General features: G+C 39.4%; 2 protein-coding genes across 2 annotated transcripts; both read left to right on the top strand.

The window, feature by feature from the left end:
• The first annotated feature begins 34845 nt into the window (after positions 1–34845).
• On the top strand, positions 34846–51149 carry adgrl4 (adhesion G protein-coupled receptor L4). Its single transcript, XM_071532626.1, has 16 exons — positions 34846–34917; positions 35384–35533; positions 39276–39425; positions 40474–40623; positions 40989–41059; positions 41858–42028; positions 43532–43715; positions 43868–43981; positions 44892–45091; positions 46568–46747; positions 47866–48069; positions 48612–48832; positions 49058–49124; positions 49297–49388; positions 49836–50004; positions 50643–51149. Exons 1-16 carry the CDS (start codon positions 34872–34874, stop codon positions 50703–50705), a joined length of 2232 nt encoding a protein of 743 aa, XP_071388727.1. The 5' UTR covers positions 34846–34871; the 3' UTR covers positions 50706–51149.
• Positions 51150–54947: 3798 nt separating this feature from the next.
• Positions 54948–66956, top strand: vtg3 (vitellogenin 3, phosvitinless). The gene is made up of 27 exons (XM_071532624.1): positions 54948–54987; positions 55348–55368; positions 55472–55623; positions 56372–56623; positions 56731–56892; positions 56988–57136; positions 57222–57372; positions 57717–57874; positions 59213–59378; positions 59580–59705; positions 59966–60184; positions 60858–61075; positions 61190–61287; positions 61384–61508; positions 61632–61733; positions 61853–61972; positions 62168–62357; positions 62478–62565; positions 62786–62971; positions 63077–63212; positions 63307–63475; positions 64110–64219; positions 64311–64397; positions 65136–65345; positions 66182–66327; positions 66587–66725; positions 66849–66956. The coding sequence occupies exons 1-27, from the start codon at positions 54948–54950 to the stop codon at positions 66954–66956; spliced, it is 3828 nt and encodes a 1275-aa protein (XP_071388725.1).
• Positions 66957–72089: the final 5133 nt, after the last annotated feature.

Genomic DNA, 72089 nt, shown 5'->3' with positions numbered 1-72089 from the left:
GCCAGATCGCACCGCAGACTTCCCTCCCGTGTCACTTCAGGTAACATGTTGCCTTTCCATCCTGGCAACAAGTGCTGTGTTGGACAGAGTATCCAGGATGTTGTGAGAAAATCTCAGGCCTCTGTCTGTCTCTCGCTCCTGAGGACTCCTAACTTTAATGGATTTAACTTTAATACCAGGCATTATTTTTGGAGTAGGTGTCAATGTTTTCAAATGGTTGATATCTCTCTTTTGGAATGAAACTCTCCATATCTACACTGAATGTAAAAAATATTAGGGACATCTTCTTGATACTGAGTTGCAGCCCCTTTCGCACGATCCACAAATCAATCGTCTCAAACCATAAAAATCCTCCTCTAACTCATCTGCTTCTCTTTATCTACATCTCCTCCTTTGTGATGTGGTATAGATTACATAAGGGAAATCAATAAGGGATAATGGCTTTTACCTGGATTCAGCTCATCACTGTACATCATGAAAAGAGTACGTGTCCTGAATATTTTGTGCATTCAGTGTATATACTGACACGCAAAGAAGCACGGCCAAGTAGAGTTTCCATTTCCAAATATCATCGGCGACTGTACACATGTGACCATCAGGGCGCTGAATACATAATAACAGATTTATGGAACAGGAAAAGACAATATTCCAAGAACATTCAATAGGTATGTAATGCAGACATGTGATTCAATGCAATGAGCACTGCCATTAAGAGAGAACTTGTCGATAGTTTGACTACAAAGCAGCTGTCTTTAATAAACTCATGACAATTTTTTGGTATTAAAAAAAAAAGTTATTTCTTACAGGCAAATGTGTGGAATAGCCAAAATCATTTCATACTTTGTAGTTTATTTTATTATGTTTGTTATCCAGGGCATGTTGCCAATTTAATCTCTGCACTTTGTCTGTATTAAAGGTGCATGGCATTTAAAGGGAATGCTTCAGCAGAAAGGCATGAAAAGCAGAAAAGTCCATGGCCCAATTTTCCACCATACCAATGGATAGGACAAAGAAGCCAAAATTTTGAATAAGCCCGTGCATGCTCAAAATCCTCAGTGCGCACGCTGAATAGTCCAAGTGTGAATAGGAACAGCTCAAATGTGCGGATCTTAATCCGTGTAAGACCGGCATAATTTATGCAGTCTGAATGGTTCAAATGAGTGGCAGTCTTTTATCGCTTGCTACTGTACACTGATTTGGTGGGTTATGTTTCAGGTAAAACAGAAGTTTGGCCCTTGATGCCATATGTATTTTACATCTGTACAGTAACTTTAAACATTAAAACCTAGCAGATTTGCGCTCTATTATTTAAAGCTTCTAAACCACAAAAGCATTTGTTACTGTTAACCGCATTTTTCCATTTTTATTTATTAATCTTTTTTAAATAGATGTAAATATTGAATACTATCTGTTGGGTCCATGTGTCTGAGCCTATACGCTGTTGTATCACAGAACGACCCAAACAGCCTGCGTTGAAGTGATTGAACTGTCTCGACATCTGACTGCCACTGTCAGCCACAAGGCCTTTAAATTTTTAACCAAACCTTTTGTACTCAAAACCAGTAAAAAATTAATCACTACTCCACATGAGAAAGTTGCTCTCTCTTTTTTTTCTTTGGCTGTGGCCATTAATAGCGCATTCGCCGTTGCCCGGACAGCGTGTAATTCTTTTTGACTTTCCTTTCCATTTGCCTGGAGGATAGAGCAGTTTAAAAACATTTCAGCACACAGGAGCATGGCTAACAGGTAATCTGTCTAATTATGGCTAGGGAGGGGTTCCCCTGTAAAATATTGAAGAGCTTCCATAACCTCTGTTTCACCCTCTCTACATACAAGCCAATGAAACAGAGACACACTCTTCTCCCATTAGCTCCATGTCCTCAAGCTCAGCGGTGCAGACAAACCCAGCTAGCTAGCTGGCAGAGTGACTGGGATCTTCAGCGGTGCCTTTTCATTCAAGAGGCAAAAGAAGGCAATGCAAGAAATCTGAATGTTGCATCAAACTAAGCTAATGCAGCTGGATAATGGATAGTTTGGTTGCCTGCAGGATCATTCTAGTTCATGGTAATTTCTTGAGAAAAAAAAGCACTTTCATTTAAATAAAAGGTTGATTTGCTACTCTCTATATCCAAATGATATAACACAATAGAAATTCAACCTATAGTCAGTTCATGGAAGCTTTTCACTGTTCGAAGCACCCAGCGAGGTCTTTGCTGCGGAAAATCCTCTGGGAAGTGATGCATTTTACATTTCCTGCAGCAGCAACAGCAGTTTATTTAGAATAAATAGAAGAACTGGGTAGTTAGCATGAGCAGACACCATGGCCAAATAAAGAAAAGAGACATACCTACAGAAAGGCAAATTTGATTAACAGAAAATCCAAGGAAAACAATGTCACAGACAGTACTGGACACACTGACTGACAAATGATCTCTGAGAAGTGCAGTGCAGAAACACCACAGCAATGAGCGCTTAGCACCAAAGATCTTGCCAAAAAAATGCAAGGATCTTGCAGATTACCACTTTAAAGCATTTGGGAATCCACCTTATTTCTTTATCATCATCATTGTCTTTGAGGACTTGTCCCAGACCGCCTAATGTTAACACACTGAAGACATGAACATGCCGCCAGCTACAGAATACCATTAACCTCTTAAACAGGTCTGTATTTATTCTTAAAACTATATTGTAACGACACGAGAGCAGCTTCTCTATGACCTGCAGTCACAGACAGGATACGTATTCTAGCATTAGCTTCTCGTCAGTTTGGGGGAGTGTGGGGGTTTAGGGGGGTTGTCTGAGGGATCAGGTGTAAGTATTTGACCATGCACAAGGGGAGTCTTCCTTTCCAAGATAAATGGAGGATCCTGACATCAGCAGGTCATCTGTAATAAGTATTCATGATTAATGTCTTTAAAGAAGAATCACCTATGGGACACTTTAAGCTGATCAGGAAACCAAGCTGTGATATGATGAATGCAGCCGCTTTTGAACAAAAATACACTCTTTGAAACCTTTGGCATATGGGAAGGCTCTTTGCGTGCCTAATGGCCTCTGAGTATAAAGACGATTGATCTTCTTTGATTTATTTTTCTGAATGGAAAACATCTACAGCTACACATTTTAAATAAGCTTTTGGGTTTTATTTTTAAATGGTGTTTGTCCAATATTGATGTCTTACTTTCGATTGGACGTGAGTGATTATACATGAGTTTGTATTATGGCATTGGAGTTGTGCAACATGTCGATTTTCTGTGCTTGGAAATTACAAACCAGTCAAAAAGCAGCAATTACCTCGGGCGATCTGGTGGGTTTTTTTTCTCTTTATATAAACCACAACGGCTCATTCATTCTGGTTCCAATTCATTCCTCAGGCTCGCCGTGGCATGACATAAACACATACATCATCCACAGAGCTCAGCCACTCTAAACACCTCTTTGGCGGTGCACCTTTGATACTGCGCAAAACTCAAGCAACCCCATGCAACGTTCAATGACCATCAAATGAGATGAGATGCCAATTAGCAAGATTATCTCTGAAAGCCCACAGTCCGCTCTTCTGAAGAGTGACCGTGTATCTGTCAATATGACGCAGGGAGATGCAGTTTAAGTGGCTTTCTGTGCACAGCGAAGTCATACTGTTAAGTGGAGACTTAACTGGTGGAGACTTAACTCTTGACTGGCATTATGTACAGTATGGTACTTTGAGGAGCTGGTATCTGAAAGATCATTGATGAAAAGAAAGCCCTCACTCACTCATACAAATTACATGCCATGGCAATGAAGAACTACTGCATATTATTATCTCTCTTCTGCACAAATTCAATGAATTCCATGTTACGTTCTATTGTATTTTATTCTCTCTTTCTCCCTCTCTCTCTCTCTCTCTTCCTCCCTCTCACTCTCTCCATCTCTCTCTCTCTCTCCTATTTTCAAAAGCGAGAAAAAATGAACAAGACGCATTGTTTGCTCATCTATTCCCATTTCTCAAAATGTCCGGCCTCCTGTTGGTTTGAGGGCTGGGGCTCTTTGACCACCACCATGGTTGCAATCCCTCCCACACGGCAGAGAATGGCATGACATTTACCAGAGCTCCAAGGCGGTAATACATTTTTTTGAAATGGCAAGGCTGGAATATACAAGGCTGAAAGGGCCCACGCTGGGGCCCACCGGGACTCCTTCACACCAGCCCGCTAAGTCCATTCAGATGGGGGCAGTAATTACAGGAATGGGGGCAAAGCTGAACTAATTCATACAAGGTGCAAAGCATTCGCAGACCAAATGTCGGTCAGTTTACTGTTGGAACACCCGTTGGATTCAACCATGAAATTATGACTCAGATGGTTACGGTTTGTTTTATATAAGTCAGTACCATTGATTTACAGTGCCCACAATGACCTCATTGTGCAAAATGATCAATCTGATAATGACTTCATCACCAGGGCTTTAACTTGAGGTGATTAATTATACACAAATATCCACATCTAATGCCATGCATCTTGGGATGGAAGTTAATCATCGATTGCGCTAAAAATGCACTTGTATACACAGCTGTCGATGTCGTATGTAGATGTGAACTTCCAACCTGTTTATTTTGTAAAATATTATTCTCACTGGGCATTTCAGCACGGTTTGATATGAATCTAGACCATTCCACCATGCAAATGATCCAGTTTTATCATCACACAGGAAATATGGCCATTATGCTACTCTTCCCTATCATCCCACCACACAACTGAAAGTTCAGTCCACCTCCTGTAATTGTGAACTAGCTCTTTTTCAAAGTAATGTTGCTGCCATACCAAATAGTACAACCATAATAACTTTTCTTTTGCCCCATATCAACAATTCTACAGTGTGGAAAAGGCTGAATTGCAATCAGGCCTGCCATTATTTGGGGTCACGCACAAAGCCATTCCATTTGCATAGCACTGTGAAGTATATTTATTTCCATCGATAGGCATTTTTCCGTGAAAATATTGTTGGTAGAACACCACTGGGAACAATAACCTACAGCTCCAAGGCCATATTTTGTGCTTTTAATTGGATGACTTCACAAAAGCATTGAGAGAGGTCTCTGTTGCAACACAAAGGGGAAACTAAGAATACCACTGCCCTTTCTTTATTCCCATAAACATTGCAATTGCTCTACAGTGACATGAAAACTTTTGTAAACTCAGTGAATACCATAAAAGTACTTATTAACTGAAGTAAGGAGTTGAAAAAAGGTAAAAACAAGTCAAGAAATTGATTTTGCGCCGTTGTCTCCTGCCTGCTTGTATATCTGCCTGTATATCTGTCTGTTTGTCAGTTCTTTTTATTGTTTAAGCAATTTCAAATGTCTGAGACAGAAACCAAAAGCATCATCTCGGTAGGGTGGCACTGAAACAGTCATAATCAAAATCACATCTCAGCGTCTTTGATATGAGAGCTGACCCCCCTGTGCACACGGAAATCAATCTCTTTGACTGGCACTGAGCTGCTTTTTTATTACATGAGTATAAAAACAGTGAATTATTTTCCCAAGGACCTTCTTTCCTTCTCAAGCTAACTTTTTACTTTTTTTTTTAATCATTTTCAACTCAAAACTGTTTAAATTAAATGTAATTCTATCTATGGAAAAACAGTTTGTAATCTGTTCCTTTTCAGATAAAGGCCTCTGTTGGTTGAGGGAGTGAGTGAGGAAAGTGTGTGTGTGTGTGTGTGTGTGTGTGTGTGTGTGTGTGTGTGTGTGTGTGAGCATGTCTGAGGGAGGGAGAGAGAGGGAGAGAGAGAGAGAGAGAGAGAGAGAGAGAGAGAGAGAGAGAGAGAGAGAGAGAGAGAGAGAGAGAGAAAGGCAGTGAGTCAAGTGAGTGAGTGAGTGAGTGAGTGAGTGAGTGAATGGATGCTTAAGAGAGGCTTTTGGTAACCCTTTAAATTACAGGCCATTAATTATGCAGTAATGACCGGAAATAACTAAGTAATATCCAAGTGAAATAGATGTAATAACTAGTTATAGCATTATAATGACAGGTAATTACTGAGTAATACACAAGTAATTCATGGCCTGTAATTTAAAGGGTTACCAGACTTCCTTGATTAAAGGCAAGATTTGTAGGAAAAATGCACCCGTCTTATCAGCCTAAATCACAAAGAGGGTTGCAGAGAAAAGCGTACCATTGCATTTAATTGAGATTCTTAAGTTTGCCCTATTTGCCCAAATTAAATGCTATCAGGTATGGTCACTGGCAGGAAATCTCCACCGAGAGGAAGTGATGAATCAAAACTTAAGAGCAAAATACAAACTGTCAAACTAAACAGCAGCAAGCGATCGCTCCGTCCAGAGAGAGCTGGATCTTTTGCCCGTCTTTTCCCTTTGGTTTCCTTCGGCACAAAGCGACATGAGGGAGCTGTGTGCAGTTTATCAAGTTACATGATTTCTGGCTTTCTTGAACTTTAAATTTTCCAAACAGTTACCTCTTGTTGCCGTTTTGAGCCGCCAACATACACAGTTGCCTCGTGTAGCTTTAATCGCCGACTTAGTGTGAGTTTTAGCAAGAAAATTTCAAAGTCCAAATCTACACTCTATTGGAAATTAGACCCAAGGCTAAACCTGACACTGATCCTCTGCTGACAAATATAATCCTATCAAGTTCATTCTGCAGAGGTGTTGTCCATCCTTAGTTATGCAGTTAATGGATAGGGTGTAGGATTTCAGGTTCCTGTTGTTGCGGAGGTTAGGGCCCTTTAAAAGCCACCATGAGCTAGTTATTCAGCACTGATCCTCTTCCTGCCTGTAATGAATCTTACCATGGGGTTTCTCTGAAAAGTAACCCTCAGAGTGACAGCTCAAAAGGGATAGAGGAGGACAGAATTTGTTGGTTGTACATTTTGAGAGAAAAATTGAAAATTAAAAACAGTATGTTTAATTGTCCTTTGTATGATGAGCTGAGAAGTGTGCTTTATAGCAAAATGACTTCTATTTCTGCTTCTTTCTTTTGGTAGGTTGATTATTCTTATGCTTATGCTTTGGAAAAAGTGGATTCTATATGGTGTATTTAATCTGTAAAGCCTGAGGAAACCGACAGGATTATGTTTGTTATACACAAACTGTAACTTTAAGTCACAAATGCAGCTACTCATCGTCAAAGGGACCATACTGGTTAAATATATAATCACTAATAATTCTTAAAGTACCACATGGGTGGGATTTACGTACCAACAATTCATGTGGTGTCAGATAAGTTGTCAGTCTCAGAAAAGTATGCTAAACTAAACTTCAGGTACTTGTCTGTGATTGTCTATCTGTGGCATTCATTGCATCCTCCTGTGTGGTAAACCTCTCCTGTTTGACACATAAGTACGCTAAATCAAACCATAAAAAGTACTTGCAAATATTGGTGACTCAGGTCTGAAAGGGACAAGTCTAATGCAGAACAACTCTATCCGCTGCATACCTCCTATCTCCATGCAAGAAAATCCAACTTTTTGAAAAAAAATGATGTTGCCCTTCAAGAGTTGTGATCATCTTTGATCCCCCTAAGTTGAAGGAAAGGAGGAAATACCTTAAACTACTACTACTTTTAATTAAAGCTGCATATCTTGAAACATGGAGTGTGATCTTACAATCACACTTGACAAGCGCTGCAAGTGAGTCCATTTGGATGTTGCGTGATATAGTGACACACAGAATAAAATATAATGAACAGTAAAATTTTATTCTGTTGGAAAAATTGTCCTGCATTAAGTATAGAGAACAGCATTATAAGATAATCCATTAAAAACACATGCAATGTTAATAGATTTTAATGATTGATGCAAAGATAATTGGAATGTCAGAAATGAAGAAGTGTAGAAGGACAGAGGTGTTGGAATCTAATAGTTGAGCCGTGGCAGGGACTCAATCAAACTGTAGCCAGAGCAAACTTGATGCAAAAATGACTTGCCTTGCAAACACAAAATGATGAAAATTTGAATAGTATAACTGCAATCGGATGCTATTCTTTGTCATTTTACCCAGAAGCACTTACATAAAAAAATGAATGATGGATGGATGGATATTATGAGGTACTGTATCTGCCTGTGTTGTAAATGCCATATAACTTGACAAAAAGTTAGCAACTTTCAGTCAGATTCAGACAAATGGAGAGGCACTTGTGGAGAGATGATTTCACTGCCAATAACAAAGTACTGTGAGTGTTTCTAGTACTGACTGTAGAGCACTGGCAACTTGCAGCTGTTTGCTGTTGGCACACTGTAAGTACACATCATGAAACTAAAAATAATTCTCTGTCCAAACAAATTTCAAAATGTTTATAAATGATATGAATACATACAAATTATCTGAGTACAAATATAAAAAAAAACGAACAAATGTATCCTGTTGAAAAGCTCTGCACCTGCTTTGCATGCCATGGAAACAGGGTTATTAGCATTTTAAATTGGGACCCGATCATTGCGTTGGTTGATTCGCTCGCAGAGAACAATTTCTTCGCACAAATGTGTGAAAGAACATGCTCGAACCTCTGCAAAGCCATGGACTACTCAATCTCTGATTTAGGTTGGAGTGTATTTGTTGCACATCATTTGTCATGGCAGGGCCAGAAGGTGAACCAGAATAGAGATATTTCCTTTATCCATGCCAACAAAGAGGTAGATTCGCTCTTACCAAGGCTATATAATCTAAGGCCCACTCAAGAGCCAGGGGTGAATCAATTATCAGCTCTCCAGTATTTAAATTAGCCTTACCCCCAAGTCATTTGAATACAATAAATAGGTCAGTGGAAACTAAATTGATTCAGCCCGTCCCATGGGTTGCTGTGGAGAAGGGAGCTTTAGCTCTGGTCCACGCATTGGACAAGTGGCCTTCCTTCCTACACTGTTCATCACACATAGCATGTATAGAGGTCCAGAAGCACCGGGTCAATTCACTTTATAATTGAATTTGGTCACTATTCAATCCCAATTCAAACCTGAAAATCTTTAGAATTGACCTGAATTTGAGCAAGCAAGGGCAAAGGTTCTTAGCTATGGGACCGGATTGAATAGAGGATTAAATGGGCAAACAACCAACTTCAACACCATGCTTTATTGTTACACATTACAACCTGTAAAATTCACTATAACCCTGGAGCAAAGAGCGCGTTTCACATCTCAGCGGAGTAGACCTATCATGCAGTGACAGATTTCTCATTACAGCACTTCAAAAGTTGGTTTGTTGTTCCTCACTTTGCAAGAGCTCATATCGTGCTGCTGATGTTGGTTATCAAGCTACTCGTTCCTCCATCAAAACAAAACAAGAAACAATAGGAGACAAACCCTGACCTGAAGGAATTCCCCTCAATAACTTGTAAGATGGCCCACAAACGGCGTAAGACACGGGTGCAACAGCGTACCTGAAGAGAATCAACTGTCAATCACAGAGCAAAACGCCTCCTTGAACAGATTGCTATTCTTGTCACGTCACGCTTCTTGTACTGTACAATAACACTGCAGAGCGGAGCAGCAGGCTGCGCAGAGGTGTCCTAGTTTCATAAATGAGCTGAAACTCATATGCATGCAAAGAAATCACTTGCTCCAGAGCATCAAAATGGCAAAGGTCCTTGTGTAACTACACCAGCGGGAATCAATATCGTGACAAAGTAAAACTGAGACACATTAGCAGGTTTAACAACACATTTTTCCCCCTCGGCGTCTACATAAATATTGCGGTCATGCAGTTGAAGTCTCCATATTACTTTCTGGTCACACTCGTGGGTGCATCATGATTGTCTTCAGGTCTAAGATATTTTCACCCACGCATATTGCTCATAGATAATACAATTACAAATCCAGGGAGGACAGCGCTGACTGAGAGGAGGGGCTGACTGAGATGTGCCTCCCTCCCACGTTGAGGCTATTGACTCATACTTCTCTATATCTAAATAGAGTTAATGACTATTACATGAACCTGTAATGTGTAAAGGGCAGCAAGCAGATGGTCAGATGGAAATTGATGATAGGTTTAGGAGTCATTAGTAATGATACTCTCTGGCAGCAGAAGTGCTGAGGAGCAGCAACGCGAGGGTGATCTGCTGCGCTGGCTTTCTCCGAGGCTCCTGGGAACCGCGTGTGGCGGGGACCTACTGTTGTGAAAGTCTGTGTATTAAGGCATGGATATGTGGTAATTGTCTGGTATGCTACTATATAAGATCAAATAGTACGATCAGTGATAGTTGTTGAGCGGTCTTTTACACTGAGCCATAGAGTGTAGCTCATTAGTGGCCCTGCCCTGCCGCTGTCTCCATCTATCGGGAGAGTGACCATTTGGGAATGGCGGAACAAAAAGATGCTGTAAAATTAGCTCTCACACGTCTGGTTAGATCTCGCCATGCAGGCTTCAGAAGCAAGAATTAGTTTGTGAAAGAGTTTTCTACCCGCAGTAACAATTAGTTTTTACGGTTGAGCTGATCAGGGATTTGTTGTTATGTTGCATTGACTGTTTTAAAGACTTCACTTGATGTCACCGCTCCAATCCAGAGACATTTCATTGAGGGACTTTACGGCCCTTGAAGCAAACAATCGTTTAAATTCAATTAACGCTGCAAATTGGCACAGTTGAAAACGGCCCATTTTAAGGCTTTGTTTTTGTATAGTTTTGACCCATGTGCAATGAGCACATACAGCACAGTTTATATTGCACATTGGTCATTGTACATAGGTCAACATTATATGTGCTGTGAGTAAAATTGAATCATTAGCGCAAAGCTTCTCATAATGAGGAATAAACAATGATGTGATGAACTCAGTCCGCTTCTGGCAAGCTTGAAAAATAAAGAGGACCAGGTGCTCGACTGTGGACTCACAATGTAAAATACTTCTTAGACAGGACAATTCAAAATTTTGAGCTTGTCCTTAGCCTTTTAATATGTAAGAATCATTGTTTATTGTACAAATGTGACTTATCCAATTAATATCTCTGTTTGTCTTTCACTGTATCCTGGTTTTAAACTTTGTGCATTTGTTTTGGATGTATATTGCGTTTTAGTAGGACCCCAGGAAGAATAGCTGACACCCTTGTGTACAGCCAATGGGAATCCTTATCAATAAACAAATAAACAAAAATTGACTGTGTACGTCCGTGTTTTCTTTCTCCAGCGACAGTCAACTTTTAATTGTCCTGGCTAAGAAGTATTCTTCTTGTCATCATGATATTATGGTATTCAGAGAGTTTCATGATTAGCAATTAGTGGTCATTGTATTATGGTCGGTGCGACTCAAATCAAACTGAAGTGTCTCCACTCACTTACCTAACCTGAGGCATTGCAAATAAAATATCCCCCTGGATTCAGACATGATTAATGTCTGTCGTAGGAAGGGCTGCAATGGCAGATTAGGCATGATTATGAGTGGGCTCATTTATTTTCAACATGTCATTATCTTTCTCAACATTGACTAAGCAAATGGCAAGAGCGTGCTTATGACTATGGATGTGAGCTGTTTGTTCCATCATTAGTATTTTGCGAAAAAATATAGTTGATGGAGAAAAAGGAAAGAATGAAAGAAAAATGTCAGGTTCTTTAAAGTATAGTAATTTTACTGTAGAATATGGTGTCAAATTCAATAACTAGGCGTCATTGAATCATTTTACATGTAAGCATTGGTTATTAAAATGAATCCATTGCATTGGTATCCGACATTCATATCAAACACAGAGTTGCTGCTATGAATTCTATGAGCCTTGACAATATTTTATGCTGCCGAATAACCCTGAATACCTTGATAATTTGACGATGTTCAGCCAGTGAGTCCAGTCATATTATGGTTATTTATTTAAAAAAAAAAAAAAAAATCTGTGAAATCTTTATAGCCTTCAAGAGCAGAAAATACCTCCTACAACTTACATGGTCACTGTAACGACCCTCCACTACCACCAGAAAAAAAACCAATAGATATTTTAGGCAAAAAAAGGCAAAAGAAAAGGTGAGGTTGGCAGAGGATAAATTCTAAGAGCTTGAAACCTCTGTTAAAGGTATACACTGGCTTGAATGAAGTATGAAGTATTTTTCTATGAAGTAGAAAAATGTTTCCACTGACACTAAATACAGACAATTTTCAACATTAAAAAAACAAAAACAAATTACAGTTTACATGCTGGCAAGTTGTCCAGAAATTTTGGGCTTAACTTCCATGTTGCACCCCCCACCCTAACCACTCATCACTCCCCTGATCAAACAATATCATTATCTTGTATCCTGCCCTCATTAATTCCCCTGTTTTCATGTTTTCTTCAAAAACTTAATTATGAAAACATAAATGTTCAAAGATTGTTTTCCTGTATTACTATGCATATTATCATTTGACCATTCTGGTAAATTCTGATGAGCCTTGTTGAGCAAATGTGAATAATTGATAAGTGTTTTCCAATGGCTTGATTGTCGCAAATCAAGACAAATAGAGCGGAATAGAATCATAAAATATTCACTGGAGTATTGGCCTGAAAATAAAAATTAATTCCAAAGTCAGTTTTTTACATGGATGCAGGTGTCCTCATTCTGACAAGGTAACCTGACCATGAACACGCAGGTAAGGGACGGCAAATAATCAGTGCATTAGAGAAACCAGAGGAGACACCATCCCAACAGAAGAATGTCGACCAGATAGCATCAAGGCATTCAGGCCTCTTAAAATACGGCAAGCAACAGCAGCCAAGAAGCTAAAAGGTCAAGGTTCAAAGAGTATTGTGAAGTCAGCAGCCACAAAACTTCACTGTGTTCCTGACATTTCTTATACTTGGTATTGCAACATATTTTTATTGTGTTTTTATTTTGGTAAACACTACTGCAACCCCTTCTTGTACACATCACACACTCTCACAAACGCTGTTACACAGACAGTGAGGCTTCAGCTCCAGTGAATGTCAGCTGCATAATAATAATATCAACGGTGTTGCTCCCAAACTGTATCAGATTGATCTGATTTGCAAAGACAGAAAAATGTTTTTATGAGCTAAACTGCACTTGTGTAGTTGCGATGTTCAGTTATACAGCGAGTGTAGTCCGTGTCAGTTCTTAATTTCTAAATGTTGAAGTTTAGAAGAAAAAATACAGGAAAATGATTCCATCCTGCATATTTGGGTGGGCAGTTATCTTTTTTGTCTTTTCCTCACATAACCCAATTCTGCATAGCACAGCCTGGATTGAAAATAATAGAAATTAAATCCCACTCTCTACACCACGATGACTTAGTGCCATCTACTGTTAATAAAAAAAATCATATTGCTTGGGGTTGTTTTGCATCTGAAGAACATAGGATAGGAAATCTCAGATTTTAAATAAAATGTATCATTGCAAGCTCTATTTCTCTTCCCAAAATCTTATTTTGTCATATTTTGTTGTCACTGATGCCCTGCATGCTAAATTTGTATTTTTTCAAGACTTTTACAAGAGAAATCATTTCTTCAGTTAAACAAATCTCCATTACTCTCTGACATTGGGAATATCAGTATAAGTAAATATGAAAAATAGAGAAAACCAGCTCTTTTGCTTATGTTAAATTTTCAGTTAAAAAAATCAATAGCACTGAAGTCCACATCACTCTATATAAAGAATGACATGTATTTATTCTATATGAATATGACATCGATTGATCGATTTTAGATGAATATGATTTGTCATAGCATAGACTTCATGTGCTTCAATTTTATAATTTTGCAGAGCTCCTGGATGATATTATAGGCAAGTATGTCTCCCATTTGCCTCTGCCGCACACAACTCACAAAGCGGCACAGGCCTACTGTATAAATACAATTTGTACAGACGATCTTCCCTCAGAATTTCAATATGGCACCTCCTTCAATGAGTGTGTGTTGCTACCACTGACAAGTTGGATTGTGGGAGTTAGGTATTCATTAGCATATCAGTGACACAGATTAACATACATTAACATACATTACGGCTGAATTAACCATGGCATGTAGTAGAACTTGGAGAGGCATCTGAAAGCGGGCTGCTCTGAAGTCGTTTCAAGGAAGGAAGCTCGCTGTTCTTGCATAGTAATCTTGTGCAGCTCAAATATCAAGCCCATACAGTAGGTACAGTAGTAGCCTATGATATCTGGGCTGTCACATCCAGCTTATTCATTGATTTTTCATATTCAGCAACTTCTGCATCCTTGTTGTGTCTGCTCTTCTCATTAGTGAAGGATTGGGTTGCGTTGTAATTCTATAGCTTTATATGCAGTTAGCTTACTTTGATGAATGATGCTACTATAAGTTACAGTATGGCTACCTTGGCTTTTTAAGATAAATTCAAAATGGAGGGATCCCTTTTATTTGCGTTTCTTATGCTAACTGGCAAGCTGTGAATTTTAACAAAATTGCCATTGCTAAAGGGATACCAGACATTTTTAATTCCTCGTCTTCATGGAGACCAAATGATAGCAACTAGACACAAGCTGATTGGTTAACCATGCTAACAAGCATTCCCTAGTTTGCCAATATATAAATCTTTTCTTTAGTAGGCAAGTTCCTGGTGAAGTAAAATAACAGACCAAAATTTCAATGTCACGCTGCCCCTCCCTTCGTTAATGCCAGAAAACGTATAAACATTGAATCAAAACATGTTTTCAAGAATAACATATCAATCAACCGAGCTGAAATATCCTCCTGGAGCGAGAAACCCAAACCCCTCTCAGCCAATATGGAGCAAATCCACAAAATGAATTGATAAATAGAGTGAGAGAGTCTCAAAGTGGGGGGATTAAACTAACACATCAAATGTCACAGATTCCATTATCAGCATTTTGGTCATGGCTACTTTTGTGGCTTGCTATCTCTGTGGAACACACAGCAGGGGTCCTATCTAGGCACAAACACAGATTCTGCCTTGGGCCCAGGTAGGATATTATGTGGCGGTGCTCTTGGAGATGAACACTAAGCAGATAATGCCCATCCTTCCAATACTCATCATTAACTCCTGACTGCCAGGCATATTATTATAGCCCTTATTGAGGCAAGGCCATATCATTGGCAGTGTGACTCAGGTTCTGACCGCCTGTTCCACTCAGTTAAGAGTAATATGAATAGCCTCCTTCTAAACACTACTTAAAAAGCTCTCAAAGTGCTCTTAAAGTAGTAATGTAATGAAAGCACCATGCATGCAACTGGAATGCAAGAGCCCAAGCGGCTAGCATTGGCTGAAAAGGGTCATTTTAAAGGCAAGCTGCAGTACTTGACGGACAGCTTCTTCTCTGTGTTGCAACGTGGAAAGGAGCTGACGACTTGAATTATATGGTCATTACACCGGACCAGTCTGGCTCTATGGACCAGCTGACACCTCCACAAAAAACATGACCCATCACATACTAGGCTTTTTGCTACTCAAGAGTGTGGGTGTAATGAAAAGCATGCCTGTTTTACTTCACTCTGAGTATCGGGGTAAAGCGTTCAAACCGTTTATTTCTTGCAGAATCCTCCGGCAGAGTTTCAGCCAACTAAAGCGCAGCAACAGTGCAAGAGTGACATATTGTCTCAACTTATGTATGAATCAGTCAAAATAGTTAATTCAGCTTCCATTCCCACCATTGCACTCAATACAGACTGACACACAAATGCTGTTCCTTGCCAGCATGTACTCAGTGAATTTCAGTGAATAAATATTACATTATTTTGGCAACAAGGCAAACCAATTCATTTTGAACTTACAGGGAGCAACTGGACAATACAATTGTTATGAATGCTGCTGTATGTCTGGTCAAAGTGATAAACATTTAGAAGAACCCTGACTACTGTTTCAAACTTAGTACTATTCAGTGCACACTATAAACCATAGATCATGCACTAAAGCTGTCTCTGCTCAGTAGGGTAGGAGAACAGTTTTGTTCCAATTTTTCAGCCATTTTAAAACATTTACTCACAAAAGAGTATCAATTTAGAGAAAATTATCTGTACTTTTCCATTATTTCTCAATGAACATTAGTTTACTTTTTGTTATGTGAATCATGCATTCAAACCCTTCATACATCATTGTAATTGTCTGATGTCCCCCCAGCAGTAGTTGTTTCTTAAGGTTTTCTGTGTTTCTTTGTATGCCAGCCAGGCACAAATGCCAAGTAAACCACACTGTTCAAAGACAGTAACGATAGAGTGGACAATTTCCCTCCAATCCCCCTTATGCGTATTAAATAATACAAGACCCATGGTGTAATTGCAGTTTTTAAAATATCATTAATTTATAAAAATTGATGACCTGGAGGGCCATGCTCACAAATTAGCCAGGTGAATTCAAACACCTTTCCTGCAGAGTGTAGCACACAATTATGACCCAAGCCCAATTTATTTCCGCCAAATGATCATTTTAGGTTCAGGGAAATTGTGCTTTCTGCACAATATGCACAAGCTGTGAGGAACTGTTTATGTAGACATTTCTAAAACATCATTTTGGAGGGGAAAAAAATCATTATCGTTCACCTCTGAAACACAGAGGATCCAATCTGTAATGGTGTTTGGTCAACCAAGGGCAAAAGTTTTATATTCTTTAAAACATATCAGAGTTTAATTTTGTGCTATCAATCATTTTGCAAGAACAGTTGGCACTTTGTTTTTCCAAATGATGGATATCTCATTTTGGAAATAAATCTGTCTGAAGATCAAGTCAATTACAGTGCTACAGTCAACAAAGAAATCTGCCATGTTGACAGTGTTATTATTACGAGCTTTGTTGCAAATTTAGATATCTACCGATTGACAAGTGACATGTTTTCTAACCAAAAGATTGATATCACAAAATTGAAGCTAGTTAGGATACTTTTTGAAGGATAGTACGTAATTATGACAATTTTACAGACTCGATCATCTATCTATAAGCGTTGAATGATGAACTTCAGGAAATGATTTGTTTTGTTTTTCAAAATGTAGATATAGACTTTTTGAACAGAACCCTTCAGTTCTTCATTCAGAGCTAAACATTTGGAAAGACCGGCTAACCAGATGACCTCAGCGACGCAAAAATATATTCTATTAATTAGTACACAATTGTTTGAATTTAAGTGCTGATGTGTTTTATTCCAAAATGAAATATCCACCATTTGAAAAAAAATATTCCTACTCTTACAAAATGATTCTTTACAAGAAAGCAAAGCATATTTTGAAAAAAACGTAAATGTATAAAACGTTCTTTATGCTAACATTTTTTGGATGAAATCATCTAGACTGCTGAACTATTCAGTGATTATAATACAGTTATTTCTAACAACAAATACAGTTTTTTGGAGTGAAAGCTGAAGCCTACGTTGCATATTTTTTATATTATTATATAAATTATTATATTATTATATATTAATTGCCCTATTTTACAGTATATCAGTCAACTAAACATGGCATCATTTTGCTCCATCAAGACACATATCAATGTATTGATAAAATATTGATCAAAATCAAATAATTTTCTGAACTGTCATGAGGCTAAAGCAGCAGTTCTACATTCATTCAGTCAAAGCAGACAATGTGTTTTCAGTGGAGGAATTCACAAGGTTGCTATTCAGAAAGTAGGTGAATTTCCACAGCTCTGCGCCCTCGGTCTCAACGGTTTCATATTTATATCTGAAAAGTGTGCCGTTTTCAATGCTTTTAGCTTCACTGTTGATATTCAAAACGGATGATTTGTGTATTGTTGAGATATTGCTCTCACCATGCCAATACGCCTCTCAATGCATGTTGGCAGATCTTATGATGTGATATTGTGAAATATGCCTTTTGGTATACCCTGACGTGTACATGTCTAACACGCAGGATTGAATCTATGGCGTTTCAGTAACTCCACTTCCTTAGGGGAACTATTTATACATCACACAATGCCAGAGCCAGGAGAAGGCCTGACAGCCTTGGAGAAATGGGAATGTCAGATATCTGACTGAGGCGTTTCTGCCAGTTTTCTGGTTGTATTGAGTTCTGTGGTTTTGGCCAGGGAATACTGAGACCTTGGAGAGACTCAATACAGACATTTTGTTGATGTTCCATTGGTTCTCAGAGACGGTCCGTTTGACATTTTGACACCACTTCCATTAGTTTTGTCTATATCCACCTGTCAGTCAAAATGAGAGAGATATTGGAGTCTGAGGTGAGAATGTCTAATAAAGCTTAATTAATCATGTGTGAAGGTCTTAATCATTAAAGAGTGGGCCTTGTCCTAAAAATTCATGAACATTTATCAAATGCCACTTACTTATTCAAGGCCTATATTAATGATTTTTACACGAGAATCATGTTGTCTATGTGACTCGAATCTGCATTCAGTAAGTGAGGGCAAAAATGTTCAGATAAGTAATTAAGAGACAAGTTAAAGGCAATGTAAAAAGGCAAAGCAAAAAAAGCAAAAGGTATTCTTTGCCAGCATTGACATTTGGTTGGAGTGGGAGATTTTATAAAGCACAACAGATATGATTCAGTTTCAAGGTGAAATGACTCACTGTTTGCAGACCGACCATCAGATTGTTAGGCCACGACAAAAATGTTCCTCTCACAACTTCTAACAGCACAGCACAATGGAAGTAACAGTCTTCAAAGATTCTAAGATGATCTCCCAAGAAGTTTGAGGATTACAAAATGCTGTTGACTTGTCGAATTTGGAAAACACAGTGCAAATTAGCTACAAGTGTGCAGCCAGGTAAGCTCAGCAGATTGTGCCTTCCTGTTCAAATGACACCAACCATAATGGGCTGTATACAGTATGCTGCAACTGAAGTGCACAACTATACACCAGCTGTGGAAAGTTTTTTACTCCCCTGTTCGATTAACTAGTTGCTGCTCTGAAGACTTTGCTGTCTTAGGGTATTGTCATTGTCATCTTAGGGTTTATTGTCATTGCTGTCTCCCTTTATAAGACTTTATAGGACAATTATTTCTCCTTTGCTTTCCTTGCATAAAAGTTATGATCGCTCATTTTCCCGAGGTTATACTTCTAAATATCGCCGCTATGCCCCTGCAGTGAGGCCTTGTAGTCTCTGAAAGCCAGTGCAGCGGCTTGGGGGTGGGGGGGGGGGTGGGGGGAGTGCTCATGATGGCGCCTACTGGCTGATATTGCATGCAAGGCCACCATTCTAAAGCATTTAACAAAGGGGCCGTCCAGCAGAGCAGCATGGCATTGAAATGACAGTCTTGCCCTTGCATTGTTTGACACGTCACAACATGGTAAAGCAGTATCTCTTTAGCTCCTAGAGGTCACGGAGGATGGATGCACCACTAATCTCTGACACTCGCTCTGGGATGGGGGGGTGGTGGTGGGGGGGATCGACGCAAACTGGGGGCTTTAGATAACTTTGCTATCCACCAGTGACCTCAAATGCGAAGACATCTCTCGGCCCGCTGTGCCCCGTCAACCAAATCCTTCTTACTGCCTGGTGACTTCAGACAAGGAGACGTTCCCCGCCCCACAAGGATAAATCCCAGCCAAGAACAGACTATATATTAATCTGATATTGTCTTTATATTGTTTGGGGAATAATGCAGTGGAAAGGAATGATTGATCGGAAGGCTTGAGAGACTTTCATATTGTCCAATCGGTCCATTTAGGGATCTGCGGATGTTTCTCCAGGGGGCATGATCTCACAAATCCAAGGAACAAAAGTGTCATCATGTACAAGTGTTCCTGAGCGTTTCCTCTTGGCACTAAAGAACAGAAAGTACAAACATATAAAACTCAAACTCATTTCTTGCTAAAAAATAAATGATAACTGACCTATACTATAAAAAGCCTGCGTTTGACTGTATAATTGTTTTACTGATGCTTGTACTGCAGCAGCATCTATCATTGCTCGCACACTTATTAATAGTTTTGGTAAACATACAGATTTAGGCGTCAAATCGTTGAGTACGGTTCACCTCAAATTGAGCCCACAAATGCCTGCCGAATAGACTCAAATAGACGGTTAAATAGTGGCTGTATGACTGTATCCTCCACTGCATCCCAAGTGGGAATATTATCAGGGAGGTTTGTGGTTTCATTGATTTCAAGTCTGCAATCATCCCCCATCTGATGTAGTGGGCTGAGGGAGGATAAGCGAGGCTCCACAGTCTGTAGGCCAGCTCCAGTCTGACAGCAGGACAAGTTGGAGATAACCTCGGCACAAACTATCCACCGACTGAATGTAATGGGTTATTCCCTGTAGCCGCTGGCTGCCACTTCATTGTCACTTCCCATTTCGTTCTTGACAGAAGATTGAGACAGATGAACTATATAATTGTGAAGTACTAATTAGAAAACGTATCCTACAGATGCCCCTTATTTGAACAGAATTGTTGATAATTTGGTCTATTTATTCAGTGTTTCTCTTTAAAAAAAATTGTGTTGTTTTTCTGAGTTTCTTAAAAGTTCACGGTTTTAGCTGGTTGAGGAATTAGAGTGTTCTGTTTCAAATTGGTTTATATTTTCTTTTTCGTTTTTTTTGTCCAACACAGAACACACTCTTAGGATGACCCCATTTCAATGCTCTTCAGCCAAAATTGCATAAAGCACAAAACATCTATAATGGCCCCCATCTGAACCTCGCTGGAAATTATCTCTGTACAAGTCTCTAATGGTGCTGTCAGGAGTGAGTTTCAAACCATTAAGCAATTTGCGGTGAATCAGGGCACATGGAAATAAATCACATTCACACTCGCTGTGGTTGAAAGTTCTCAAGATAGAAGGAGAAGAATATGCTCGCACTGTTTTTCTGAAAGAATAGGCTCAGGGAAACCAAAGCAGATGCCATATTTGGTTTTATAAAGGCTTAATGAATGATGATGTTAACTTCAATGCCCTTTTCCTCTTTTTAACCTGCCATGACAGCATAAACATTTGAATCGACTGTTTGTGAATGCTAAAAAAACAAAAAAAAAAACAAAAAGAAAAAAATCCATTGTCTCTCCTCATCCTTCATTCATCATGTGCTTATTTAGGTTTTAGGTCAAATTTAATGCTGAAAATATGCCACAAAAGCCCTCAAAACTTTTGGCGCCTTGACATCTTTATTATTCCAGGGTGTTTATATATAGGCTACATGACATCCACCCATCCACCATGGAAATAAATATGATGAATTAATCAGTTCTGCTTTAATGGGTATGTATTTATGGAACTGGATTCCAAAGCTCACTAAATAAGCCTGCGTGTTGAATCCTGCCAGACCTCAATCCACAAACCTCTGGGAGCCGCGGTGAGGATCTTTACTTGTGTCCTCTGGCATTGTTCATCGCTACGGTTGCCATTCGTTAGTGGCACAAAACGATAAAGCTTCGGACTTTTTTCAGCATAGACTAAATTATTATTTTATCAGCCACAGCAACTTAATTTTCACCCAATAAAATGACTGTAGTAAAGCTTACTGTGGAGTTTACCTCACAAAAAAAGCTAAATTTATGAAATCATATGGGGTGTCATTTCCTGTCGCAGGCCTATCGTGGATAAATTTCCCCCTTAACTGAAATCTCAAAAAAATTTAAGCTTTGTCCTGTCAATAATAAACCCTATCATCAAACAGCACATTAAAAGTTGGTATTCAAAGCACATTATTAATACATTATAATAACATCTAAAATGGTACAAATTGTATTAATTTTAATTACTACTTAAGCACAGTCTTCATATTCTGTGTGACACAAATATATATTTATTTTTGAAATATCCAAGCATGTCAAAACTGAAGATCTCTCCCTATACAGTTCCTACACATCATCTTTTTTTGGGGGGTAATTAATTTAAAATTGAGGTATTAAAATTAGTGCATTAAAATCAATTAGATCAAAATTAGGCAAAGGTTAATTAGGTTAAGTAGGTGTCACCTAGAAAAATACAGGGTATCTTGGAAATGTAGAGAAAAGATAACAGTGTGAAACTTTCTTAAATATGGATGGTGAATTTTCCAACAAGAACGGAAATTATCTGACTGAAAAATGCCAAAACTATCGATTTCATGTGCATTTCACTCTACACCCAATTACTTTGTTTAAAATTCTGTGTTAAAATTACTACCATTACAACTACAAACACACTCAGTAGGCATTTGGGTAGCTGCAGTTTAAGAAAGTTGTCCTGGAAACTTTTATCCTGGATCTCTTTCAGCACATTTCCTCAGGGAAATGTGAATTAAGTTCTCACAGTTTTTTTTTCAAACTTTCAAAGTTTAATTGTCTTAATTAGCCTGCACTCACAGGTTACCTCAGAAAAAAAAACATTAGAACAGAAACACACACCAGAAAAAAGCAATACCAGAGAGGATACTGAATAAATTACTGTATATACATGCAAGACAAGCTTTTTTTGCAAGAAATATTCTATTTCTAGGTTAGTTACCACAAGGGATAAAATCACTTTGCTTTTCCAGTCCCTTGGGCTATCAGAAGTTGCCCGTCTCTCTACCACACACACACACAAACACATGCACACACACACACACACACACACACACACACACACACACACACACACACGCACACACACACACACACACACACACTTCTACAGCTGAAGCGACATCTCATTTGATGGCTACAGAACTGACACAATTCACCAGCGTTCAGTTTAACACACAGTACAGCATGAGCAAATCCAAAAGGTTTGGCTGCATTTTACATCCCTATAAAAAATACAGCAAGCAGATCTTCACTGGTCAGGAACTTCCACACAACTTACAGTAGTCACCCAACTTAGTAGTGACAATATCCCGGTCAACACAAACAATCAATCGCGTCTGCTGCAATAACATCGAAAGGAAGTGCCTCCAATTTATCTTTATTAAATCAATAGGGATTTGATAGCCTTACCTGCAGTGAAGTGCTTGGCCCAGTGTTGGAGCTGTAAGTGTCTAGTGCATTGGGACAGAGGGAGATCTCTGGTTCACTTGTTGTTTGTCGGGGATGGGGTAGTTTGCTGTGTGGCTGGAAGCGACACTCCTAAGGGCCCACTGTGAATAGAGGTCAGGATAATAGACACACTCACACAACAAAGACTGATAATCCTGTCTCGCCCCACAGCTCCCGTGTTGCAATCAGACATTTTAAGGGCAGTTAAGTTGCAGCGAGGGGCGGCTGAATGAACTGCGGTTAGGAAAGACTCCCAAGCTCCCATTATGGACAGTAACTGGTGTCAATTCGCAGCAATTAGACCACTCAGATGTGTCAGTAGACAGGCCTCAAATTAATAAATAAATAACGTCGACCACAAGTGCTCGCTGATATAGCCTTTTGAGTCATTTGAGTCTCCCAGTGGTCTATTTTCAGTGCAGAACACTTAGTCCTTCAAAAAGTGGCGAGGTTTACCCCCTCCTCCCTGCTTATCCTAGATGACCTTTAAGTGAAAACCTCGCCTTTAGTTAGCAAGGTGCAAAAAGCTGTTTTCATTGTCTCTGTAAAAACGTACAAATTGGCGCGGATCCTTTAGTGCCGATAAACCCTGTTCATTATTACTCCAAAACTACTGAGATACCCAAGAGAGTAAAGCAAGGTCGTCACTTTCTAGTTCCCTCAGTTCATGAGCCAAGTCGGACATGGATGTTTACTGTGGCTAAGATCAGCCTTTGCAGAGCTCCAAACACTAAAGTGATCAATAAATGAAGGTCACATGTGCAGCACAACAACTAGACTCAGACAGAGGATACATGTATCTGCCCAATTGATATTTCAGATGTTCAAATGTACGGACCAGGGTTTTTGCCTTAGGCCTTAGAGTAAAGAGGAGCAAAAGAGTAGCCTCAGGCCCACTACAGTGTAGCTTCTGTAAAACCGTGTCTTTTGGGGCTCATCATAGTCTAGGGGACGGTTACCTCGAAGTTCGGCCCGTACATTTGTATTCATTTTGTCTCAAGTTTCATCTCTGCTTTCGTCTTTGTTACTTTGTGAAATGAACGGAAAATATTGGCAAAAGTTAATTCTGCAAGTACGTTTGAATATTTGTCTGTAGACTTGACGGAAAAACAACATATTGCTATAATCCCCTGATGTTACATCCTGAAATATTTATGTTAGAAGCGACGATGGTGATAATTTTCTAAATTATTTTCTGTGAATAGCCACAGAATGTGAATGGATCTAGCACGTTTTTGCCAATTTGAAGATACTACTCAATAATTAAGTTAGTTCATTATGGTGAATTTTGAAAAAGTACACACTGTACTGTACATGGAGTGTTTTGCTTAAGGCCTCATGCTGTATCTCTGACATAAAGAGGATATTTCTCAAACTGAAAAAAAAGGTTTTTTCCACACAAAAAAGCAAAAGGATACAGACCAGAGCCTCTGAATTTGACTGGGAGCACTCAATCAAGGGGAAGTCATTATTTCAGAATAAAGGGTAGCTGTGCTGTGCTGTGCCTCCTGACTTCAACTGAATAACTCACCTTTCAGCAGTGCATAGTTAATGTGCCAACTGCCTTTGATCTGTTGGAGGTGATAACTTCACAAGCATGCGGACACCATCCACTGATGGAGGAGGTTCTGCCCCGTCCAAATATGTGTCAACAATTATCACTCTCTGAGAAATGCAATGAGGGGAAAGAGTTGAAGCAGGAGAGGAGATTTAGAAGGAGAGAAGAAAGTTTTGTCAAGCCAATGGAAAGAAAAATATTACGTCAATGTTCACTGAGTGATTTGACAAAGGAAATTCTGGTGGTGGTCTGACACTGATATATCAATACAAAGACACTTTCTTATTGCAAACATAAAGTTTAGACTTAATATATTCTTTAGATGATATTTTTTAGATAATTTTTGTTTCTATACAAATTCCAAATGAATTTACTGAAAATAGCATCTAGACATATGGGGTAGGGAAGGGCCTAATCCTCTGAATGTAATACCATTATAATTAGATTTGAATGAAAAGTGTGTGAAGTGTCCATTTTCCTCTCAACAGAAGAGAAATCACATTAATGACAGCTGTCAGCTGCTCCTCAGTGGCCGGAGCGGACACTTTAGATTGTGTTTTCCCTTCAGAAATGTCACTGAAGAACGTAAAAGCCCTCTTCTGTGTCAGCAGGGCAGATTGGGTGACTGTGCCTGGACAGTCAGGACCCTGACACAGCCGAAAAAGGAAAAGAAAAAAAAATAGTGAACTGAATACACAAAGCACTCCACTGAGAGGTCAAAGAGAAGACAAGTCCCCCTTTCAGACAGAAAGAAAAATATGAGCCTGTGTGATTTTCAACACAATTGCCTCAACCAAAGTGCCCAGGCCGGATGAATTCGAGGGTCACCATATAATAATGCCGATATTAAAAACTGTTATAATTGCCTCTCATTTCCATTTCAGATTTAAGCTGTGGAAAATATGACCAGGCAATGGCACAGCCCTCGGTGAGCCAATTTACGTAATCCTTATTCACCATTAAGAAGTGATGTAGGAAATGAAAACAGAGGAAGTATCAGAGCATGTATTTGCTTCATACATTCTTTTTTTATATTTCATGATACAAATATTAAATTTTTAAGGGCCAAAAACCATGAGGCAGAAAATCTTGTACTGGCGTTAGGATTTCTGCTGGAATGTCTACACATGCAAATGCATCTTTAGTTCTTTCTATATTGCAGTGAATGAAGCTGAAAACAGGTTGGGTTTAGCCCAGGGAACTTATTAGCAGAGTCTCCCTGGTGGTTGAACTGCCAGGGAATAAGGAAGAGAGGCTTCTTCTTCAGAGTTGGCTGTAATGCCATGAGCATCCTCTGCTGGTAAAGAAACACTTCAAAAGCCCAGCCCCTAATGAAACACACCAGAGAGGCACTATACTAATTAATACAACCTGCATGAATAACCCATATGTGTATGCTCAGTGTTAAATCTTACAATATAATATCATACTTTCTAGACTACGCCGTTGAAAACACACATACATACACTTGGGGGAATAATGGGTTGAATATCAATCACGATAATACTATATGCAGATGATAGTGTGTACAACATCTGTGCATTGTTTACGCAGTTTTCTTTTTCAAATGAAGACTGCATCTGCAGAGGCAGGGGAAATAAAGCCAGGCATTATGTATGAGCCTTTCATTTTGGTTGTGCTAATAGAGTAAATAAAGTAAGTGGTTGGGACTGCATCGCCATATAATTGTGGTCTGGTGAAAACCTCTTAACTCCAATTTGGGTTATTTTCATGTTTATACTTGAATTGAAAGATTACACGGACCTCTATATGCTGATCAAATTATATAACCTGGGGGCTTATGTAACTTTTTGCATAAACGGCTAATCAACAGACAAAACGTCAACAATCTAAAATTAAGGCTGATTTCCTTTTTTTTATTCCTGCTAAATTGTCATTTGGAGGTATGAGATTTTCACCAAACAGCAGCAATATGTGGCAACAATAATGCAATAATCCGATGCAATAAGAGGCCTGCTTTCCATACAAACCAATTGTCTTGCCTGAGGGTCCAAAATTGTCCTGCTCCTGTTGGAAGCAGGCACACACTGCTGCGCTCACACTGAATGTCAAATTTCAGCAAAGCAACTGTGTGAGAAGTCACTTCTTTGCCAACTCTCTATTCCCAAAACAATGCTGCTAATACTTTGGCGCTATTGACAGTGAACAGTTCCTAGACTTTCATTCGGTGCCAAATGACCAAGTGTAGGTCTGCTGTGAGATCTATCTGACTTGGGTCCAGAAAGTAACAATATAGTGTTTTGTTTTTGCAAATGAAGGGTTTTTGTTTGTTTTTTAGAGTTGTTGTTTTTTTTAATCACACATTTCAGCAACTATTAATTATTTTAGCACATGCAATGATACTCCAAATTAAAGAGAGAATGGCCCCATGAATGTCTATGGGAAAACAATGGACAGTATTAAAGTAGAAACTGAAAGCAAGAATTAGAAACATCTCCTTTCTTGCAGCTGCCGTATCATGTACTGTACTGTATTCCCCAGATCCGTGGCAGAAAAGCTGCTTGAGCCATAAAATAGATTGCTGGGCCTATGAAAAACCACCATGCGGGTACAATAATAACTCATTGTCCACAGCAACATGGGCAGTAGAAGTAATCTTCGGATCTACCCAGTGAGGAAATATAGATATTTGTGAAAGCACTGAAGGGATTAGGCAGGGTTTGCTACCTCCTGGGGTACACAGCCTGAGTCATGCTGGGAGCACCAGGGGCTCTGTGGAAGTCCGTTAAGGACAGAGAGGATTTGACCTGGCTGCTGTATTATTTTGATATGACCCAAACAAAGCCGTCAGCGTGAGACCTATGCAGGGGGTATAGTTTGTCTTTCATCCTCCGTCTTTACAATGAAAAACAGATAAAACATATGGATATACAGGGAAACAATTTCAGTTGTGCGAAGGAGAAACAACTTCAGAATCAGAATGAAATTAAATAACTGAATGATAGACACATTTAGAAACAGAAGCCATATGCTTTTTCAGTAAATGAACATCCTGTGCTTGAATTGATAGCATAGATAATGTATCTTATGATTGCAACTTACTAAAAAGGCAAAGTGAGCACATTATTTAAAAAAAAATGTACAGCTCTCTTCCCAACAGGCTTTGCTGAAACTTATTAGTTCACACTACTGATGTGCACATACACCTATTAACCCTCTCAGTGATTCTCTGCCGTTCCTAGTCCGGAGTTAATTCCTAATGAAAAATAAATTGAGTTGCTCCCTACACTTTCATAACATTTCCCTCTCAGAATAAATGGGCTCCTTTATGAGAGAAGACACACTGTTGTTAATGATTTTATAAGCAGGGAGCCCACCTGACATCCTGTTTTCTATTACTGCTCTTTATTCAATTTGCAGGGCGCTCTGCAGGTGACCTAACCTATAAAAGGGCACTCCAAATGAAATTATCAGAGCTCCTTGAAATTTTATAAATTCAGAATTGGCCTCACAGGGGGGCTTCATACCAGAAACTAATGGCTTCACCTTTAGCTTCGCATAAATCAATCGCACCAAAGGTTAGAACACATCATGCCAGGACATATCAATGCTGTTTTAAACACCGTAACATGTAGCAATATTGGAAGTGTGAATGGCAGGTGTATGAGGTCATTTTTTGAGCAACTTGGCTTATTTCTGTGTTTGTATGAGTGTACGTGTGTGCGTGTCTGTGTGTGTGTGTGTGTGTGTGTGTGTGTGTGTAAAATACCTCTATCACCAACGAGAAATATCAATTGCACAAAATTAAAACCATAATTTCATTCTTCATCTTATTTACAACTTTACAATAAGGTTCAACTGATATGGGTTTTGAAGGCCGATGCCTATACCGATATTTCAGTATTGAAGGTGCCGATAGGTGTGAGTTTGTTCCATTATTCAAAACATTTAACTTTTTCTTTTATTTTCATGTGAAGAATTTACAAGCATTCAGTCTTTCCCAGAGAATTCATTCTTAGCAGGGTTGTAAAGGCTCTGAAAGACTATTTAGACCATCATGGGCCAATAAAACTCTCCATTCAAATCCACAGTCATTCCTTTAGCCTAAGCAGCTCTTTAAGGCAGAGTGAGCCACTGCATCTACAGTATTCAATTGTTGGGAAACTGTGGGATACATTAGGCCTTTAAATGAAGAATTAGTTTACAAAAAACATTGTTGAATAATTAAATACATTTAAATGTGCAAAAATGGGTTGTTATTGCAGGTTTTAGAGATAGTTTAACATAGCTGGGAGAAACCATCCTATTGGAAGTGGACGACATTGACTGACCACCATTCAATATTTCAGAAAAGGCCAACATTGGCCTGATAAATCGATTGGTCTAATCCTACTTTCAATATACACGTTATTTACTTTTTTTTTTTTTCTATTTGTACATTTTATCAACTCAATTCCAACCTTTAAGGGAATTCAGCGGTGCCGTTATTTGACAAATTGAATCTATAAAGTAGCTATATTGCTAATTATACTTTGTGTAATTGTGAAGACTGGTTAGTGTAAAGCTTTGTCACCTCAATAGGATCCCATCTTCCCTTGAGAAAGCACTGGCTCTTTCCAGTGCCACTTCGTTCCACTTGGTAACCTAACAAGAGGTTTGTGGCAGAAAAAAAAGGCCCAATCAGTAACACTTGTTGCACCTGAGAACATGGAAATGTAAGAGTTCTGTGTTTGACAAAATGGAAAACGCTGTCTTGTAAAGACCTCAGGAATATGGATAAGATCATTCAGCTGTGTTCAATCTCAGTCAGGACAAATGCTTTTATGAAGCGGTGAAGCATGAAGGAAATTCGTTTGTAAATTGCACACCGGTCTTTGGAGAAATTGCTCCTGTTTCAGATTCAAGCCCAGATGCGGAGTTGTCACAGAACAATGTCTGTTTCATATATACAATTGTACTGGGATTTCATTTCTGAGTAAAGCATATTTAAGTATTTGCCAATATTGCAATGCATTCAAAATGCCATGGAATAGTAGTTCCTTATACAATAGTAATATTGTGTTTATTTTAAAGCCATGAGCATAAATTATCATTCTAATATCGCACAAACCTTTCATGAAAATGAACTGTGCTGAGGACCTTTATTACAAAATTAGAACCGATAGAGTGAGTATTCCCATTCTAATTTTATGGTTATTACATGCATATTTCATGTACCTTTAGCAATAGTAGAGCATTTGCCAATTAGCAAAGCATTTAGCAGTGGCAGAACCTTCTGTGTGGATGAGACAGCCATATGCAACAGAGCAGTGAAACAGAAAGATGAAAAATAAGTTTAAAACATCCAGAAGCTGAAGAAAAGCTCTCTGCATGGCTTTGTAATTGAAAAGGCGACCTACGTTATTCACTAGACGGTGACTTGGACCAGACCTTGTCAAACCAAAGTCCAGGGTGACAGGGTCATCAAAGGGAGAGGTGTGAAAAAATAATATTGAGCCCCTTTCTTTTTCATTCAAAATGAACTGTAGTCTGCCTTTTGACTAAGTGAACTCAAGCATCTTTTCATTATGGACTGGATGAGTTGGTCAGCTGCACAAGGCTCCACATGTCCAAAAAGCGGACCAAGACAGCTGACCCCATTTCTCTCCTTCATAACCACACACAGGAACTTTGATCTGACCACCCATCCAATTACTTTTACAATTACAGCAAGCGGTTTCAAGTGTGCTATTAAAACCTGTCAGATTTTCCCAGGGCAACCCCTTTGACCCCAGAAACAATTTGGCAAATAAAAGCTATGCTGGCCTTAGACACCTCCATGTAACAAATGGAAATGGGTGGCCTAGGAAACCTTGAATCTCTTCAGCTTAGCTAGGTTGAAGCAAAATTGCTTGTATCCCGTCTTTTTCCCATTGTCATACAAGTTTGTAAGCAGCATGCAGGCCTTTGGCCACTTGTGTATCGAAAGGTGTTGGAAAAATCAGTGGATTTTTAAAGAACATGAAGGTTTAAAATTCAAGTTGCTGTGGAGAAAAAAATGTAATTGAAAATGTATTGGTCTTATAATAGTATTCAGAATCTTAATATTATAATTTCAATATCATCCATAAAGTGCTATTTCAACTATTACATGTTTACTTTCTAACATTACTATGCAGTAATGTATTGTCCTGCCATCTTTTTCAGTCAATGCCAATATTTAACCACAGGGTGGCAATGTATGGAAAAAAAAAAGAAGGCAAAACTCCCAGACTTACATTTTATGCATATTCATATTCATCTACTCTAAGAAGTAACTTCTATGGTGAAACTTAAATCATAAGCTTGCCTTTAGCAGTGTGTCCATTGAAAGTTTCAGAGTCAAAAGAGGTAAAAATGGAGTGGAGAAGCCTTAATGTACAGGTGGAGACACATAATAACCAGACTCTTGATACTGCGTATGAAATATGGCGGCGGTGTCATGCACTCTCAGGCTGGAGAGGAAAACGCGGCCTGCTGCTCCCCTCCTATTGTCTGGATGTGAGAGGAAGCGGACCCGTCCCTGACTCCCTGACCACTTTTAATAGGTCATGAGGCAACTGCTGAACCCAGAGCCAAATCTCCCCTTTTTTCCACCACTGAACTTCCGGGAACAAGGCAGTAGGTGGGTGGTGAAGAACACACTTACAGTCAATTGGATTTGCACGTTGGATTTGCCCGATGGATTTACATGTCAAGAGTTGTGCTGGAGTTTTGAACCAATACGTATTTTCAGTCAGCGGGAAGCACAGGTCACGGCTACATGAATCGTCTCTAGTCGCGTTTTTCAATGCAACACCGGGGCAGCGAGTATGAATCACAGATATTCTTTGAAATATGTAAAGCAGTGTATGTTGGACAAATGCTATGCTTATATATCTTTACTTAGAATAATTTCTCACCTCCTACTGTGTGACCCTTTCTGCTTCTTCTTCTTTACCTGTATCTTCAAAGTTCAAAATTATTCCTGACCTTCCCACTCTTCATACAATAGGTCTAGAAACCCTTTTCATTCCTGGAACTGCTTCATTGAAAATGAATAAAAGCCGATTTTCTGGACTCAATGAACATTTGTTAGAGTTTTTGAATCTAAATGGGCTTTATTTCAATGTAGCAATAAAGGTCATGGACGTGAAAATGTGTCTGCGTGTAAACACACCTGAGCTCCTGCACTGTAATAACCTCCACCTTAACAAGTCATTTAAGTCTACTATTGAGTCTTAAAATCTTGTTTTTCTTAAAATAAGTTACCAAATCTGCCAATGGGCTGAGATAGATTAATTTGTTTCCAATGCAAATCAATTTATTTCAAGGATTTTCATTACCAAGTGTCATTGTTCTTGACCAGCCTTACTCCGCCTTGTTTCACTCTCCAATTCACTCTCACTCCATTAGCATGAATCTTTATTGGTTTTAAGAAAAATATGATTTTAAGGCTGAACATGAGACTAAAAAACTTATTAAAATGGGCGTATTCTGCAGTGACACATTGTCCAAAAATCTGCCAGTGACATTGTCACAAGGGTCTTGACTCTCTTGTTTTGACATCCTTAAAAAGTATGTGTCATTTTCAGCACAATGTTATTAGTAACATTTGTGTGCTATTAATATGCTTTACAACAAAGATGGGTGTTGTCCTAAATTATACTCACCAATGTCTTCAAAATCACACATCCTTTTACAGAATGTAAGAGAGTGGTTGGTGTTCACAAATGTTTGAATCCCCTAAAATCCAACAGATAAAGGGCAGAAACTGCTCAGTGTGAAATAACATTGGCTGTTGTGTGACAAAAATGGATTTTAAGTTTTTTTACTGGCCCGACAAATGGCTTGTAAGATCTTTGAAATTGTGGTGATTTGCTGACTTAGTAAGAGGATATTCTTGATCCTTTTATCCTCCCCTGACCTAATGCTGACAAAAAAATGACCAAATCAAATTTTTTGAAGTTATTGCCTTTTTCTCTTTTTGGGGCCTGACAGGTGTGATTTCAGTTTTAGGGTGGATTTTCCCTTTGAGTTAAGTGCAGAACGTTGTGTCCAAGCAGCACTGGCCATGCTTCACTATAATGATGTTGCAACATCCACCACTTCGACACCAGCTGGGTCCTCTGAACCTGAGGAGCGCTTGCTTTGTCTGTTCATCCCTGTGTGCTGAAATATTCAAGAGTTCCAAGTTCATGAGACAATCGCTGCCATCTGTGCCCCAGCACTCAGTCCTCCCATCATGGGTGAACATAAGGCCAACATCGGAGCAGATATGTGTGAGAGGTATCAAAATAGATCTCCAGTTTACTGTATACTGCAAATGTCAATATCGCCTGAATGGCATAAACAACACCCTTGGTTTGCTCACACACACACACACACACACACACACACACACAAACCCACACAAAATTCTGCCTCTGCAGAGTCCAAATTTCCATATCCATGAGGGAGGATAGGAAAAGAGGAAACATTTACACAAGACTGCCTCCACACAGTTGAAGAGATCTTTTCTCTTAGGTGTTTTTCTTTTTTTTTTACAATGTCATTGTGCAGTGAGCAAGCTCCTGTGAGAGCTTTACGAATTTCTCAGCAAATGAGAGATTTCCTGAGACAAAAAAGCGAAAGAGGAAGGGTGCAATCAGCCCAGGTTTGTTCTAGACAACATCTCTTCCTTCCTAACCGTTAGGAGAGTGTCAGAGCGAGACATTCAGATGTGGTTTTCACCAAGCACTTTCCCAGGACAGTAATGCAGAGCAATTCTAATGGTGTCATTCAAAGCAGCTGCTTTTCTCAGCAATAAACTGAACGCCTTGCCTAAGCAATTCAAACCGCCTCCACAGATTGCAATACAGTCAACAAAGAACTTATCTTCCAAGTGAAACTATTCATCAATGAATGTGTTTGTGTGCCAAAAAGTAGAAGACAGCTTGAAAAGACCTCAGTTACACCTGAATGGCTACTTCTCTTTTTTAGCTATTGTCACCATTGCAAGTCTTTGAATTCACCTGTTTCCTAACTGCCACTGCCAATTAAATTCAATCGTAAAACAACAATTCTGAGTATTGATATTCACAGGCATGGATAAACACGAAATCGTGAATATCTGTATTTAAAATTGTTGGCAGTAGCGGTTAGTGAAGGTGAATTCAAGGACTTGAAACATTGATAATATGTGCCACTATATAAGTTGTAACTTTGTGTGTGTGTGAGTCAGTGAGAACTTTGCCAGTCTAAACAGCAGTCAGCCATGCTCATTTCCCACATAGGGAATGGGGTCGTTACTCCATGACTGGTGTCAAACAACCAAAAATAAAATCACTATCTGTGTTGTTTTATTGCTTATCTTCAAAGACACACTCAGTATACAATTACAACACAAAGGGCCTTATCTTTCTGTTTGTGTTGCCATTTTTATACATCACAACTATTATTTCAACCATGCTGATAGAAATACACTATCATTTTTAAGGCATTGCTTTTGCATAGAAATGTGAACAATAGCAAATTGCACAATATCTCAACAGCTTTATAAACGGCACATGGTCTATTCAGTATGCCACTGTTTTGGAGGCAATGTGTGTAATATCTACAAGAACATGAAGTGAAACACTTGACAGGAAAGCGTTTCGTGCTAAAGTAATGAATTTCATTCTTGCCAGATGTGGGGGAAAACATAAAAGGAGACAAAATGAACTAATATACGCTGCATTCTACACTCATGCAAAAAGTAATAATCACCGAATCTAAATGAAATTCAGCCATCGATGAGAATAGACTAGAGCTGTATCTATGAAACAATTTCTTTCACTCTGTTTTGTTTACACTAAAACAATGTGTGATGCTTTAATTTGCATGCATACTGTATATGGCCTGACAATGAGACAAGGCAGTGTACACCTTGACTCATCATCACTCCATTCAGTCATTCATAATAGTCTCCTTGATAGAATCTTATCAAAAGACAGACAAGTAGCACAATGTGAGCTTGCATACAGCTTGTATATTTCAGTTTGATAGAGCTGAGAAAATTGCCTAGAGGGATTATAAATATTGAAGCCTCTGCTTGGAGAATGCTAAAATGTAAGTGAAAGACACACAGTGCTGGAATGTGTGCGAATTTGTGTACAGTCTTTGAGGAAGGGAGGGGGTCGTCCTTCAGTGAAGTCAGTCGGTGTTGTTTTGGCCTGTGTTTACATAGCCTACTGTACGTGTTCGGCTGAGAACAATGGCACGGGGGCATTCAAAATGGCCACTGGAGTCACAACGTCAACAACACTACATAAAATGAACAAAATTAACTCTACTAAAACTGCTCTATTTGACGTAATACGGAGCCAAACACAGAGACACTGCGCTGTAAGCGTGTCGGGTGCTGTGTGTTGGAGTGGTTGGCAATGGGATGGTGCTGCATGTTTGTGAAAGCTGATTAAAGATCAAGACAGGAAGGGCCAGGATTAGGGAAACAGGAAAACTGATGCAAGGAAACGGACTACGTCACCAGCCAGCCCCCCACTGCCTCTGCTAAAAGTAAAATCCTGACCCAGCGCAAGTATGGAGTCTTTGCTCAAGTCCCCAATGAAACTTGTACTTTTGACAGGTAAGTGAGCTTATCCGTCAGTCTCTCAGACAGTAGCTGTAGCATGGCAGCACTCTCATATGGAGATTGGTGTACATGTGTGTACTTTTGAGGCGTTTTAAGATCAACTGTGATGGTTTTTTGGGTATGTGAAGGCTCAACAGTTGTGCTTGGTATACGATTTAATTTCAAAATAATTAATGTAATAATTTGTGATTTACAATAGGACTTCTGTATTTATAGATGCGCTGTATTCTAAACTTGGTCATGTGTAGCTCAATGGATCTTGCCACTAACACTGGCCCAGTTAGGGGATCCATTCCCCGTGTAGTTCAATGAGTAGAGCATGTTACTAACACTGCCAGGGTTTGAGGTTCTCGTCCGTGCTAAAAATGTACTACAAAGTGTTTTGGAGAAAGTGTCCACCACATGGTACAAGTGAAACTAACCTTAACTCTAATTGAGTCTTGTACTTGTGTCCGCGCAGCATGGCTCTCCAGTCTGATGGACCCATGCAGCTTCTCTGACATTTGTGATTCATGCCATCCACGTGCAACATGCAAGGCCCTGAATGGATCAAACGACGGCTGCTTCTGTAACCGTGGATATACAGGAGATGGAACAACATTTTGCAATGGTGAATATAATTTCTTCAACACACAAAGCCATCCATATATTACAGAGTATTTACAGTGATGCAAGAGCACAGCCAGCCGGGTGTGTGGGTGCCTTAGAAGCTTGGACTGTATTTTAGGAAACCTTTGACAAATTGTTATTGTTTTTGACCGCTCGTCAACAGCAGACAAACATGTGGGCTCATTTAACAATAAGCCTTGGGAACACGGTTGTTACTCTGCAGTGCAAAGTAATTAGGATGTAGGCAGTTCAAAAATAACTCAGGCAGTCGATGTGTTAAAGCTACTCCAAATGCCCGTTCACAAGACAACAAGGTATTCAAATCAAATTACTTCAAAAGAAACATTCTCCACAGTTATTCGATCAACACAAATCAGTGTCCATTGTTCCTCTGCAAGTGTTTGTCTAATAATATCTCAAAATGTTAATTTAGCTCAAGCTAAGATGTTGTTTTATGTGTAACACAAACATTGTTCAGCAGTGGTAAAGCCAGCTGCTGCATCTTTTAGTCTGCAGAATTATAAGTAGATTAAATACCTTGCTTGTCAACAGTGTCAAAAAAACCCTATGATCACTTTATTCTAAGGAAGAAAGTATTATTTTTATGTGCAAGAAAACATATTTTGCTCTCTCACTTTGCCTCTGGTTCATGTCACCCAGCTCATTAATTTATTTGGCCATTTCCAAAACACACAGGCCTTATGTGGTTAACTTTAAGATCTGTCTAAAAAAAAGTTCTAAACTTTATGTCTGCTTGTCTACCATTCCCTTTTTGGGACTTGGTTTGTTTTTGTAAGACCAGCTGTGGTGGTGTGGAGCTTGCAATTTTTCTGTTCACTAACAACTAGTTGGCTCCACAACTCAGAGTGTTAATCACAGAGAAAACATTGTGATGTAAAAAAAAATCTTTATCTCCACTATACAGCTCTGTTACTAACATTTTTAATGGCCAGCTCTGCCTTTCAGTCAGCATTGTTACTCTTGTTTTGCTTCTGGGCTGCTTTTGCTCAGAATTCCTGGAACCTTTCTTATTTCCTGACCCGATCATAATCATGGCAGGGTTTACATATTTCAAGGGCAAAATGTAAATCAAAATGTGAGTAATATAAACAGCACAGTCAATGATTTCCAAACAAAAAAGGCACAATTAATTTCAGGTTCATGGAATTCCTGTTTGGCAGCATATTTGACAATAATTAACTTCATTTGAGGTAAATTAAGTTCATTTGATGCATAAACTCATGAAATTAAGTGATCATTCTTCAAATTGAAAGACTGAGTCTTAAATTATTTCACGCTGTATTACCACTTTTGCATTTTAGGACTGAACTGCTATGAAAAAAGTTACTTATAAAAAAAAAATCCTGTATATTCATTGCAACTGAGACAGCCCAGAGAATCAATTCAAAGAACAAGGCGGATTAAGACTGAAACTGATCCATCAGGAATATTGTTTTTAATATACTCTTAATTTTTCAAGCAGCGAGCTCCAAAAGCACAGAGCTATTTATACTCAAAGAGAAAAAAGAAGACATCAAAGTGCATTATGAAATACCTGTGGGTGCTGTGTTTGTGCAACAAAGACGGTTCAAAGGTCTGGAATGTTATGGAGCTATTTCCCCTTTGAATATTGTCACATCCCATTGTGAGAGAAAAGGATATCCCTTCTCGGACAGCCTTTGTGCACAAGGTACAGTGGGGGAGGAAGAGTGATGCGTCCATCATATCTAGAAAAATTAACAGAACAGTGGAAATTCTTACCAGGTCACTTCCAGCACACATAGAAATGCAGTGGAGGAAGGTGCGTTTGAAAAAGAAGCTGGAGCAGCAGTTTCTAAAATGATTCGGTGACACAGCAGGATCCACAGCAAACTGTTCTGAACTTAGTGCCTTGTAAACCCGGGCAGGAAAATAAATATTCAAAGTAATTTGAGTTTCTAGAAATCAAACGACAGACAAACAACTGCTCAACTGTTTCAAATGTGGCATGAAAGGTGCAACCAGCCAAGGCTGTAATCAAGTCCAAGATAAGACCACAACTGAGCTTCATCAAGTTCAAGTTCAAAAGTTAGGAATTCCTAAATATTAATCCCATTGTTGAGAACGGTTCAAGTCAATATTTGTGTGAACATGCACAGCCCTCTTCCAAAGACAGAAACCAGATGAAACGTGTGATGTCATCAGGTATACAGTAATGTCTGTAGCTGCTCTATAGAGAATGAATTGGGATAGATGGTAAAGGAGACTGCGATTGTACCTAGGGGGATTTTTCTGGGGATAACGGTCTGGTTCTTAATGGTGAGCATTAGGCTAGAATAAACTGTATTTCAGTGTTAAAACTCAAAAAAACAATCTGTTGGTTTACAAAATCCTACTTTTTGTCTATTTGTTGTCTATAGAGCAGCTCCAGACTTCACAGCTTCAGCTAATGACATCACATGTTTGAGTTCTGGTTCTCTGGTTTCTGTCTTTGGGAGACAGTTGTTGATGTTAACAAATTTTGTTTGGAGTGTCCTAGAATATATTGATAATTTTGTTGTTTTGCGGTGTATTTTTCTTGTCCCTGCGGATAAATTGCCAAACGCAGATGACGTGACATCACATCGATACATTTCCACCGCAGCTACAATAGAGTTTAATAGAGGAACAATTTTCAACTAAACATCAGGTTTCAGTGTCAGTCCCTCAGAATCAAAGGCAGAGATACCAATTTCTCCCCTGACTGTAGCCTCAATAGTCTATAATGCAGTGCAGCCACAAGACATGTTGTGTTTTGAGCAAGGGGCACGACTCTGTCTTTTCCTTGACGGGAAAAACTCACTCTCCTGCTCTTGCTCCGCTATTGTTATTCCTATCGCTATCTCTATTGAGCTCTCCACCTACACTTCAAAGGAACAGCTGGATGCAACAAGTTCAGGCCCGTTCTCTGGGGGTGGTTGAAAGGCATTTTGGGAAATGCAGGAAATCAAAAAGTAAATCACTACACTTCATCACAGAGCAACTCTTGGAATGCACTGAACATCACAGATTGATTATATTTAACAGTTAAAGAGTATCCAAGGGTGGAATCTTCCTTCCTGTAATTGTTCAGTCATGTTTCTTTTTGCAATATTAATTATCCATTTAAAGGCAGCAGTGAATGAGTTTCCCTGCCATTGAATAGGTGGGGTGGGTCACTCTGCAAAACAGATTCATTAGACTGGTTAAGTGTCCCATGATGAGCTAAATGCGGCTAAATGAGGCTTTTACACCCTGCCAGGAATAAAATGATGAGAAAACACTGAATACTTGTCATTTTTTGGCATGAAAATGGTCAGATTAAAAGACATTATATATCGGCTATCGGCAACTTCAATCCAAAAACATTAGTATTGCTATTGGCCTTCAAAAACCCATATCGGTCGAACCTAAAGTATATAAGGAACAATAGCAAGTGTGTCTTATGATTTTCACATAATTCTCAGATTATTAGTGTCACTTTCAGGTAGAATTACAAGACCAAACACAAATATATACACAAGACAATACAAAGATCACCGCATACCAGGACTCAGCCTGAGACGTGATCAGATTTCGAAAATGTGGTCTCAAGACTGGACAAAGGGCCAAGACCCGACTCAAGCGATGCAACCTCACATCCAACCGGTTTTCCAAATAGGCCAACAATATTTCAAGCCTATTTTGAGAATTATTGTCTTGCAAGCAACTAACCCAGTTTACTTCCTATCCCCCTCTCACCGCAGACGACAACGAGTGCCAGAATGTGACTAATATCTGCGGGGACAAGGGGAACTGCACTAACACACAGGGCAGCTACTACTGCACATGTGTCTCTGGATACACATCCACAGGACCGGACAAGTTCCAGACAAACGATGGCACTGAATGCACTGGTAATGTCAGAGTCACAGTCATTTTATTCACCCAGTATCATAAATGTACAGGGATTTGTTTTAGTGACATTGATGCGGAAACATATTGACAGCTACTATAGTAACACAGTACATACTGACACGCATGGTACCGAGACAATAGGACCTCACATAGACATACAATACACAGTAAACTATAAATATCACTTTAAAGGTGCTACATGTTGCATTTTTAAACATCAATATATCATTGTAAAATTAATTGTGATACATTGTTACAATTACGGTAAACAAGAGAGACTATGTTCGAGATGACTGGTAGCCTCTGTCTCACACCAGTATTGTTAGTGCTAGTGTTTCTCAAAATTAAGACCACATTTCCCATCAACGCCACTGCTTTCTGTCACAAAGAAGATGTTGCTACTTATCCCCTGGCAACACTCTGTGTGCCTTTGTTTTCTCTTTCACTTTACTGAAGAGGGTAAACATATTGAAAATGATTTTTCCATCGGCCTTTCGCTCTTTCCAGCATCTACCTCCACAAGAAACAAACAGCCCTTATCTTTGATTTGTGCTGTAAAGCAATTTCCCTTTTTGCTGTAAATCAATACAGCAGATTTCCCACTAAATCTGACCCAGTGGCACACAGAGTAAAATGCAGTGTAGAGGCCGGTAGAGGCTCCCAGTCTTCTCAGCGGTGGTCTCATTTGTTCACAGTAATACTAATTAATGTGGTAATGATTCATTGATGTTAAAATACACATAGCACCTTTAGAAGCACTCAATCTGTATACATATAGGCAGTATGACATGGCATGATCCTGTTGTGTTGTTTGAAGTGTAGTATGGTCTTGGAGTTTGGTGTTTGTTTCCACAGCATCGACTGAATTTATTTTTCTGAACAGAGCAGCATACTGAATAATCTGTATTTCTGTCATGTCTACCAATACATAAAATATTAATATTTTTTTTATTTTATTATCATTTTGGAAGAGTAGGTGTCACTCTTTTCATATGGTGTTTATATCTCTTTTTTGGAACTCAACTCTTCATTCACATCTTTTTTTAGATATTGATGAATGTAAGACAGGACAGATCTGTGGACCGAACTCACACTGCCATAATACCAATGGATCTTTCTATTGCACCTGCCAGCGCGATTACATCCCGGCTTCAGGCGCTAAGCATTTTCATCCAGAGAATGGTGTAAGATGTAAAGGTGGGTATCTGGGTGTAAGAGCGCATACATACACACATACCCCCACATATTCTTTTTCTTTTTTAACTTTCTCTCTCTCCAACAAACACTCACATCACACACACACATGTACACACCAGACAGGCACCAGCTAATTTAAAGATTTGTGGAGAACCTATGATGCAATGCACCAGGTAAATGGTGCAATGTTAAATTTTCTGATGTTTCAAGCAGCCTTGATGACAAAGAGAATGATGTGACATATTATGCGCTGTGCGTGTTGGTGGAATTCAGACAGCGAATGACTGTAACATCCTTTTTCTGGAGAAACCATGAAGATCAAGTCACTAATCAAAGACACACCTTTGGTAATTGTTGTTTTCCAGAGCATCCCCAAAAATACTGCCATGACAACAGTGGCTGCATCACACAGACTGTCAACAAAACACTTGAATATGTGAGTACCCCTCTTCAGTAACTCAGCCAAATGTGGTGAAAATAGATATGATGACACTGCCCTCTGTTGGTGAGAGTGGAGTCAAACATGAGATGAAACAGTTGTGTTGCCAATGGTGATAACGGTACAGTTTTGTCATTTCATATTCTGGATCAAACAAAGAGAAAATGCCAGACTGCACACCAGTCGGACACTAAGGTCCCCTTCTGCTTTGATTAATAACTCCCTTTTTTTCTACATCAATATTATTTAGAACACATCATAATGCGGCTCTTGCTCCTCTTTAGAGAGGAGAGGACACATCTGATTGAATGTACCATGTTTTTCATTATCTTAAAGCCATTTTGATCTAAAGGCTTATGCTTAAATGACTGAAATTCGTTTTTTAGACAAATATAAATAGTGAAGTTGATGCTTATGTATGGATTTCTTTCCAACGCCTTTGCTTTTCCGTTAAGGCAAAGGGCAGCTACATTAAAGAATCTAAAATATCAGATATATCATTTGTGTTATTTCATAGTTTTGATGTCTTTACTACTATTCTAAAATGTGAAAAAATAGTAAAAACAAAAAAAAGAAACTTTTGACTACTAGTGTATGCTGTTACATATCTTTTGAATTGCTTATTGCTTAATTTATTTATTTTTTGTGTTTCTCCTTGTGCCCTTCCTCAAGAGATCAGGCTGACAAATTATTGAGTGACATATCTGGTTAAATAAAAGTAAAAAAAGAATAAGAAAAAGACTCCACTTGGGGCAGGAATGTGAGATCATTAAATACTCTGTCTTTCATTTGAAGATGAGCAACCTCACCGAGCCTCAGAGTCTGCTGGGGGAGATCGCCAAGCGGACATCGGGCGAGCTCACCTCGGTGGAGGTGATCGCGTACGTTGAGGCCTTGAGTCGATCCACATCGATGTTGGCTGTCAGGGAGAAGCACGAACCGTCTGTCATCAACTCAACTCTCACTGTAAGCTTTGTTTACCATTCTCAGTTAGGCTACATCAAACAACATTTGGCATTCTGACCTGTGATTATCAATCACCATTCATCCAGTTCAGTTTTTACATTCACATTTCAGCTCTTTCCTCAAAATTATATAACACTACAATATTATACTGTACTATACCATTGGGCTCTGTTGATATGGGGTTTTGAAGGCCGATACCAATAGCCTAGATGATATTTTGTACTGATAGTCAGTATCTTTAATTTGTTCCATTGCCATGCCAAAAATTACGAATAGCCTACTTTGATTTGAAGCCTCTGAAACAGCATTTAAACCATCATGGGACACTGATGGAAAACGGACAGAATTATTGACGGATTAACGGCAGAAATTCAGTAGCCTAGCTTCGCTAATAACGGAGCTAGCTACTTCATAGAAACAACTTAAATTCACTTGAACACATTGTTTTTTATCACTCACATTGGGTTGAAAATAGGAAAGTACATCTAGTTTCTTCTTTGTCGACATGTTCACAACACAACCTGTCAGCTCCGCGGCTCAGAGTAAACTGTCTGTGTGTCTGTCATTTGATTGTGCGTTTGTTTAATGTGTCCCGGTGTCCCGGTTGAGTGGAGTTTTCCGTTTTTAAAGGATAAGGCCGGTGTTTTTTAATGCATTTCTTACCGTCAACAAATCCTATGAAAATAACAAAATCAACAATGCGTTTGCTCTACTCCCGTTACTTTCTGACTTCCCACGTACCGTTTTTAGCCGTCAACCCGGAAGTCATTGGCTCCAATTGTAAGCTAAAAACCTTGAAAAGGTTTAAAGACAGTTTAAATTTAAAAATCGCTAACTGTTACCACGAAAAGTCAGACTGTTGTAGTTGTTACCAAATCAAATTCAAATGGGAACAAATTCTTCATTACGCCGGGGACTATTTTCGGTGCTACGGAACTACTTTCCTGAGATCGCAAAGTGTTTACAGCCGGCTTGAAGTTGTTTGAGGAAAAAGTCGGCTGGCCCGATGCATTGTGATGATGAAATATGCTGCCCAGAGCAACGGCATGGCTCTTTGACGTGTTTTTAATCGTTTTTTTAATACAATGGACGTACCGGTGCGATTTGTTTCCTCTGTCAAGAGACTCAACACCATCTAGTCAGAGATGCCCTCTAGAGGCCATCTCACTAAGCGTTGACTGACTGACTGATTGACTGACTGACTGACCTGAATTTGCCGTGTGATGCCCTCGGCCCTGCGCCGTTGGAAAAACATTACTGAACCATTAAATGAATGAATAAAAAGTACAAAGAAAATGCAATTTCATTGCAGGCTTATAGACTGTTTTTATGTAGCTGTGGTCAGAGAGGAACCTCCATCCAATATTTAATAAAAGGCCAATATTGGCAAACAATCTATCAGTCTAACCCTACTTTACAAGTAATGACATAGGCCTATATTACACTTTTCTACGCGCATTATACTATTTATTTTTCAAAAGATTGTCATCTTCTTTTCAACAGAAATTGGTTAATGCAGTAAACAACTTGGTGGAGCAGGATGAACTGGTGGCTTGGAGCAGAATCAAAGAAGAGCGCAGGGAGAATACCATCACCAAACTGCTGCATACAGTTGAAGAAAGTAGTCTGACTTTGGCCAGCAGCTACAAAACTCCAACCGAGCTTGAGATCAAAGCTACCGAAATGGGTGAGATAATCATTAACACAGAGAGCTCTTACAGACACTCAAATTATATTAAATTGTCATTCCAGTCATTGCCGTCTCTGATTGTGCAGATATTGACGTTCTGGATAATTGTCATTTTCATATCCTACCATCATTTTTTCTCTCATCCACAGAATTGAAACTCTGTACCTTTGATGTTCGTCAGACGAAAGCCAAGCTGTCTGTTTCCATGGGAGGAGATCATATAAGTCTGACTCCAAAATCTAGACCAGAGGAGGGCAGGAATGGTAAGATATTTTAAAATATGTAAGTTACAGTCAGTGTGGGAAAATGTGTATGCACACAATGATCTGTTAATGTAACATTCACCACACAGACAAGCTGCACACTTTTATTAATTTGTACATTTTCCCACACTGAGCTTACTGTAACAAATATCCTCTTGTTCTGTGTGGTCTGAGGGACAACGACTAATATATACTGTAGTATATAACAGGGTTGGAGTCAATTAATGAATGAACTCATCAATTCCAATTCAGTGGAGGAATTGGTATTGGAATTTGAAAAAACCTACAGGAAGCAGAATTGGAATTTCAGGAAGTTGAATTTAATTCAATTAAATGCTGTGAAATTCCATGTTTTGTTTTTTTTGTTTGTTTTTTTCTTACCACATATTTTAGATTACACATACTGATATGCAGTATATTATCAATACTGAATATCATAACATGTTAAAGGGACCTTTCAGGTGGTATTTGATGCAGAACATGTAATCGTTATACATATATTATGATTGAATGTATTTGATTTGTTTAACTGTCTTTTATTTGATTCATAATGTTTGATTTATAATGTTTAGCAAGTCAGTACAACCTCTCTTAGCAGCGGAATTGCATGGAATTTAATGGAATTCAATTATGTTCACTGTCATTCCAATTCAGTTCCAGTTCTGTTTCCTTAGAGCTGGGTGACAGTCCAATTCCAATTCCAACACTTGAATTGGAATTGACCACACATTCTCAATTCAGTTCATGAATGGTCCCAACCCTGGTATAAAGTATACAGTATATTTCCATAAACAAAAAAAAAACAAAAAAACAAAAAACAAAAACCGCTGGAGTTAACTGATGGAAAAGTTTGATTAAAAAAAAAAAAGTTAGACTCCTTCCTATCTTTTTTTAACTTTCTGTCCATCAGGAAGTGTGTCAGTGGTGTTTGTGCGATATGACAGCATCGGTGACATCCTGAAGCCGAGCAGCGACCCAGGTGTCACCGACTACTCGCGCTACGCAGGAACAGGGGAAATCACTGTCAACTCCCAAGTCATAGCAGCAGCCGTCAAACCTGCTGACGTTTACCAACTTGACCATGTCACCTTCACTCTGAGACACAATGAGGTAAAGATTATACAGAGTGCTGAGGCTGGCTACATTGTTTTTTCACACCTGCACTCTTACTGTATACCTTAAAAATGTATGCTACTTCAGTCAGATGCTCAGCAATAAAAAATCTGCCAATGGGGTGAGACAAATCCACTTGTTTTGCAGAATTGTCATGAATGAAGTGACATCGTCTTGATGCTGGTGGATCTTTCTTATTCTGCCTTATTTTAAGATACTGACACTTCCTGAAACAAGCAAAACTGCATCGTGGGTAATTGGAATCATCTCACCCCATAGGCAGAATTTTTCACTTTATTTAAGAAAAGTAATATTTTAGGACTGTATATGAGACTTAATAGCTTGTAATGATAGAAATCTTTTGCTGCACACCTGTGTAAGTTTTTTTCTTCACTTCCCTGGTGTTCTTATGTTGTATCGTCAGTATATGTATTATTTAAAGAAGCATTAGCTTCTCTTACGATCCTGTTCAGTTTCAAACTTCATCAGAAATCCATCACATATCCTGCTGACAGATATCATTGTCAGTCTGGAGCCATCGTTGCTCTTTTGTCTTGAGAAATAGCTTCCTTATTCCTGGATGAATCATTCAATAACTTGATAACTGTCATCGAGTTCCCAGAAAAGTAAAATTTAAACAAATGCACATGGGAAGGATAGTTTGTGCTCTGTGTAAAGTTTTATTTCAGTCAAATTGTTTACAATAACGACATCACCGAGTTGTCCAGATTCTATTCCCTGTATTTCTGCTGTAAACTCTCAATTAAAGGGATCTTGCCCGAAGTCATAACAAGAAAGCGGTGAGAAATGGCCCAGGAATAATGCAGAATACATAGATGATGGAGGAAATAACCTTAAAAGTTAATGTTCTGGTATTTTCATTTAAGATCATGATAATGCATGAGAAAATGAAAATGCATCATTTTTGTTGGACCCTTGAGGCTCCAGTCTAGTAGAGGGAATGTGGCTCACTGACTTAATGTTGAGCTGTGAAAATCCTGCTAAAAAAAGCTTTTTAAGGGCAGCAGCATCACGACTCATTCAGGGGGCCAAGAGTTCATTTGGATCCAAATTCATGGTCTTCTTGGTTATAGATTATTTTTATTTAATTTATTTTTTAGAGCGGCAATCAACGATACTATGTGTAATAATTATCTTAGCATTTTAATTGTTCCCATTTATTTTTCTAACAATGGGACAACAAAGTGAGAAAAATCAATGCACAACACTGCAAGCATGCAATTGTTAGAACTTTGTGTCTGGAAAATGACAGTTTAAGTGTCAGTTGTGCCTTTATAGATATTTTAACAAAAGCTTTCAAGTATAATTTACCTGATGCCTTCAATGTTTGGATGGATTGTAATTTATTTTTAGTTATTTTGATGAAACCTGCAAGATCAGTTGCCGGTGTGTCATACAAAAAATAAGATCCACAGTCTCAACAACTTCTTTCTCACTCTCTATCCCCCACAGCCCATAGACACGGCAGCTGATGTGACCAAGTGTGCCTTCTGGGAGTACGAGGCGGCCGGCCTGCAGGGCCACTGGGCCACTCACGGCTGTGAGAGAGTTCAGGTCAACAGCACCGCAACCACATGCTCCTGCAACCACCTCACACACTTCGCTATCCTCATGTCGTCCGGACGGGCCAACGTAAGTCGCCACACATTAGAAATACAACTGTAACACCGCAAACATACTTGCTTTTTGGCATTGTTTTCACTGGGGCTTAAAAACTGTTGCAAGTGTAGAACCTCTCATCTGGATTGTGCAACTATTATTTTTGGTGACAACTTTGATTTAGAAAAATACTTAATTTCCAACAGATACAGAATACTGAGCCTTAAATGAGGAGAGTTAGGTAACTCAATATGCTATTTTCTCATGTTAAAATATGTAAAATATAGAAATTGTTCCACAAAGACAACTCTGAAAATATGAACAAGATCAATGGCTGTAATATCAGTGGTTTTCAACTTGTGAGTAGGAACCACAGATGGGGTCACACGGTGTACATTTTACCTTCTTAATAAGTGATAAATTCTTCTTTTTTTCTGAAGGAGCTAATAGATCATACATATTTGTTATATAATGAATAATTGAAATATAATGAATATTCACAGCCTCTGCAACCTAGTTACCTCAGGCTATTTCACAGCTCACCATTTTGTGTGTGTGTGTGTGTGTGTGTATGTGTGTGCGTGCGCGCTTGTGTGTGTGCATGCTTGTGCGTATGTATACTACGGCTTCACCAATATGGGTTTTTGAAGGCTGATACCGATATTTTTGTAATGAAGCTGCCAATAGTCGAGAATTTTTTGTCCTGCTATTCAATATCATTAAATCTAATAAATATCTTAATTTCAAGTATTAAGTGTTTCCACCCTGAATTCTATTCTTGTCAGAATGGAAAAGCCTCTCAAACTGCATGTTGACCATCATCTGACACTAAAACTCTCCACTGGAAACTACTAATGAAATTCTTAAAGGGTTAGCAGCTCTTTAAGGCTGGGTGACCCGTCCCAAATGGCAGGGAAACTCTGAGATATATTACTACCTTTAAATTAAGAGTTAGCTTTTCTGTATCTGTGGTCTGTGAGGAACTTCCATCACATCAGCACTGGACCACATGAAAACCGGGCCAATATCGGTCGAACCCTAGTGTGTGCCCGTGTTACATCCAGTGATTCCAAGCAGCAACACTGCAAATCACAACTTCAACATACGATGAAACTGCGAATGAAACACCTCCATTTCCATTTGCCTCTCAGCTGGTGGCCCACTATACCATTCTGACCCGGATCACCCAGCTGGGGATGATCATCTCCCTCATCTGTCTGTCCATGTGCATCTTCACCTTCTGGTTCTTCAGTGAGATCCAGAGCACCAGAACCACCATCCACAAGAACCTGTGCTGCAGCCTCTTCATGGCCGAGTTCATCTTCCTGGTCGGGATCAACATGAACACCCATAAGGTGAGTTCTGGCTGCGCCTCAACACGGTGAAACAAGGAAAAGTTCAGGTGTGTGTGTGTGTGTGTGTGTGTGTGTATGTGTGTTGTATTTGTTAATTTCCTTCACATTTAATTATACAGCCAGTCACTCCCTTGTCCGCTATTGTAAGATTACATAGGTGATCAGTCTGTCTGTTGATCTGGATAGGAGCCACAGCTAAATGCCTGGAATGTAAATGTTAAATGTAAATGGCACTCTCTCTCTCTCTCTCTCTCTCTCTCTCTCTCTCTGTCTCTCTCTCTCTCACATTCAATTCAACAACAATTCAGTTGAGTTCATTTTAAGTGGCTTTTTTGACATTATAAGATCATTTTTATATTGCCAAAGCATAACTGCTAAAACCATTACCAACACATCATAGATGAAACAAACAAACATATGTATAGTATAGAGAGTATAAATGGTAATCCTTACATATGGGAATATAATAATCTTACACATTGTGCCCCTCTCTCTCTCTCTCTCTCTCCCCCCCCCCCCCTTTTTGTCTGTTTTTTTTGCAGCTTTTCTGCTCTGTTATTGCGGGGCTGCTGCATTATTTCTTCCTTGCGGCCTTTGCCTGGATGTGCATCGAGGGCATCCATCTGTATTTAATAGTGGTTGGCGTCATCTACAACAAAGGCTTCCTGCACCGTAACTTTTACATCTTCGGCTACGGAAGCCCAGCGGTGGTGGTGGCCATCTCAGCAACACTGGGCTTCAAGTATTACGGCACTGATAAAGTGTAAGTGCAACAGATTTGAGTTTGTTTATGATGCATATTCCTTTAGTTCCTTTAGTAAACTGTGCATCAAGGATTGTATCTGCACACCTTATGTGTATTTGTAGGTGCAATTAAATAAAGTCAAAAACTAAACCTTGAAGGCGAGGAGGAAATTATTGCAACAAGGAAATCTTAAAAGACACAGTGAAAGTGAAAGTGTTTGTTAAATAATGCTTTGTATTATAGGTGTTGGCTGAGCACAGAAAACAACTTCATATGGAGTTTCATTGGGCCTGCATGTTTGATCATTCTGGTAAGATCAGAAACCCCGATCAGTTGAGATTGAAGCAGGTGCCTTTTTTCATGTACTGAAAAAAAGAGTATTAAAACATTAATTGAATTCATCAGAAAGGGATTGCTTCAAAGAGAAGGATTCATTTGATCTTGTTTGTTTGTCATGTTTGTTTTGGTCGGTCCCCGCTCAGGTTAATCTCCTGGCTTTTGGAGTAATCATCTACAAAGTGTACCGCCATACCGCTGTGAAAAAGCCTGAAATCAGCCACTATGAAAACATCAGGTATGATTATGTGTACTGTTGTTGAGTAGGTCAGAAGATTCAGAATATTGAAAGCCAAATTTAAAGTTCAATATCGGTTTGATTATTATGGTATCATGTTGTCATTAGCTGGATGTGTACAATATCAAATTTTGGAGACACCAATATTAATGGGATGCTGGCCCACAGGAACACAAATTCAAAGTGAAAAGTTGTAGCTGCACTCCCATAGCTCCACTTTATTCTTACAACATTAAATCAAACCCTGATGAAGACAGTGCTGCTGTCAAATCGCTGCTTTTTTAATGTTGTAAGACAATAAAGAATTCTGCATCTATGGGAGCTATGGGAGTGCGGCTACAACTTTTTACGTGCAATATCAAATCTGCCATTAGTCCTGTGTTGATTTAGAAAAATAGTTTATTTGCATGCACCCATACTGTACTGAAGTCAGCCTGATAACCACAGGTCCTGTGCCCGCGGCGCTCTGGCCCTGCTCTTCGTCCTGGGGGCAACCTGGACCTTTGGTGTGCTGCACATCCTGAACGAGACGACGCTCACTGCCTATCTCTTCACCATCACCAACGCCTTCCAGGGGATGTTCATCTTCATCTTCCTATGTGTCTTGTCCAGAAAGGTAAAACCCCGATTCTCATGATGGTTCATTATTGCTGGATGGCCTTCCTTTGATTATTTTCGATCCTTTATTTATCCAGGGAAGGTGTACTGAGCATGTCTGCACTTTCTCAGCATCACACTGCTTTACTGAGATGCACCCACAGTCATACTTGGAAGCTGCCCAGCAGAACTTCTAATGTTGGCAGCTCCACTGCAGCCGATGGGGGTTAAATGCTTTGCTCAAGAGCACTTCAACAGTAGTTGTTGGCAGATTGGAAAGCATTCCTGAGTCCCACATTTTCCCAGCTACTCTAGGGATTCAAACTAGTAACCTTCTGGTCACAAGTCCACTTTTCCAAACCTTTAGGCTGTTACCTGTTTTGAGAAATGGTCACCTCTATTCAGAAATTAATTGAATAATATGCTAGACTGAATAGGAAACATATATTATATTTTATGTTATATTTTATGTTATATGATATGATATGATATGATATGATATGATATGATATGATATTGCCATGTTATGTTACGTTACGTTACGTTACGTTACGTTACGTTACGTTACGTTACGTTACGTTACGTTATGTTATGTTAGAAATAACAATAATAATATGTACTCATCCAACTTCTTCCTTCTCCTATGTATCATTCCAGATTCAAGAGGAGTACTACAGGCTTTTCAAAAATGTGCCATGTTGTTTTGAATGCCTGAGATGAACCAGTACAACCAAAGCCAATCACCTGCAGTTGTACAATAGTCTACAGCTTTGCAATAACCTTTGCCTCATATGTTGATTATTGGAAAATACAGCAAATAACACCGTGGGAGGAATGATAAAGTACAGATGTCAAATAAACAATTACATGTAGCACTAGTAATTTCAAAATGTCTTATTTTCTTTTTGAAAGGCTGCCTTTTTATACATCATCTTTATGGTTATTTTTTGTTTAGGATTTTTCAGTACAGGTTACACATATAAATCTTGCATCAACTGTTTCAGAATTCAGGACATTTCTCAAAATAAGTTCCTGTCAAAGTAATACTGGAAACTAAACATTTTGTATATTTTCAGTTTAATTCAATTCCTTTGCAATTATCTGCATTACATTCCAAATCTCCTAGGCAATCTGTTTTCTCGCTGCTTGTTTGATCCTTTCTTGTGTGTGGAATTGATTTATAAATTATTAAAATGAGTGTGGCAACCAGCACATATCTTTGCTCCTCTCTTCTTTTAAGTGCAAAATCAATTGTCTTGTTTAATGCATTCTTTCACCCTCCCTTCCTTAGGAACATTAACACACTTTAGTGTGCAACATACGAGATAAGAGTTATGATGAATAATTTTGTATTAAAGACAAGTTCGCCGTCCTTTGATTTAGTCTTCTCTTTAATGATACATGCTGCATGGAGAGAAGTACATCATAGCAAAGGGAATGGTGCAGTTCTCTGACAAGGGTCAGACTAACCAGGCTTATATCTTCAAGGACAGCCACCTGCAAGCCTCCCCCTCCTAGTATCGTCTGATGATGGTGTTTGTACGGATGTTGTATAAGTGGGTCTCAGGAACAATAGGATCTCGTCTATGCATGACAGTCATAAACCCTCACATGGAAAGCACATGATGAACTCATGATAATCAATACATTGGAATAGTACATATTTTCTCTACAAGTTATTTATTAATAAGAGTTACAAGAGCTTCTTCCATTCTCTCTTGCAACATGACAATCAGTAGCAAGGGCAATGGCTCCATCTACTGGACAAAATGGGGAACCCTCGTTTCACTGTGGGCCAAAAGCCTTGGTACTGTACTTTGGCACAGTAACTCAAGTCTGGGTTTTAAGCGCTAGAACAAAATTTCTTACTGTGTTTCCACTGAGAAACATTGGCCATGGTCTTATCACCAGAATAATCCTAATTAACAACCTGTTTCCTGGGCAGCAGGGTGCCACAGTGATTAGGGAAACAAATCACCCAGGATTAAGACCTGTGTCAGCAAGCATTTGCCCTGTTAAAGAGTCGTACTTGGCCACTACTGGATGTTAACTTGACTTTTTCACACCTATCTTAAAGTTTTCAAAGATCCATTTTTCTGTCCCTGGTCCACCTTTATTTATGTTTTCTCCAGCACTACAAAATGTTTAAAGGATTACACCTGTGTATAGTATGTAATGGCCCTAAAACTTTGATGCAATAATTAGTCAAATCCATTGCATTCATTTGTTGGATGTTGAAGCATACAGTGCAGAGTTCCTGCGGGTAGATCTACATCTCTGTCGATCCTTAAGAAAGTCCATAATCACTATTTTTGCATTTGGAAAGACATGAATGCTGTTTATTGCGGATTTTGGTCTCAGTCTTGAATAAGACTTGATTTACTCTAATCTTGGACTTGGACCCTTTGACCCTCTTAACCTGAACTCAAATGGACCTCATTTTGGAACTGACTTGGACTTGACTAAGGTGTAACAGCTCTGCTGATGCCTGTAACAATACCTTTACTTTCTGTAGGGCCAAGTAAAGTGTCCTGAGTTCCCTAGTTTGTTTGTTTCAGTCACAGGGCAGTGAAAAGTGGAGAGGAACCTGGGAACTAAGTTCAAGCACCAGGTTTGGCCCACAGTGGAAAACTAGTGAAAAACTAGTGGAAGTGCTAAATTGAGGTGGTGAAGTTCACATCATTGCATCACATCACAATCTGCTGCTGCAAGTCTACACAATTTTAAGATGAACTGCCTAAGCCTAATTTGTCCTGAAGAGTCACTCATTTCAGTTCACGGATGTGAGAAAATACACTTAATGAATTGAATTTGGGGGAAAACTGAGGAAATTGGATGATGCTGAAACTAAAAAATAAGCAGAAGCAGAAGATTAGGTAAAATGAGGAGTAGAAATGAAAGATGTATGATGGCCAAGAGACCCGGCCCCTTAGTATAATCACACAGGGGACCGACGCGTAGTGCAATCAGTAAGTAACCCTGAAAGACAGCAAGAAGAATAGCTACTCAAATGTGGCTGATTGCTGCTTGATGTCATCACCCTAAAGCTGCACATATCAAAATGGCTGTTCCTGTAGCCCTCTAGGTTCTGTAGCACTGTCTGGGCACTGGAGACTGAGGCAGGAAAAATTGGCACGAAGAGGAACGATTCACCACACTTTCTGACTTTGTTGTAGCCTGGAAGAGAGCTTTGTGATGTTACTGGGGGACACTGGCATCGCTTATGGAGGAAGCCAGCCAGCATCTTCCATTCATTCACTCCACCTGGCTGGGTTTCACTGAGGGAATCAGAGTGTGTCCCACTGGGTTTATTGCTCCATTTAGCTGTGAAAAATGTGTTTACTCAGTTTTCTGAGCGATTAAAAAATGGTGGTTTTGACTTTGATGTATTTTTCTAACATTCAAAACAAGACAAGTTTCTAATTCTTCAAGTTTATTCAAGGAAAATCACATCATGGTCTTGCCTATGACTTACAAACCTAAAAATCATGACATAATGTAAACTTAATAAATATAAAACATTCTACTACAACAATTTCTAGCATGCACACATCTTGCAGTGATATAATTACACTTTTTAACCCTTGTGTTATGTTAACTTTTTGGACCTTTTGATAAGGTTCACTGGGTCAAACTGACCCAGGACATATGGATTTTAAACAATACAGCAACAATACATCAATTTATCGCAGGATTGATTTCTATATTATCCTCATCATCTTCCACATCACTTTTTGTTTCTCTCTTTCAAGTATTAACTCCAAGGCCCAAGTAGAGATTCTTCTGATAATATTGATGGATTGTGGAAGTGACCCACACACTGCAGAGCTTTTTATCTGCTTTGTCCCTGGTACAGTGCAAGAAAATGTCAAATATTTACAGTTAACATTGTGCCGGTTACCACAGTATAGAGCGTGAAGAGGGTGGGGAGCAAAGGGTTCTTGGTGCTTGGAATACAAGAGTGTTGCAACCTCATGTCAGGTGTGTGTATGTCTGTGTGTGTGTGTGTGTGTGTGTGTGTGTGTGTGTGTGTGTGTGTGTGTGTGTGTGTGCATGCGTGCGTGCGTGCATGGTGCATGCACATGTGTGTTTGTGAGTGTGTGTGTGTGTGTGTGTGTGTGTGTGTGTGTGGGTGGGTGGAGGTGGGACTAGGCTTGGAACATTTTCTTTTGGCAATATTGTCTATATCATGGTGGAGAGCGTTGTGTGTTCAATCTATGAAATATGCCGCAAATCTGATTGAGTGAAAGACAAAAAGAATACATGTATGCATAAGTGTGTGAGAGCAAATTTTAGATGAAGGTGAAGAAGAAGAAGTGAAGTCACCTTTTTGTTTCATATTTACTATTTCCTGTCTGTTTTCACCTACAGTTTCTTCCCTTTCATTTCTCTTGGGTCAAATTGACCTGAACATCAGGTCAGGGACGTAAATGTGTTGGGGGGGGGTTCTCAGTGAAAATGTGTTCTTTCACGTGTTCTTCACAGAAAATAAGCCAAGGCCATGGAGTTTCAGGTTTAGAAAATAATTCATAGTATCATTTTTCTTCTAGTAAAAAAGTTTCCGGTGTTCGGGTCAAAATGACCCGAACACTGCACCACATTCAACAAACTTTATCAGATTGTATCTAGGCCAATAGTGTGGTTTGTAAGACTTTAAAAGGTTAGGTTTTGTAAGTTTTACAGAACCGTCTGAACTATTTATTTTTGACAGTGTCTTTCATATGTCACTGATGTCATTCTGACAATGTCACCGGTCAACATGGCTCAATTGCAGACACTCCTACTTTCTCCTACCTACCTTTGTCCCTATGTTCACAATATGTTTACTTTAAACCAACCAAATATCTAAACCAAACTGCAGCCTGCCCACAAGCATCTATGCAACTCGTTTTCCCATTGAAAATCAATGACAGTATATAAAGGAAAAATGTGAAATGCTAGCCCCCACTCCTGGATTTCACCATGCGGGGGTTCCTCCTCTGTTGCCTTGTGGCCCTGGCCAGTAAGTTTTTATTGCTTTTGCATGAACGCCTTGTAACTTCAGTTTCAGTTCTATTCATATTTTACTTGAAAAGATGGTTTACACAATTCTTAATGGGTTGGGCATGACTCGTAAGCCTTGGGTTCATGAGACCTTTTTTACAACCTGGTGCATATTTTCAAATGCATTCCATCAATGAAGAAATAAGATGTTTTCTTGAATTGTGAAAATGTGATGCTTTGGAAAGGCGAGATATCAACTTGTTTACAGCTCTTCATTTACCTGTTCATCAGCTAAAGTAATTCAGACATGAATGTGCTCAAATATTCATAAAAATTCTCAAATTATAATATTGATGTTACTTTTTTCTTACAATTTTAGCTTGTGAAAGCGTCCATTATGGTGAGTGTTTTTCTTCTTGAACAGAATAATAAAATGAGCTTATTCAAAGGCTGTCCATATGGAATAAGTAAAAATGACATTTTATTTTGGTAATACATTTCAGAGCCAGGCCTGAACCCTAGGAAAACCTATGAGTACAAGTATGAGGGAGTGGTGAATTTTGGACGTGGCATGCCAAACCTTGCAGAGTCAGGAGTGAGAATGATGTGTAAGGTGAAGATTATTGGTGTGTCTGCACAAACCTTCATGCTTCAGGTAAGGCTAACAATTTAGAATATTGAAACTTTCTAAGCCTAACAAGCTATGAGTTAATGAGGAATTAAATAACAAGTTGCTTATCATATTATAAATATTGTAACTGAGTAGGACATCATTAGTAATGACATGATGTTAAATTAGTTAATTTAGTATCTGATTCATAGTAAAGAATGTTATTGCTAGTATACCATTTATCATTTATCATTTATTCATGTATTATAAAATATTTGTATGTACATTTGATAAACATCTGTTAAAAAGTTGCACAGACCTTTGCAGCCCCTCATCAGTTTCATGTGAAACTGTTCAACATGTAAAAATGTGTACGTTCTTTTACATTTTTTTTAAACCATTTGTATACAAACTTTAAGTTTTATGGGGCGCCAACTGTTACCTTGTGAATTTCGTACACCTTGTTTGATTTCATTCACAAAATGCAGAAACAATAAATGCATGCACGAAAATAAGTTTGTGACTTGGCAGATTACGACTTCAAGTGCCTTCAAGTTTGGTTATTCAATGACTATAGTGTTGATAATATATATTCCACTTCAGCTATAACTTTAGCGAGCAACACAATATAAAAAGTGGCAAACAGTTCTAGCGTGCGCCAATCTCTCCACAGCACCTGTGCGCCATCTACTGTTTGAAATATGCATGTATGTTGTATGCATGGATGCTGCCATTTTGACATTGAACCATAAATTAGCCAGCCAAACTGCTCATTTCATTCCCTGGTTCAAAGGTTTCAGATCTGGCCTTTGAGGAGTTCAATGGTTTCCCTGGGAAGAATTCCTTTGATGCCTCCCCAAAGCTCACCAAGCGCATCGCGGCCCAGTTTGTCAAGCCCTTCATGTTTGAGTATGCCAACGGACGTGTTAGTGAAATCCTTGCTCCTGCTGAGGTTTCTGACACTATTGTCAACATTGTGAGAGGGATACTTGGTTTCTTCCAAGTCACTGTCAAGACCACCCAGAGAGTCTACGAGCTTGAGGAGGTATGTGGTCGAGTCATAACTGACCAATGATTTGCTCCACTCTTACCATAAAATCTCGAAAGTATCAGAAACATGTAAGTAAATAAGTAAAATTATTTTGTCTGCAGGTTGGCATCCATGGATTGTGCCAGAGTAACTATGCAATTGAGGAAAACATGAAAACAAAGGAGATGATCATCACTCAAGTTGTTGATGTCAGTAACTGCAGGAAGAAAGCAGCAATTTACCGGGGAATGGCTACGACTGTTGTCGACAAAATATCCAAAGAGGTCTGTTTATCTCACCACGGCTAGATCTGATTCCACGATAGTAAATGAAATAGGCTGTAGTCAATAATCTTTTTTGTTTGTGTCCTCCAATCTAGAAAGGAGAATCGGTCGTTTCAACTGTGAGATATGTTTACACAGTCAGACCAACAGCAGAGGGAGGTCTCATTGCCAGAGCCCACGGTCTGGAGCGACAGCATTTCACTCCCTTCAATGTGAAGGGTGGTAGTTTTAAGATGCAAGCAATGTAAGATAACGAAATATCTGCAGATTCTGCCCACTCACCTCCAATGCTGATCCAAAATGGTCACTTTAAATGTCCTCTCTTGCAGGAAGGAATTGGTGCTGCTTGGTGTTACTGACACAGCTGTAAACCTCACTGTCGGCCCCATGGAGAGCAAGGGCAGCCTGGTGTACAAGTTTGTCGATAAGGAAGCCAATATCCCCATTCTGATGGAAAACCTGGACGACCCGGTGCCAAAGGTAACAATGATTTTCATATTCATAAAGCACTTTTCCAGAAAGAAGCAGAAAGTGCTTTCCAGAAAGATATAAGCAAACAACGATAAGCAAAGCAAACAATAGATAGCAGCTATGATAACAGATAAAAGGGGCAATCAATAAAATGGATGGATATGATGAAAACAAATATTATTAAAAACAATTGAAATTTCAGCATTCAATATTTCTAATATAGTGGATTGAGTCTCAAAAAGTGCAATACATTTTCCACCAAGGACCTAAGTTATCACAGTGCCATAATGCTAATTTGTAAATGTCTAAGCATCACTTTCTCAAATGGTAGTTATCTCTGTTTATCTCCACAGGCTGTTGAACTTATTAAGCATTTGGCTCAAGCTAATATTTACCAGATTGACAGCGCAACAACTGAGGAAACCATTAAGTTGTATCAGCTCCTCCGTGTGATCCCCTTCGAAGGCCTCGAGGCGATGTGGAAGCAATTTGCAGGAAATGAGGAACACAGGTGAGTATTTAGCTATCATACAGAGCTCATCTTTGGTCCATTTAGGATAATCACGCAGAACAATTCCCATCTTTCCCAAGTTCTACAAAATATAAAGAATGCAAATTTTTCAGCATTCAAGTAGCAAATAAATCAAACCAACTGTAGTACTACTGATGAAAAAAACAAGCAAACTCCAATTGGTAAAATCAAAGTTTAAAGTCACAAGAAAACATAATTTCAATGGTGTCTATCTTGCTTCTATAATTTGACTTATTTCCAGTTGAAACAGAATGTTTCACATAATTCATTGAGCTTCACAAATTCCTGATTCTTCAAAGGGAACAAATTCCAGCCACCAGAATGCAACCATGGTTATCTTAGGAAATGGATGGTTGGTTTTCAGAGGTGAACACCCAAAAATACCATGTTGCCACTTGTGTCACTTTGAAAGTTGTAAAGCTGCAGGTTTTTTATAATGGGAGGGGCAGAGGGAGGGGTGTCCAAAAATCTGTGATGGTATTATTGGGTGGAATTACATGAAAAAAAAAAACTGCATGAAAATACGTAATTTTGTGACGGGTGTTTGGGAGTGATGGGATGCGATTTTGATATACAGATAATTATCTAACAAGGTGAAAGACATTTTTCACCCCTTACCCACAGCCCCCCCCCCCCCCCCCCCCCCCCCCCTCCCCACTCACCCCCCACCCCACCCCCCTTCCAGTCATCACTGCATACACACACCCTCAACGAGCAAATAGAGAATATCATGTCTCTAACACAAAAACACCAGGACCATTATCATCAAGGCGAATAATTTTGATTGACCAATTATAGATGCACATTTGCAAGGCTTTTGCCAAACGGCCAGATGATCTTCATAAATCATAAATAGAGTTAGCAATTATAGCTGATGGGCAATAATGTTATTTCTCCCTTATGTGCTGTGTTAGGTCGCTCTGCTCTCTGTACATTCATTTACAGAACAGAAAACAGAAGACAAAGTAAAACTAGACCAAATCGAAGTCCTTGATTCAGCAAAACTGTTGGCATAACAGATCAGCAGCTTATAACATTAGTAGCATCCTGCCACTACATAGGTCCAGCATAGCAATAAACATTATGTGACAAATTCAGTGTAGCACATTACTATTGACATTTACTAATGACATTTTCACAGTGTACCAGTGTAATGAAAAGCTACATCTGAGCTTGGCATTTACACATCTTTACGTTTTATTGTTTCTCTTTCGACTTTTTTGGAAATAAGGATCATTCTCATCTAAGCTACATAAGTGATAAGACCATTGAATTTCTGTTTAATGCATTTTATCTTCTTTCCCTTGTGGTTGTTAGACGTTGGTTTCTGGACATGATCGTTGAGGTCAACGATGCCCGAATCCTGAAGTTCCTGGAGCTGAGGTTCAAGGCTGGAGACGTGTCTGCCACTGAAGCTTTGGAAACCCTTCTGTTGGCGTTTAACCATCTCCAGGCTATTCCTGAATTGGTTGAGATGGCTAAAGTGAGCTCTCACTGAAGAAGGAGAAGTAATTTGCACAGTGTAGGAACATGATACCATGGGCAGTCTCTCTATAATAAATGAGAGATGCTGAAATATATCAAGGAAATTGTTTCAGCATCAATCGTAAGTAATAGAAAAGGCTTTCTGTGGGAAATCCAGATGAGAGATCCAGTAAAAAAAATATTGTCTCTCCTTTCCCAGGAGTTCCTGACCATGCCCTTCAGTAAATCCAATACATATGTGTGGCACACTGTGGTGCTTGCCTACGGCTCCCTGGTGAATAAGTACTGTTCCTATTACACACCTTGTCCAGTAGCTGCTGTTCAGGTAATCAAACATAGCAAGAAATCCATTTTCTTTAATAAATATTTGAGACATCCAATGAAAATACGACAGCTTACTAACCATATTTTTTATGACATGTGATAGGAATTTACTGTTTAAGCGTAACATTAACCAGTAAAGCTTATTCTTCTCATGCCCTCATTGAAAGTCACTCTGGATAGTGGCATCAGCTAAATGCCTAACATGTAACATGCAAATGTGGTGTTGAATACTTGTTTATTTTTGGTTAACCTCCATGCTAGCCTCTGCTGGACATGGCCCTGGATGGTCTGAAGAAGGGCAATGACGCAGACATGGTCATCGTCCTGAAAGCCCTGGGGAATGCTGGTCATCCAGGCAGCATTAAAACCATCATGCGCTTCCTCCCTGGAGTGGCTGCCACCCCCGTGGAGCTCCCCGCCCATGTGCTGAGTGCTGCTGTGCAGGCTATGAGACTCATAGCTACCAGAGACCCTCACAGTGTAAGAGCACTAGATGGTGTGCAGTAACACTGAAAGATTTATAGACACTCAATTATCAAAGCAGTATAGTATGTCTTCATATGAACATATTTATGCTATAAACATGATCTGTATCCCATACTCTGAAAATTCAGAAAATTCAATCCAATTCAGAATAAGGGTGTGTTCAGATTAAGCAGTGGTTTACATGAACTCTGGAGCGTTTGCTCCTTTATTTCAGTTCGCTGAGAAAAAAATTAGGTGAGAATAATGCCATTCAAACTCAGGTGGCACCAAATAACCACGCTGGGACACCTCAAAATGCAGTTATTGGTCCTCTACCAAGCAAACTGTGGTGCGGTTCATTAGGAGTGAGAATGTAATCTGAACCAGCAACAGGAAACAACCCCAAAACACAAGGTTTTATGGGTATAAGGAGAAGAATGTTGGCATCTGAGAGCCAGCAGTTCAAAGTAGAGAGAGACAAGAAAGATTGGGAGAGAGAGACAAAGCTTCTGGGCCAGAATCAAACCTGGTACATGATACGCCCCCTAGACCATTTCAAGAAATTTAGTGAGACTGTGCTACAATAGAATGAGATTTCAGAATTCACCCCAACTGTGGGTGGTAGAATGCATCAGCTAAAGCCCTGTTCCTCTTGGATTCCTTATCATTATAACACTTCTGCTTTCAGGTCCAGGACGTCACCATGAGTCTGTTCGTGCAAAAGGACCTCCCTGTCGAGATACGCATGCTGGCCTTCGTGATCCTGTTTGAGACTAAGCCGCCAATGGCTCTGGTGTCCACAGTGACTGCACACCTACTGGAGGAGAAAGACCTCCATGTTGCCAGTTTTGCATATTCCTACATGAGGAGCTTTGCCAGATCCAGCACTCCAGACAATCACTTCCTGTGAGTGTAGCAATGCAACAATGTTTGGTTGATTATCACATTCCATGACATTCAGTGCTCTCCTGCTTTTGATTTTTATCATTGAAACTTTTTTTTTTGTGGTCTCTGCCCTAGCTCAACAGCCTGCAATGTAGCCATGAAAATTCTGGCCCCTAAATTCGGTCGTCTCAGTTATCATTACAGCAAAGCATTGCTCATGGACTGGTTTAATGGTATGTTGAAACAGAGCGGCACAACTGTAAGTTGAAGCAGTTTCCGTGATATCTCTGAAAACTTTATATGACAATTTTGTGTCTTTTTCAATCCAGACGATTTCCTAATTGGCACAGCCTCAGAAGTCCTCATGCTAAGAAGTGCAACAAGCATCCTCCCTACTGAGATCTTGATGAAAGGAAAATTCTACTTCATTGGTAGAATTCTGCAGCTCCTGGAGGTACAATGGAGTTCAATATTTTACCATGACAACCTTTGTTGTTAATGGGTACCTCTCTACCTCTACCTCTACCTCTGTACCTCTCTTAAATAGTAATCACTCACTTTTCCATTTGTGCTAAAGTTGGGTATCCGTGCTGACGGAATTAAGGAACTGTTTGGCGCCAACATCCCTGGATTACAAGGAGATCTTAGTTTCAGCGACTTCCAGGCTATTTTCAACGTGGTGAGTTTATGACTGAGATTTGAAGTCTAAATTGTCACATCTATAGTACCTCTGATGTTTCACTTACTCAAGGTTCAGCTTTTTTCTTGGGTTGAGTAATAAAGTTGTGTCATTTTCAGCTCCAAAACTGGGAGACTTTGCCTGAAGACAAGCCTGTTCTGTCTGTCTATTCACGGGCCTCTGGACAGGAGTGGTTCTTTGCTGATCTGAACAAAGAGTTCATTCATGAAGTCATCAAGGTAAGATGAAGGCATCATCATAACAATTAATTAACAAGTGGGCTCATATGATCGAATTTATCAATAAAGCATGAATTATGGTCCATCTCAATGTCAAAGCCAGTTCAGTTAACAAAAGGACCCTAAGTTACATAATGTCACACAGTGTGCCAAACCTGTTACATGCTGCTCTCCTGTGATTGTACTTCTATGCAGGCTGTCAGTCCTTCTGCAGGCAAAGAAAGCCCTGTCTGGGGTATGATTGAAAATCTCCAGAGGGGCATTTCATGGCACAAAACCAAGCCATTCCTGATCTTTGAGACTCGCTATTTCCAAGCCACCACCCTGGGTCTCCCACTGGAGATCAGCAAATATTATGAAACAGTCAATGGTATCACAGTTAATGGTGAGGACTCCAATCCTACAGGATATGACCAGCCACACAAATCTAATCAGTGTTGATGAATCATGAAAATCATCTTTTTTATTTGATCTAAACCATTAGCAATTTTTTTTTCTTATGCAGCCAAGGCCTCAGTAAATCCACCACTAACCGAGCGTCTTGGACAACTCCTGACTTCTGAAATTTCACTGGAGACTGACGGTTTTGTTGGGTAATTATATTCAATGTTCACTGATGTGTAGACATAATTAACTTATCCAAAACATACCATGTTATTTGAAAAGAGAGCTGAAGAAGAAATCATTTCCCCAACTTTATAGTAGTGTTCTGTTAACTTTGTAGACTTTGTCTCTCCATCACCACATTGCCATTGCATATTGGAACTGAATTAAAACTGAGTTAAAACTATTGAATTCAATTCTATTTCATAGTTTCACCAAGGATTTCTGGGTTTTCCACGGGATCAACACAGAGCTGTTCCAGTGTGGTGTTGAGCTGAAGAGTAAATTTCCAATCGCCATCCCATGGAAGTTTACCGCCAAAATTAATATCAGAGAAAAGAAATTTGAGCTTGACTTCCCTCCTTGCAATAAAGAGTTTGAACTCGCCTCCATCAAGTATGTTTAGCGGTTTTATTATACAATTATGTTTAAGTTATATACAAGTTATCCACAGTGAAGCCGATATGCCAACTTATTCCACTTTCCCTTTCCGTCCAACAGCTCCAATGTGTACGCAGTCTCTAGGAACATTGAGGAGCCCGCTTTGGCTAAAATGACCCCAATGATGCCCAACGTCATGGATGCCAATGATGAAGTCGTTAACATGGGCCCCACAGTTGTGAAATCTGAGTCTGAGGTACAATCAGAAGGTTTTGGGGGAGATTAGGAGTTCGACTCAGCTGCTGAAGATTCACAGAACTGAATATGTCTCTTGCAATTCAATCAAACAGATCATGCCATCAGACTTGTGGCATCCAAAAGCCACAATGTGCGCCGAGAGTAACATTTATGGAGCAAGTCTCTGTGTGGAATCTGAGCTGAAGAGAGAGTATTACCATGAGGAGTACCCACTGTACTATTTCCTGGGTTACACCCACTTGGCATGCAAAGTTGTCCCAGGTATACACAACAAGTCCAATATTATTTCAGAATGAGAAGCAGTCTGATCTCCAGGTGCATTTACATGTTGCCTTGGTGACACGGTGTACATAACATCAAGTCAGCAAAGTAAAAAAATACTGTATTAACAGATCCAACATAAATATTGAGTGTAAGGGTCATACACAGAAAAATAAAGGTGCGAACTGGAACCGAAGACGGTTCTTCAGAATGACGCCACAGAACAACCATTTGGTTCCACAAAGAACCTTTCAGACCAAGGTTCTTTAAGGAACCATGTCTGCACTCCTTTGCTTAAGACACCTGCATTGTGTTTTTGATCTGCCCTTGTATAGCCTCATTTGCAATTACACAATATATACTATGAAGGATTTCGGTTATTTTCCACATTTATGGCATCATCTACCATTCAATAACTAAGAATTAAGAACCCAAAGAACCATATTAAAATGTTCTTGAGAGGTTCTTTGTGGAACCAGAAATGGTTCTCTTATGGCATCACTCCGAAGAACTATTTTCGGTTCCAGTTTGCACCTTTTTTGCTCTGTGTGTACAGTTCATGCAACAAAGAAACTATAATTTCATCACTATATGTGGATGCTTATGCACGTTTAACATGTGTCTCCTTCATTAGTCCATGCAACCAATCCTGTTGACAAAATCCACTTTGAGGTTAACGCCGGACCAAGCAGGCATCCAATGAGCGTGCACCAACTGCTTGAAACTCTGAGGAGGCTTTCCAAGGTATTTGGCTACGCTTGCACAGTTATTATCACAACACCTGTTCTGTCGTTTTTTCCATTCAAATTCTCCTAATCCTTATTTATGTTTACAGGAAGCCACCAAGCAATTAAGTCTGTCCTCGGATTCAGCCTCAAGCAGTAGAAGGTCTCGTCACAGTCATCCTGACATCGTAACAGAAGTACGCTAAAGCAATCTACAAAGAGTGACACCCTAATTTATGTTTCACTTTACGCAATGGGCAGTTTCAGTCAAGCAATCCGATTGTTCAAATACTGTATGTGTTTCAACTGTGCTGATCCCATAAAGCATCACCATTATACCCAGTGCTTCACAACCCTTTTCCAGTCATGCCACCCTTTGAACATTTTCAGATTATAATTGATGCACTTGATAACCAGTGGTGTACTGCAAAAAAATGTCCATCTTATCAAGTCATTTAGTCTGATATTCAGCCTTGAAATCTTATTTTTCTTAAACCAAGAGAAAAATTCTGCCAATGGGGTGAGATAACTCCACTTGTTACCAATGCAGCTTCACTTGTTTCAAGTCAGAATAAGGCAGGTCACTGCACTACTATCAAGAAAATGACACTTGATTATACAAAAATCTTGAAACAAGCTGATTTGTATTGGAAACAAGTAAAATTATCGAAACCCATTGGCAGATTTTTTCACTTATTTTAAGAAAATTATGAATTTGGGACTCAATAATAGACTAAATGACTTGTTAAGGCCGCACCTGAATACAGCATATTTGTATTTTGTTTCCTGAAATTGCCTTTGTTTGATTCTTCCCTTGATTCTTGCCTCATTGCCCCCTCCACAACCAATGTTACATGATCAGTACTCAACCATACTGGATATGATGCACCCAAAACCATGAAGCCTAATGAACTGTTTTCTATTCTATTCCTTAGGGCTGGGACTCCACACCTGAAGCTGTGTTCAACATCAAAGCCCTAGCCATGAGTGGCAACACGAAGCCTGAGGGTTACGATGCAGCGGTCTACTACACGCCAGAGGCAGACATCGAGAATGGCCAGCTGATTGTGTCCCAAGTTGGAGAAGAAGCCAACTGGAAGATGTGCACCGATGCCACTCTGAATAAGCTCCATGCCGAGGCAAAGGTAAATAATACATAGACAGGAAGGGCAGTCGGGTTATTTTGCTATGATTTATTCAGATGTGTATCTTGGCGTGTGTGCATTTTGCTTGGCTTCAGCATTAAGGAGTTGTAATTTGAGCATGTTAAACGTGCAGTTCAGTATTCTGTGACTTCTATCGGCCTGTTAGTGAGCATTAGGAATTGCATCAACAGTAGGAATTCCAACAACCTTGCAACAACACCCACCTCGCTTGTCCCGTTGAGGACTGTAAAAATAAAACTGCCTTGTCATTTGCTTTTTTGGCTTGAGAAGGAAATGTCTTGCGATGCTGGTCGCTCGCTCGTCCTCAACTGTTGAGGACTGTTGAAAATTCTAGTAGGTGGGGAGGAAGATTGGGAATGCTTTAGAAATGTTTCATTCCAAAACAGAGTACAGGCTGGAAAGTGAATTTTGACAGACAGAAATCTCAGCACCTTGTGAAGTAATTGTTAAGTCATTGGTACTGAGCAACAACCCTATCAACCCCCACAAAAGCAGCAAAAATCTTACTTATGGCCCCTTTAACCTTTTAACAGACATCCCAACAACGACTTTGAGTGTGAAAAAATACATGAGAAGAAAAATCTGTCTATCAACTTGACTGATTTGTGGACTAATCCACAAAGAAAATATCGGCGGTTGATATTTGAGTTGCTAGTGATGACAATTTAAAGTAAAATAATTGTTTCCTTAGCTCTTTCCAGGGGTGACTGTTAAGGTTAATGTATTATCTATGAACATTGCAAGCTAAGGATGAGGCCAAAGTCTGTTATTTGGAGAGGCCTCCTTTCATGATTGATCTCTTGTATATGGACTAGGCACACATGAGATGGGGAGCTGAATGTCAGTCCTATGAAATGTCAATGAAGGCTGCCACTGCACATCTGCCCGGCTCCAAGCCAACAGTCAAGGCCAAGGTGCACTGGACGAAAATCCCAGAATCCATGGCGGAGATAGGCAGAAGGTGAGCTGCGTGGGAAGCATCTTATAACGGGGGCAGTTCAGGACTATTGTATTGTGATGGGAGGTAATAGGTGAAGGGAAAGGAGGAGGAGGAGGAGGAGGTGCAGGTGAAGTAGGACTTCTATTCATAATTTTAAGCACTCACTTTGCTTTACATAGAGCGAGGGAAAACATACTCAGTGTTTACGATTATGACAGATACATAATGCCACATTTTGCTGCTAAATTAGTTTTTTTTTTTTTTTTTTTACATTCCCCAGAGTTGAACGATACATCCCAGGCATGGCTTTCCTTCTTGGCTTCTACCAGCAACATGAGATAAATGCCAAGCAGGAGGTTTCTGCATCAGTTGTTGCTGCCTCAGCAGACAGCATAGATATGAAGCTGAAATTCCCAGAGGTGTGGGAGGAAATATTCACTGCCAACATTTTTTTTTATGCATAAATCCTAAATCCTTGCATTGCATATAATTGATCTTGACTGCTGTACTTACACGGTTGTGTCATTTTTGTGTCTTGTCAGTATACTGTGTACCGCCAGGCTATTCCTATTCCATTGCCAGTTGCCAGTTTTCAGGAGTTTCAACACTACACCAGCAACACAACAATGGACAGCTTTGGAGATGCGTAAAGACATGTGAGCTACACAAGCCAGCTTGATTGAGCATAATTGAATGTTCCTCCTAATTTTATGCATGTCTGTAAATTTGTTTGTGTGTGTGTGCGTGTGTGTGTGTGGCAGCGGATGGCAGTTATGACAGTTTTCTGAGCAAAGCTGACAAGCAAAAATAAGCAAAGAGCTATGCCGCTTTTGCTTGTTTTATAAAATATGTTTTGCGTTGCAGAAAGACAACACAGCCCAGATGGGAGCCAGATGCCTCTTTCACAGAGATAACACTGCAACCAAAATCTCACCGCCACGTTGAAAGTGAGGATCATAAAAGATGTATCAGTAATCCGTCAGATGTCAGTAGTTTGGAAATAATCTGCAAAGGTCCAGATTTACTCATTTGAAAGCATGTAAATATTTGAACACCCTCCTTTGAAGAAACATTTTCTAAATTTGTGTTTGTCCCAAAATATTGTATCTTCATAGTGGATCGACCAAGAAATGTTTCAGCAAATTTTGCTTTTTGATTCACATTAAAATGCAGAGCAGCATCTGTTCTTTAGTTTTCTTTTGCTTTACCATTACTACTTCTAACTATATCTCCACCAAGTTCCATTTCTACTTTCTACTTCTACTAAAATATGCACTCACTAAGATTAAAGACTATATAGAATGGATTCTTTCCCTGAGCTCTTAATGAAAAATACTTGTGATAACCAAATTACTGATATATTGTATTGGTTGAAGCATAAACTGAGCTCATTGATAAATATCACACACTATTTTCAAGTTACACAAAGATCAGCAGTAGTGATGAAATCCCTGGAAATCATCATAAACTTGCTTCAAATCGAATCATGTAATCTCATTAGACTCAACAGAGTGACAGCGCTGTCTGATGCAAACTTTGAAGTGGTTTGGTTAAATAGAATGTAATTAACCTGACATTCTATTTGCCAAATCTTATTTTCCTTCAATTTTGTTAGAGATGGGATGGAAACTTAACAAAAAACACAGTCCAAATGCTGAGGCTGCCAAGTTTGTCTACCTGCCAGGCTTATCTGATGAAGACTGTGATATACACAGTTGGTTTCACTACTGTTGACAAAATGCACTTATTGTAAGTCGCTTTGGACAAAAGCGTCTGCTAAATGACGTAATGTAATGCCAGTTTGGCAGGTAAACAGCTATTATTAAGAGGTCCTGTTGTATTTTTTAAAATCCCATTTGGTTGGAAAAATAGTGAAAGTGGCTGGTGAATGTTGGAATCAGTTGGTTGTCTGTGGATGAGAAAGTTAGTTTCCTGCTCTGTTTGGAGGGTTTCTGCAGAAATAGACTGATGTTTACAAGGTCTGGATGACCTGCTCTGTTTGTTTGGTAAACTGACCCAACAGGACTACTGGTTATTTTGGCAGTAGTACAAAATGTCATCATGCCCTTAAAGTTTACTGCCACACAGCACTGCATGCCCTTCAATGCAAAGTGTCCAGTTTATGGGATGTTTGGACTATATTGTTTAAATATTCAAATGATTTTTGTACAGTTATTCATAAGGACATGAATATAGCCGTGTTGCATTGTGATGTGCTAAAAGATCTGACGAACGTTAATTGGCGCTCACAAACTGGGTAGGACCAAATCACATTATAACTTGAGTCATAGCAAATGGGATGTGTCACTAGCCAAAGATAATGACTGCTTCCTAACCAAAGACTGGTGTCCTAACTACTTCTGGCTCCACTTCTCCTACCCACGCTGATTTAGCCAGATGGTGTTGAATTGCAGAGAAAAGACATCGCCATCAAAGGCTGAACAGGATGAGCACAATTATAATGGCATCATTATGTTCCATTTACATCTCTAATATCCTGTGGGCTTTCAAGTGCCGGTTGACAGGCTGATTGCAAATCTGTTATGGTCTGACGTCAAGATCCACATCACCTGCTGCAGTCGAGGAGATCAAGGCCACCCTGACCTTGTGGTGACATGACATCGCCAGGTGAATCCAACTGGCAAAAAAAGCATTAGTGAATGATAGATCAGGTAATTTGGAGGAGGAGGAATAGGCCGTCCCCTCCTTTTCATTGTTGCTCACTCTGATTGGGACATGCGTCATTAGGGAGACTATATCAGCCAGGCTAAAAGCAATCTGAGGATAGCTGATAATGAAAGCATGGCTGCAGAAATCTCTGTACAGCTGTAGCTATCACTCCATATTTAGTGCGTAGATAGATAGATAGATAGATAGATAGATAGATAGATAGATAGATAAAAGACTGGATTATCCACATGTGCAGATTTACTTTTGCCAACACGTAGCTTATAAAAACACTTAATAAAAGACTCAAAACATACTGTACAATTCATTAATAAATGCCTCTGCATCATGTTCACAATTGATTGAGAAATTACACCATGTTTTGTATAACTAGGAGTTCAACATGCTTATGGCACTTGGGACACATGACCTCTTATATAAGTTTTTTGCAGCCCTTGGCATCCTGAAACACCTTCCTGACAGCAGCTGCACAAACTGTGAAAAAAGTGGATGAGAAAAGTTGCTGACGGCATACAGTATCATGACAAAAGGTCATTGTAGCTGAAGAGCTTTATTGCAAAATCCACCATTTCTGTTACAAAATGATTTGGGAGCATCTTTTTTTAAAAGATGGTATGTAACTTAAGCATAAATAACCTTTTCCATAACGGATATATCTTGGCAATGAACTCCTAAGCTCCTTCTACAGTCTCTTTAAAGGATGGAAAGATATGCTGCATATGGCTTTTGGCTTTTGAAGTAAAATCAGATTTTGAAACAAGTAAAAAAAGAAAGTCAATGAAAAAAATATACTGAGGTTGCAACACTTGTATATTCTCGCTCTTGGGCAGTGGCAACAGAGTGTGCAATTCTCTGGTACGTGTTAGTGTCTGTGTATATTTGTGTGTGTGTGTGTGTGTGTGTTTGAGTTTGAGCACTAGAGGACAGTGTTTACCAGACATTAAAATATGCCTGGCACACTGCTAAAGGCCTGGCACCATTGTTTGTTCAGTTCACAGAGAGCGCTATGCTGTGGATGTTGACATTTTGAGGAAAATAAACATATGTCTTGGCACTATCACAGTTTAGGGAGACCGTAACTCTCTGGATTGCAAAGATAGGACACACATTAGTCTAATTTGAAAAATGCAAAACAAAACAAAACAATAACAAAAATCATCAGTGGCACTGAAGGGAAAGATTCTCCCATCATTCCCAAAAGTGCTAAAACAATCTGACAATACAAGAAACTAACTAAAGGTTTTAAGCTATTTAATTTCATGGCTCAGAAATGCATGAGAGACATGCTTTGTAATCTTGTTGGCTGTGCTGAAAAGGCATCCACAAACTTTGTTTACCAACATACAGTATCCAAGGGATGACAATAATCCTGTCTCAGTAATATTTAGATAATTATGGTTTTATGCCTAAAATGTCCATGTTCAAGGGGTACGCAAATTAGTGTACATACGAATAAGCTCCTGGGAATAATGCTACGCTAGTGGGGTTTTATTTCTGTCATATCTCAGTGGCTACAGATTGCTTATTAGCAAGGGAAGCTGGTTCTAAATCAGGTGAAGATTATTGCATGGGGGCCCAGTATTGACTGCTGTTTCACCAACACACATGATCTGATGTAGCTATCTCCTGTACTGTTAAGGCTACACAGAAACCTGGCTTGGATGCTGGAGGAAATGTGAGTGGGTGAGTGTGGTTGTATCACTGAGGTCATCATGTGGGCTCGCCCCATCACAGATGCTTCATCGAATCAGGCTCACAGCACCTCCAGGAGGCTCAAATTCTGACATCGCACCTTCTACTTAGCTCACATCTTCTCACCCACTAATTGCCAGCCTCACCCTCACTCTCAACAAATGAGCTTGTTGCTATAAATGTTTCCTAACATTCTTCTTCAACTACTCTGTCATTCAGTACCACTTTGTGGTGTAAAGTGATAAAAAAAGAAAAGCATAATCATTTGGAGTCTTCATTCTCAAGGAACTTAGGCTAGCAAAATCCCTCTTTTGAAACAGCATATGAATATATTATCATAATTATGATGTTAACTATGTATGCTGTATTATATTGGTATTATAACATGTAATTATTATATGTAATAAGTATTATTACGATTGCCAGCACTGCTGCCAATCTCTATTGCCGATTGATATAGCACAATAGTGATTCAACCTGTTCCCAGTTCATGAAAGCTTTTGCAGTAGCTGTTTTTGTCGGCTCTATCCTCAGGCACACAGGAAGTGATGCGTTTACGGTTCTGGCAAAAGCAACAGCAGTTTGTTGGGAATAAATAGAAGAAGTTATGTCACATTCATGTGCACGTCAGATGTACTAAACATGGCTGCCAACGCAGATCAGCAGGTTGGAGAGAGATTTTTATGTCATGCACTGTAACTTTTGCATGTGCACGTCTACACGCCACTGTTTATTTTCCATTTTTGTCAGTTTTCAGATCAAAATGCAGCAATAGTTTCTAAATTACTAACACAGATCATCTGAGGAGTTACTAAGCTGAAAGATGCTTCTAACCAGCCTGAAGGGCATCGATAACACAGTGTTTCCACTGTGTGTCGGCTATTCAAACCTGGCACACATGCCTTACCTCTCCTCAATAGCTTGCATTAGTCAGCAGTGAGCTTTTAAGGCCACATGACTGTTTTCATCTTCTCCCTTAATGTTTTCATTTTCTCCCTTGAAAGGGTATCAACATGCCACTGCACAAAACTCGCCAGAAATTAGCTTTAAAAGCTGATTTGCAAAAAAACTCTTCCCAGGGAGCATCACACCCCCGGGCCCCCCTAGCATTTCTGGAGAAGTGCCCTTTTAAAGATTATTTTTTATGGCATTTCTGCTTTATTAGACAGTTCACAGTGAAGGGAAGTGAGAGGGGGAGGCGGGGGAGTGGGGGTGACAAGCAACAGCCGTTCCATTCTCAGATTCGAAACCCAACACACTGCATTTACATGGCAGGCATCTTATCTTCTTAACTGAGCTATCGGGACTGCTGAGAGGTTGCCATTTTTGCATTTTCCCTTTGGATATAGGTATATAGTTTATGGTGCTTTTCCATTGCCCTCCTCACAATGTCACCTAAAGAA

This window comes from Centroberyx affinis, unplaced genomic scaffold, assembly GCF_046629955.1.
Source record: "Centroberyx affinis isolate AG114_WGS23_722 - 3 ecotype Tasmania unplaced genomic scaffold, CSIRO-AGI_Caff_v1 ptg002225l_1, whole genome shotgun sequence".
Lineage (NCBI taxonomy): Eukaryota > Metazoa > Chordata > Actinopteri > Beryciformes > Berycidae > Centroberyx > Centroberyx affinis.
Note: the sequence above shows the minus strand (reverse complement) of the source record. Positions and strands in the feature narration are given on the sequence as shown.

Bases quoted from the DNA above. Each gene is read 5' to 3' on its own strand.
- adgrl4 (XM_071532626.1), top strand. From the start codon at position 34,872: ATGGAGTCTTTGCTCAAGTCCCCAATGAAACTTGTACTTTTGACAG. The intron at 42,029-43,531 runs GTAAGCTTTGTT...TCTTTTCAACAG, and splicing joins TCATCAACTCAACTCTCACT to AAATTGGTTAATGCAGTAAA. The intron at 45,092-46,567 runs GTAAAGATTATA...TATCCCCCACAG, and splicing joins TCACTCTGAGACACAATGAG to CCCATAGACACGGCAGCTGA.
- vtg3 (XM_071532624.1), top strand. From the start codon at position 54,948: ATGCGGGGGTTCCTCCTCTGTTGCCTTGTGGCCCTGGCCA. The intron at 60,185-60,857 runs GTAAGAGCACTA...TTCTGCTTTCAG, and splicing joins CTACCAGAGACCCTCACAGT to GTCCAGGACGTCACCATGAG. The intron at 62,358-62,477 runs GTGAGGACTCCA...TTTCTTATGCAG, and splicing joins CAATGGTATCACAGTTAATG to CCAAGGCCTCAGTAAATCCA.